Source organism: Corylus avellana, chromosome 6, assembly GCF_965113065.1.
Source record: "Corylus avellana chromosome 6, dhCorAvel1.hap1.2, whole genome shotgun sequence".
In the NCBI taxonomy this organism is placed as follows: Eukaryota; Viridiplantae; Streptophyta; class Magnoliopsida; order Fagales; family Betulaceae; genus Corylus; species Corylus avellana.
The window spans coordinates 22,415,181-22,477,132 of record NC_142495.1 but is presented as its reverse complement, the minus strand read 5'-3'; the positions used below and the strand labels follow the sequence as shown (position 1 = coordinate 22,477,132).

General features: G+C 35.6%; 2 protein-coding genes across 3 annotated transcripts; both read right to left on the bottom strand.

The window, feature by feature from the left end:
* Window positions 1-15,596: 15,596 nt before the first annotated feature.
* Window positions 15,597-33,341, bottom strand: LOC132187622 (Leucine-rich repeat family protein). 2 transcript variants are annotated; one of them, XM_059601990.2, is made up of 16 exons: window positions 33,182-33,341; window positions 31,224-31,517; window positions 30,989-31,117; window positions 30,667-30,877; window positions 29,848-29,994; window positions 27,357-27,431; window positions 26,473-26,544; window positions 22,969-23,040; window positions 21,847-21,918; window positions 21,668-21,739; window positions 21,187-21,258; window positions 20,044-20,115; window positions 18,148-18,291; window positions 17,649-17,720; window positions 17,078-17,224; window positions 15,597-16,178 (listed from the first exon to the last, which is right to left on the bottom strand). In XM_059601990.2, the coding sequence occupies exons 2-16, from the start codon at window positions 31,419-31,421 to the stop codon at window positions 15,994-15,996; spliced, it is 1,740 nt and encodes a 579-aa protein (XP_059457973.2). In that variant the 5' UTR covers window positions 31,422-31,517; window positions 33,182-33,341; the 3' UTR covers window positions 15,597-15,993. The 2 variants fall into 2 exon arrangements, with proteins under 2 accessions (XP_059457973.2, XP_059457974.2); XM_059601991.2 differs by having other exon boundaries at window positions 31,224-31,458.
* Window positions 33,342-36,629: 3,288 nt separating this feature from the next.
* On the bottom strand, window positions 36,630-49,795 carry PTAC17 (plastid transcriptionally active 17). Its single transcript, XM_059600082.2, has 10 exons — window positions 49,349-49,795; window positions 48,057-48,122; window positions 47,744-47,924; window positions 47,451-47,647; window positions 43,073-43,123; window positions 42,834-42,925; window positions 41,700-41,815; window positions 37,801-37,895; window positions 37,415-37,519; window positions 36,630-36,975 (listed from the first exon to the last, which is right to left on the bottom strand). The coding sequence occupies exons 1-10, from the start codon at window positions 49,679-49,681 to the stop codon at window positions 36,838-36,840; spliced, it is 1,374 nt and encodes a 457-aa protein (XP_059456065.2). The 5' UTR covers window positions 49,682-49,795; the 3' UTR covers window positions 36,630-36,837.
* Between the last annotated feature and the right edge of the window lie 12,157 nt (window positions 49,796-61,952).

Sequence of the window (61,952 nt, the reverse complement as noted above, 5' to 3'; positions counted from 1 at the left end):
CAATTATGTTTTTTCTATTTTTTTTCGTTGCAATGAATAAGAAGAGCATGCCATGAGACATTATATTTGAGATTTTTATGACGAAGGGGTGCGATTAGTAGAAAGATATTTGTGTATGTTAGACCCTAATCTGTTTTTTTTTTTTTTTTTTTTTTTTTTTTTAAATCAGTGAAAGAGTAGAAAATTTATTGGAATTCCTAATTTTGTCTTGATGCAGTGTTAATATCTCATGCCAACAACAATACCACTAATTCTCTTCTTGAAGATGATATGATGCACATGTTGATAGATATCATTGACCACTTTAAACATCTTCTTGTCCCAGTAAACTTAAAAATTATTTTGGAAATCAATTCCCTAATATTGAAGTTTTTAGCCCTTTTCTAACATTGGTGTTTAATTTATTTAACGGACTATTCGTATGTACTTGCAATTTAATGATGAATTCAAGGTATGTAAAACTACTAGTTTTTATATGCGTCTTTTTTTTTTCTTTTTTTGTTTTTTGAAATTGACTATCTATAGTATGACCCCAATTATTATTATTATTTTTGTTTGTAAAATGTATCAATTAATCAAATGAGTATGAAGAAGAGAGCTAGATGATCAAAGTTTTTCGTGGGAGTGGTGGTTGCAGAAAATATATATATATATATATATAGTGTTATTCATTTAGGATATTGTGGTAGCTGCTTTCTTAAAAATACTAAATATTGGAGTTGTAGATCGTTTTTGACATTATAAAAATTAATTGTAGACAACATTTTTGTTTCTTGCAGTTAGAGCCAAATGATTTGTTTGAACCGTGTTCATCAGATGAATTGATGATTTTGTCAAATACTCAGCATCTCTATTTTCATGTGGGCGCAATACAATTTGGACATAATGTTTTAACATTACGGGTTAGATGAAAAATTTAAAAGAAAATTTATACAAAAGATAGAAACTTAGGAGAATGTGTTACCTTTTGCATATGCCTAACTATTGTTTATGTTATTACCTTTGTTGGTTATCAGCCATTATGCTCCAGGTTTATGCATTCGACGACTTTTTACTCCCCTAAAAACTAGGATAAGCTAAAATGATATCATCTACTTACTTGATATGAAGTCATTTTGAGCTGTTATGCCCGGGCATTTGTATTCGGACACTTAAATTTGGACCCCGTAAAATTTTTAAAGGGAGAAAAATGATATTGCAACTCAATTTGTTCAATTTTGTATTATAGGACAAAACTACTATTGTGGTACAATTTTGAATAAATTTATACTGATTTAGGATATAAGCAACACCGTTTTGGAAAGTGTTCACAGTGTACAATAGATGATTTCCGGATAATTGATATTATAAATAAAGCCGAATGCAAATTTGTGGTAAAGTTGGAACATATCAAAGTAGAATTTTATTAACTGTGACATAAATGGAAGTTTAATTGAAGATTTGTTCTTACTGAGATCTTCTCAATAAGATCTTAATTCATGTTCTAAGTAAAAATACAAAGCAATCATGAATATCAAGATAGAGTTGTCAACTAGAGCTCAACCTTACCAAGATTTGAGAAAGAGCATAATATGGGTACGATAACCCAACAATTTGTTTATCTTTTTTCATATAAATTAATTTGGCACTATTTTGCATTTTTATTCATTAGTATAGATTTATTTCTTAAAAAAACAATCTATTATGTTTTTTCTATTTTGTTTCGTTGCAATGAATAAGAAGAGCATGCCACGAGACATTATATTTGAGATTTCTATGACGAAGGGGTGCGATTAGTAGAAAGATATTTGTGTATGTTCCCCCCTAATCTGTTTTTTTTTTTTTTTTTTTTCTTTTAAATTAGTGAAAGAGTAGAAAATTTATTGGAATTCCTAATTTTGTCTTGATGCAGTGTCAATATCTCATGCCAACAACAATACCACTAATTCTCTTATTGAAGATGATATGATGCATATATTGATAGATATCATTGACCACTTGAAACATCTTCTAGTCCCAGTAAACTTAAAAATTATTTTGGAAATCAATTCCCTACTATTGAAGTTTTTAGCTCTTTTCTATCATTGGTGTTTAATTTATTTAACGGACTATTCGTATATACTTGCAATTTAATGATGAATTCAAGGTATGTAAAACTACTAGTTTTTGTATGCGTCTTTTTTTTTTTTTTTTTTCTTTTCTTTTTCTTTTTCTTTTTCTTTTTGAAATTGACTATCTATAGTATGACCCCAATTATTATTATTATTTTTGTTTGTAAAATGTATCAATTAATCAAATGAGTATGAAGAAGAGAGCTAGATGGTCAAAGTTTTTCGTGGGAGTTGTGGTTGCAGAATATATATATATATATATATAGTGTTATTCATTTAGGATATTGTGGTAGTTGCTTTCTTAAAAATACTAAATATTGGAATTGTAGATCGTTTTTGACATTATAAAAATTAATTGTAGATAACATTTTTGTTTCTTGCAGTTAGAGCCAAATGATTTGTTTGAACCATTTTCATCAGATGAATTGATGATTTTGTCAACTCCTCAGCATCTCTATTTTTATGTGGGCGCAATACAATTTGGACATTATGTTGTAATATTACGGGTTAGATGAATAACTTAAAGGAACTTTTTTCAAAAAGTAGAAACTTAGGAGAATGGGTTACCTTTTGCATATGCCTAACTATTGTTTATGTTCTTACCTTTGTAGGTTATAAGACATTATGCTCCTGGTCTATGCATTTGACGACTTAATTTTGACTCTCGTAAAAACAAGGGTAAGTTAAAATGATATCATCTATTTATTTGTTATGAAATCATTTTGTGCTATTATTCTCCCAGTATTTGTATTCGTACACTTAAACTTGGACCCCGTAAAATTTTTAAAGGAAGGTAAAATGATGTTGCAACTCAATTTGTTCAATTTTGTATTATAGGACAAAACTAACATTGTGGTACAATTTTTAATAAATTTACAATGATTTAGGATATAAGCAACACCATTTCGGGAAGTCTTTGCCAGTGCACAATAGATGATTTCCAAATGATTGATATCCTTAATAAAGTCGAATACAAATTAGTGGTAAAGTTGGAACATATTAAAGTAGAAATCTGTCAATGGTGACATAGATGTAAGTTTAATTGAAGATTTGTTTTTGCTGAGATCTTAATTCATGATCTAAGTAGAAATACAAAGCAATCATGAATGTCAAGATAGAGATGTCAACAAGAGCTCAACATTACCAAGATTTGAGAAAGAGCACAATATGGGTACGATAATCCAACAATTTGTTTACCTTTTTTCATATAAATTAATTTGGTACTATTTTGCATTTTATTCATTAGTATAGATTTGTTTCTTAACAAAACAATTTATTATGTTTTTTCTATTTTTTCCGTAGCAATGAATAAGGAGAACAGGGGGTGCGATTGGTAGAAAGATATTTGTGTCCGTTTGCCCCTAATCTGTTTTTCTTTTAAATTGGTGAAAGAGTAGAAAATTTATTTGAATTCCTAATTTTGTCTTGATGCAGTGTCAATATCTCATACCAACAACAATACCACTCATTCTCTTCTTGAAGATGATACGAAGCATATATTGATAGATATCATCGACCACTTGAAACATCTTCCAGTCCCAGTAACCTTAAAAATTAGGGAAATTATATATAAACTCCTTAGGTCAACGCACTTTTATTAAAAACTCCCTAGGTGTTTTTTTTTTTTTTTTTTTTTTTTTTTTTTTTTTTTTTCGAAAATTTAATCCTTGGGTCAATTAGAAACTACAATACACTCCCTGCCGTCAATTTTTTTAACACCCGTTTGGGCCACTCAAAACTCTCCGTTTTATCTGATTAAAATATTAATTTTTTATTAATTTAATTTAAAAAATTAAATCTTAAAAAAAAAAAAAAAAAATTGAAGGGTGGCCAAGGGTGGCGATGCCACCCCTGGCCACCCCCAACCCCTATGGGGTGGCTTACGGCCACCCCAGGGGTGGTTTGCCCACCCTTGGGGTCGCTTGTGGCCAGGCCACCCCAAACCACCAAAAAAAAATAATAATAATAAAATTAAAGGGTGGCCAGAGGTGGCGGTGCCACCCCCCAACTCCTATGGGGTGGCCGCAAGCCACCCCATGGGTGGAGGTGTAGTGTCCCAGAATTTTCAAAGCTATTTAAATAGATTATTTTGATAATGATGTTATTTTAATATCCATTGTAGCTAAGGATTTTAATTCTTGGGAAATTTATGAGAGTGGTAATTAGAGAATGGTAATTGGTGAAATAGTAAAATGAGGGTATAATTGTAAATTGAAGATAGAATGAGGGTATAATTGTAAATTGAAGGTAGAATAGTATAAGGTTGGTGAAATAGTATAGGGTTGGTGAAATAGTAAAATGAGGGTATAATTGTAAATTGAAGATAGAATGAGGGTATAATTGTAAATTGAAGGTAGAATAGTATAGGGTTGGTGAAATAGTATAGGGTTGGTGAAATAGTATAGGGTTGGTGAAATAGTAAAATGAGGGTATAATTGTAAATTGAAGATAGAATGAGGGTATAATTGTAAATTGAATGTAGAATAGTATAGGGTTGGTGAAATAGTATAGGGTTGGTGAAATAGTAAAATGAGGGTATAATTGTAAATTGAAGATAGAATGAGGGTATAATTGTAAATTGAAGGTAGAATAGTATAGGGTTGGTGAAATAGTATAGGGTTGGTGAAATAGTAAAATGAGGGTATAATTGTAAATTGACGGTAGAATAGTGTTTGATTTTCTCCTATAAATAGAGCTCTTCTCCTTCAGAATTTTCACCACTCATCTCCTCTCCCATCTCTTGCATATATTCTTCCTCCTTCCGCTTTTTACTCGGTCTTTCTTCTTTCTAAGAGTGTTTACTCAGAACAGAGAGAGAAAGGGCGAGACCAAGCGCTACAAGAAAGAAAGAACACAAGAGAAACCGAGAGTGAGATGGGAAATTTAAGACAGAGAAAGAGAGTTTAGGCGAGAGAGAGAGAGAGAGAGAGAGAGAGAGAAAGTCAGTGAAGGGATTGTTATGGGTATGGACCAACTGCAGCAGAACGGGTTTCAAGTAATTACCTTTGATGATCCATTCATGTAATCCACTGTAAGTATTCTTACTTACTGAGTATGATATTGATATCCAATAATACGGATTTTTGTGGTTTTATAACTTGTCTAGCATTTTGCTATATATGATTCAACAATGATTTATATTATCGGAAATCAATTGACTCACTACTTCACAGTTTTTTTGTAGTGTTTGCAGGAATGGAAAATCAAGGTAATTATGCAGTTGTGATTAGAGATTCATATTGAGATGTACAGAGATTCCAAGTTGGTTAAGTTTTGTCTAGAGTTTAGACTGTCGGATAGATTCGTATAAATGCCTTGTACGACATAGCTTTGGGTATTTTGTATAAAGAAAAGTATTTTAACAGTATTTTTTTTGTATTGATAATTACAGTTTTTCCGCTATATGAGATCGGATTGTTACAGGAGGGGTGGCTTGGTGGGCAAACCACCCCTGGGGTGGCTTGCGGCCATCCCATTGGGGGTTTGGGGTGGCCTACGGGCCACCCTTCCACCCATGGGGTGGCTCACGGCCACCACCTTGGGGGTTTGGGGTGGCCCGCAGGCCACCCCTCCACCCATGGGGTGGCTTGCGGCCACCCCATGGGTGGAAAGGGGTGGCCGCGCCCCTGGGGTGGCTTACGGTCACCCCATAGGGGTTGGGGCGGTGGCCGGGGGTGACACCGCCACCCCTGTCCACCCTTCAATTTTTATTTTTTATTTATTTTTTTTTTAGATTTAATTTTTTAAATTAAATTAATAAAAAATTGATATTTTAATCAGATAAAACTGAGAGTTTTGAGTGGCCCTAACGGGTGTTAAAAAAATTGACGGTAGAGAGTTTATTGTAGTTTCCGATTGACCCAAGGACTAAATTTTCGAAAAAAAAAAAAAACACTTAGGGATTTTTGAATAAAAGCGCGTTGACTTAAGGAGTTTATATATAATTTCCCTAAAAATTATTTTGGAAATCAATTCCTTACCGTTGAAGTTTTTAGCCATTTTTTAACATTGGTGTTTGATTTATTTAACGGACTCTTCGTATGTACTTGCAGTTTAATGTTGAAATCAAAGTATGTATATTACTAGTTTTTGTATGTTTTTTTTTTTTTTCTTGAAATTGACTGCCTATAGTATGACTTAATTTTTTATTTATTTTTTGTTTGTAAAATGTATTAATTAATTAAATGAGTATGACGAAGAGAGCTAGATGGTCAAAGGTTTTCGTGGGAGTGATTGTTGCAAAAAACAAATAGTGTTATTCATTTAGAATATTGTTGTACTTGCTTTCTTAAAAATACTAAGTACTGGAGTTGTAGATCTTTTTTTATATTTTAAAAGTTAATTGTAGATAACTTTTTTTTTTCTTGCAGTTAGAGTCAAATGATTTGTTTGAACCGTGTTCATCAGACGAATTGATGATTTGGTCAAATCCTCAGCATCTCTATTTTAATGTGGGCGCAATACAATTTGGACATCATGTTGTAACATTACGGTTTAGATGAATAACATAAAGGAAAATTTATTCAAAAGATAGAAACTTAGGAGAATGTGTTACCTTTTGCATATGCCTAATTATTGTTTATGTTCTTACTTTTATAGGTTATTAGCCATTATGCTCTAGGTCTATGCATTCAACGACTTAATTTTGACTCCTGTAAAAAATAGGATAAGCTAAAATGATATCATCTACTTACTTGCTATGAAATCATTTTGAGCTATTATTTCCCGAGTAATTGTATTCGAACACTTAAATTTGGACCCCGTAAAATTTTTAAAGGAAGGTAAAATGATGTTGCAACTCAATTTGTTCAATTTTGTATTATAGGACAAAACTATTATTGTGGTAAAATTTTGAATAAATTTATAATGATTTAGGATATTAGCAACACCATTTCAGGAAGTCTTCACCAGTGCGCAATAGATGATTTCCAAATGATTGATATCCATAATAAAGTAGAATGCAAATCTTTGATAAAGTTGGAACATATCAAAGTAGAACGCTGTCAACTAATAAGGATAGTAAAAGTAAAGACATAAAAGAATTCCTTCTCTCCCAAACCCTAGCTCTTTCTCTAGAGTGCCACACAGGTAAGGTAAACCCAAGAAAACTCACATTTGAAAATTGTGTTGCAAGATGAGTGTACCAAGAGTTTTTATACGCATAGTTAAGATTATACTTAAGGTATGTGGGATACTTAAAGATTATAATATACCATCATGCTTCACAACCAACATCCATGGCAACCCACTCTATATCGACATTGGGTTAGTGGTAGCTTTTTCTCTTGTGGCAACTCTACTCACCTATCAGTATTAAGTGGCTTAACACTATGCCCAAAGATAGTACCAAAACATTTTAATCCATCCTATAAGTCGCCCCCTTTGTGACTCGACTACAAAGCTGCAACTCATTCGATCCCATACTCGATGTGGTATGTGTCTTTGATACCAAATGATACAAATTTTGGGTAGGACTTGCATTTGAAAATCGGCTTGCAAAGGATTAATGCCCAATAACTTATATGCACATGATTAAAATTGCACTTAAACCATATTTGACACTTAGAATTATAACAAACCACCATGCTCTACAGTTGACGTCTTCGGCGGCCCACTTTATCGATACTGACCTGGTGATAGCCTTGTGTCTTTTGGTGACTTCACTCATCTAACATTATTTAATGGCTTAACACTATGCTCATATATAATCATAAGAAATTTTAATCAAGTCTAAGATTGCCCATTCGTGACTGGACCACAAAGCTACAACCTTTTGATCATATACTCGACGAGCTACATCCAATCCCACACTCGATGTAGCGTTTGGCTCTGATATTAAATTATACAAACCTTAGATAAAACTCATCCTTAAAAAGCGGCTTTTAATGGTGAGTTAATATTCAAAGTTTGTATAATTTAGTATAAAAAATAACCATCATGTCAAGTATGGGATCGAAGGGGTTGGGTCTTTTTGGTTGAGTCACGGAGGGGCTGACTTGTAAGCTAGATTAAAATGTCTTGGTACAATGTATGTGTTAGTTCTTATGTTGGCTTAATTCAGTTTCAAAATGTAGAAGCTACTGTTCACCAGCTCAAACACTGATATATGATTCTCATAATCCAATCTCCACCGTTCATAATGTAGATTCATGTGTCATGTACGTACCTGCAAAATTTCAGCTCAATCGAACCATAAACGGCCATCGATCATTGCTGTTGATCAAGGCTGGACAGCATTTCCAGAATACTGTTTTCTCCCCACTGCAGGCCATGTCCGGACACGGTGCTAGGCTGTCCGGACAGGCTTTATAGAAACTTTATTTTTGCTCCACAAGGCCATGTCCGGACAGCCCATTAACCTGTCTAGACACCCCGTACCTATTATGCCCAAAAACATGTTTTTAGTGGGCTCAGGTCTAGAGTTTGATATACTGATATATATACATTATTATAGAAGAGAGAGGCACAAATTTTCACCCCAGAGCGTTCGTCGGAGGCTGTGCTAAGAGAGATGATATGTGGTGAGTGTTAAATTGAATCTCTTAAGAGTTTTACTTATTCTTTTGACAAATTTACGGTTGAGAAGTCTATCGGAAAGTTCCGGTAAAAGGAAATCATATAGAAGAATTGTGCCAGATGTTCTAGAAAGAGCTACTACGGTAGAAGTCAAGTGAGTCGCTTGTCGTGTGCAAGGAAGTATCAATTGCAAAGGTTTTGTAATCCTTCTTGTATTCCTAATTCTTCTTATAATGGATTGATTTCCTAGGTTTGGCTGCCCTGGAGAGTTTTTAGATTTAGAGAGTTCTGTAAATGGTTTTCTCGTCATAACCAAATATCTGTGTTCTTGAATGTTCATTACATATATGTGTTTGGTTATATATTAACTATTAAGTTAGATCTTATCCGCATACTCTTTGTGAAACACCTAGACAATTCAAATAAGTGTTGTTTGGAGTCGTATTTAGGTTTTTTAGTATGAATATAGTGTTAAGCCATTGAATATTTATAGGTGAGTGGAGCTACCAATTTACCAAATGAGAAAAAGGCTACCATTGGACTAGTGTCGATAGAGTGGGCCGCCGTGAACATCGGCTGCAGAGTATGATGATATGTTATGATCCTAAGTGTTTTACATGGCTTAAGTAAATCTTAATCATGCATATATAAGTTAGACACCCTCCTCTTACAAGTTGGTTTTTAAAGGTGAGTTCTATCCATGGTTTATATTACTTTCATCCTGTTGTGCAAATTTGTTTTAACTCGCAAGTGCACAAATCGTTTGTAGTTGAATGGATTGCAAGTGCGAGGTTAAACCTACAGGGAATTGTATTTTTGAATAGCAAATTTAAATCTAAACTAATTAAATCCTAACCTAGTTCCAAAAGGTTTTTGATTTTGGGTTTTTAAAACTAAAAGACAACATAAACTAAATAAAGTAAAATAACAGATAAAGGTACTAAGGTTTGAGAATTCACACTCACCGAATCATAACAACATACTTCATGTTCATCAATATTAATCCGAAGTTCTCACAAATTAAATCTTATGTATATTTTACTACGCTTCAAAAGATTAATTAAAACCATCACATGTATCATTCATTGCACAAATCACAAAAAAAATGCAAATTTAATTGAAACACCAAATGTATCCGAAGAACAAATCACAAGGGATATCCAATTTTTAAGCAAATAAAACCAAGCAATCAATTATGTGAAGTTATCTTAAATCATCAAGTGTATCCTTGAATCACAACAAGATATCCAAGAATTATTCCACACATTGAAAAGAAGTAAAACAATTGAAACTAAACTCAATAAAATTGGAATAATAAAAACTTACATAAAAGTAACGTTGTTCTTCTTGTTGAGGTTCCATCCCCAACCTTAGTTGGGATTTAACTCCACATAAATAAAACTAAAATCTAAACCTAAACCTAAACCTAAAGAAAAACTAAACTAAAGAGAAAAGCTGTAGAATTTTGCTCTCTGGACTTCTGTCGCTTTTCTTGAATGCAAAGAGGTCTATTTATAGGCTTAGGAAAGTCCTAGAAACCCTATTAAAGTTAGATAATTCGGAGGTCTATCTCCCAGTCAAAATAGAAGTCTGAAATCAAACTAGGATTCGTCCAAATTTGTGTCCTTTTATTGCGGGGCGATTTTGGCATAGTAACTGTCCGAATTAGGAAAATCCTATTTCACAATGAACTATAGAATTTTGAGTTAGATTTCCAATGCCACTTGAATTACCTCAATCTGATATTTTAGTGGAAAGTTATGGTCAAAATACTGAGACGTATGCAGAATTTAAATTTGAATACAATCCGAAATTTTATCAAATCTAAAATTTAATCCAATTTAACATTTTCTTGGATTTGGTTAAACTTAACCACATCATCTAGGTCTTCTCAAAGTGTGCTTTCTTCCAAACTTTGTATTTTTCTCTTTAAAGCTGTAGTTTTTCTTCAACGAATTATAAAACACTAAAAACACAAAACTAAAACAAAACATTAGATAACGACACAACTAAAGTATTAACTAATGTAAATAAAGGGGGTCCAAATATGCAATATTTGGCACTTATCAAACACCCCCAAACTTACATTTTGCTAGTCCCTAAGTAAAACAAAACGAAAAATAAAATGAAAGCAAGAAACATAAATCCTCTTTTGTGGGAGAGACGATTGCATTTAGCATATGCAACAAGCCTTTTAAACCCCTAGGCATCTATAGTGGATGAGTGAAGTTTCGTGAGGGTTTAACAGGAATGATACCCACAAACATTGTAGCACTATGTTGTTAACAAGAAAGAAGTTTCACATAAACCATGGTTCGTATTCATGAGCAAGTTTAAAAAGACGAACACCATCATCACAGGCAAAAGGAAATCAAAATCAAATCACTTATAAATGGACAATTGAGACCTCATATGTTCTGAAAAGTGCAAAGTGTAATTAGCATACAATCATGAAGCTTTCTACTTAAACTCAAGACCAGTTCCATAAAATTTGTAAAAATTCCTATCAAATGAAACAACCAAGGCAAGATATGCATTTTCTCCTCTTTTTATTATTATTATTATTATTATTATTATTATTATTATTATTATTATCTTACGTAGGCTTTGCAATGCTTGGCTCTCTTAAGCTTTCTAATTAACCTTGGTACCGAGTGTTAAGCCAATAACTCCCAAGCCAGGTAGCTTTAGGGCACTAGATGTAAACATCCCTAAGGGCTTATTAACTCAAGTCAAAAAGGTTACAAAGCCAAGCTAGCCATACCATCAATTAACTTTAAATTTCACACCTTTTGACGCGAATACTCAATGCTTAATGAGACAAGAAGTCCGGTTATTCAATGAAAAACTCAAAATGATTTATATATATATCTTGCAAGCCAGGTTATTCATCAATAGATCATCCACCAAATCTCAAAAGGAGCATGCTTAAGTTTAAACATCATGCCTCATAGAAAACATGCTAATGTGCTCATAAATTTATTTATTTATTTTCTCAAAACAAGCTAAATCTCTTTTACCCAAAAATAGGTCAAAGGACTCAGACTCCTAATGACATAATGATGTGTTCAACCCTTTAAGCAACCTAATGAAATGCAAATCACAGTTACAGTTTAACTCAAACTTGACCAACAACGTAGCACAATTTTTTCTTTCTTTTTTTTTTTAGCGCACACACACACACACACACACACACACACACACACACACATATATATATATATATAATAATAATAATAATAATAATAATAATAATAATAAAAATAAACAGACAAAGTGTTTTTCTATACCCCAAACTTGAAATACACATTGCCCTCAATGTGTAATATATAAATACATTACCGGAAGTAAGAAAATCTAAGTGTGAATGAGGCCAGGGCGTCCCCCAAACTTAAACACCAAAACACCCGTCAACAAAAACTAACAGCAATATTTTTTTCATAGAAACAAACATCAAAAGATTAATTGCTATTAGAAACAAAAACAAATAAAAAGAAACGCAATATAATGAAAAGGAAAGAAAGAATTTGAGGAGTGAAGTGCAGAAAATAAACTGGAGGAGAAAACTTTACAACGCTTCCCCCTATCATGCGGATGTCCAACTAATCCCTTCCACCCCTTCTTCTTTAAAACTTCATACCCTTCTGGAAGGATGTTTTGCCATCTTATGTAGAATTGCTTGTTTCGACGGATCTTTCTAGGAGAGTGGTTCCTAGATTTGTGTGCTTATGTGCACAAGTCCTTGAGTATCTTGACATAAGATGGCTCTTTGAGACATTCAGGCGATGAAGCTTTGGATCTTGATGTGTCTTAAGAGGGATAGTGATGCAGGCATGAGCTTCAGTACTCACTTCCATGCCACTGGGCAAATCAGGATTTGTTGGGGGCCCACTTTTCTCATGGTGCTCAACTTGCTCTATGTGCCCAACTTCTTCTTTTTCTTCCTCCTCAATGTTATTCACAATTTCATCCTCATCAATCATGTAGTTTAGAATGAATGGACACTCTTCACTCTTATGATAAGGATTATAACAATATGAACATGACTTATATTGTGGATGATCGTTAGGCAATGTGAAATGGTCAACTCTAGCTTCTCTGAACTGGGCTAATCTCTCGCCTATGTAATTAACGTGAGCAATTGGAAAATGTTGCACTATTGCTAGAGAAGCATAATAAGATTTGACTAACTCATGATGAGATATGCTAGCATCATCCTCCATCATGCTTATGTAGTGTAAAAAAAACGGACATTCACTTTTGTGATGAGTGGGATTATAACAATATTCACAAAATAGAGATGGTTCGCGTTTCTTCATAAATCTGACATAGATAGGCTTAGCTGGGCTGAGTTGGTATTTTCTTCTAAGTCATCAATGTGAACAGTTGGACAAAGTTGTCATATATCATCTTTAGGAAGATAATTTAATGTAGCCTGAGCTGTCCCTGAGAAATTAGATTGGTTGCTCCAGGGTTGTAAAAATTGGAATTTGTTTCAAACACCGGGCTGGAGAAATTAGTGTTCATTTGCTCATATGAAGAATTAGAAAATTGTTCCCAAGATAGACAATTACTAGAACTATGATAAGGATTGGAGCAGTATGAACATGGTTCATATGGGTAAACATTTTGAGGGTAGTTGATAGGAGCTAGTGTCCTATAACTAGGAGAGGCATTAAAATCATTAAAATGAAAATTTATACTTCGCCCTCACTTTTTAGCATGCAAATATCTCACATAAAACATTAACAATTTTTTTTTAATAAATAAAATAAACTAAAACACACAAAAAAAAAAAAAAAAAAAACGACTAACACAAATAAATAAATAAAAACTAAAACTGAAAAACTCACATCCCTCCCTCGCTCTCATACATGTTGCCCCACCTTCCATAAATTTCCTATCCCTCTGGCCTCCCCCTTCCTCTCTCCAACCCTCTCTTCAACGGTCTAATCCTTTTGGCTGTGCTATAATTGTGCCCAAGCTACAATATCAGATTTTGTTAGAGCAAAACTTCACCCCAAAGAGTGGTGAGTTAAATTTTTTTTTTCTTTTATAAAGTTCTAGTTCCTATCTCAAGAAGTTCCATTAGTTGATGTCATTGTCCTCAATGTAAAAGAACATCTTACATTTGATGGTAAATTACAACAAAAAGGACATCACAAATATAACTCAGTTTGACCAAATTTGTGGTGGTGAACAAGCGTCTCTTGTGTGCTTCTGTTGTAACGCCTCTTGTTGTTTATTAAAGGCAATACACCTGCAAAGCGTCTCTGTAACATCCTCAAGTTTATTTAATAAGTAAATAACTCGAAGAGTTACACCTACTCCTGATTGGATAACAATGATGTGGAATGTCTATTTATTTATTTGTCAATCAAACGTGATGGCCACAAAACTAAGGCAGAACTGTAAACAACCAGTTTCTACTATTGGTAAAGTAACTTAAAACATCATAACATAACTTAGCATAATAATTTCAACATCCATCAAGTCTAGGTTACAAAAATAATACGTATCAAAGTCTAGCAATCAGAAATATAGGGAAAAATCCACTTTACCCCCCTGAAGTTTCAGAGGTTTTTCAATTTGAACCCCAACGTTTAAAAATTGGCAATGTACCCCCCCCCAATGTTTCAAAAATTTTCAATTTAAACCTTCCGTTACTAATTTCCGTTAAATTTGACGAAATTTTTTTTAAAAAAGCCTGAGGGTAATTATGTAATTTTAAAAATTTTCGTCCAATTTGACGGAAATTAGTAACAAAAGGTTTAAATTGAAAATTTTTGAAACATTAGGGGAGACATTGCCAATTTTTAAACTTTTGGGTTAAAATTTAAAAACTCCTGAAACTTCAGGGGAGTAAAGTGAATCTTTTCCCAGAAATATACATAAAAATAGAAATATATCATGGGTTATAATCGGGATCCTCAACAACCCAAAATTAAGTATATGGACCACTAGTACATAAAGCCTAAGCAGGCCAACTCAAACTCTTCCTAGAGGTATGCAACTCCCTCCATGGTCTCAAAAAGATCATGTACATACCCATGCATGTCCAGACCCTTAGGCGACGCTTAGTGGTTGGTGTACCATAATCTAAAGAAAGACGGTCGTCTATAAAACAAAAAAAAATGTTTTACATGTGGAAAAGATAAAGCGTAAGTGCACAAATTAGTGAGCAGTCACATGTGAAACATGTCAATATGCAGTGAATTGTCTTTTATTAAAATAATGATAAACCATATGCACCATCATGCAATAGGGTTTCTAATAGGCAATAAGGCAAAAAATTATGTTGATGCATTATAATAATAACATAATAACACTATCTCCAATCATAATTATCTGTCCCATAACCCTCTTATAGTGAGGTTGGTACATCCCGTGAGACATCATGTACAACACAGGTCCCTCGATGAGGTACAATAGCCAACCACCGCTGCTTGTCCAATTGGGTCTACCTTGGGTAATCCACACAACTCCTGATGTCACAGGACGTGACCACCATTCAAGGATGGTTGTGTTGGTCACAGTAGCCCTCAGATGCTGGGTAATTAACACTTTAAAATTAAGCATGGGTCATTGGGTCAGGCCTATATAAATAGTATGCACATACTCCAAATTCTTACAATCAGTTTTCCCATGGTAGCCATGCCATACAAGTTTATACTTTTTTTTTAGTACATGAATTTGCAAATTACACAATTATCCATTTTACAGATATCTCATTCTTTGCAAAAAATGTAGAGATCACAACATTAATAATAAAGCAATTTTTTAATAATAATTAGCCATGTCTGTACCGGTCCTCTCCAGTACAGAGGACCAAGACAGCTTTTAGTAAATGCTATCCATTGTCGCACAAAAATAAATAAATAAATCAGACGAAGGTAATAAAGGTACAAGAACGTTGGTAACATTCTTGCTCTTCCCGTCTTGCAAAGCTTAATAATTTAAATGTACCTTAAAATCAAGAACCAAAGACACTTAAATTCACAACCCTACATAGGGAAACGGGGAACTTCATTACATAACAATGTCTTTTTTTTTTTTTTACATGTAATATATGAATATATTACATGATTGCTGTACCGACATATATATACAAAGGAAACCAAAGCTGAAAGGGGCATATCAGACCCATGCCACGGAAGCTTATCTACATTTTCTTCTGTATCAAACACGATCCAAAAGAATGCTTCACATAAAACATTGGGATAATTCCTAGAATAATTACTTCCTGAGCCACGTTGCACATCTCCTTCAGGTTTAACCATATGTACAGTACAGCAAACATCTCCTCGCCTTGATGTTATTATATATACATAGTTGCCCTGTACTCCAATGGTATCCTTTTTACAGAAATCTTATGATGCATTCGTAACTACTCGGGCCGGAAACTCACCAGATTAGGGAGATCAGTTGACTGAAGCATCTTAATGTCATTTACTGTCACCTTGCAGCCCTCCAATGTCAGTGACTTCAAATTCTTCAGAGTTTTCAAATGGCGCAGTCCTGAACTGGTGATACGAGAATTTGAAACATTCAAAGAGACCAACCCCGTCAAGCCTGCATTTACACGGAAGGGTGTGATAATAAATAGAAGGAAGCCCTTGATTAGGGAAACAAAATCCCAACAAGGTATAAATAGAGGGAAAATCAACATTCATGAAAAATATATCCACACAGCATTTATGAATATAAGTGGGCCGTCTGAGTCTTTAACAGGCTACAGTGTGCCAAGGGTGTAAACAATGTAATTTGAGGCAGCCACTAAACAAATATTGTACGGTTCCCATTATCTGGAAGGGACAGTATTCCTTTCAAGAAAATAAAAAAGGACAGTTAAGTTCTTTTTTAGTGAGACAAGTTTTCCGATCCACTTCTGGTTAAGTCATCAGCATGCCCTACTATACAGTGCTGGCACTTGAAGGTTTAGATTTATAGAAAAGGATACATAAGCACCTTTTCAATAATGAGAACCTAGACGTATTTAAACTAACTTTTAAAGCATAAAGCTACTTCCAAGTATCTGGGCAGAGACATTAGTTATGAATTGGTGAAATTTTCACTATAATATTGACCACATAGATCTCGGGACTAATATTGCCATAACTAGACATTAAAGAAGAGAGATGTTACATATATTCTCAAGTGCTCATTTTATGACGTGGCAGTGAAAATTACTGCTACATATACTTTCATTTGTTAATTCATTCAATGATGATTTTCACTGCTATGTCAGGGAGTCAACACTTGAAAGTGTGTGTAGCACTCCTTTTCCTCTTAAAGAATGAACCTATCTCTTTTGCATGTCAAATTCCCCCGTGTTGCCCGTAAACCTGCTCTGCTCATAAAACTCTTGTACATAAGTTCCATCTAATACCCCAATTTAACTTCACCAAATAAAGCAAGCATATATATTCTTCAAAAAAAAAAAAAAAAAAAAAAAAGGTTCATGGAGATACCAGAAATCAACTCCAAGGTTTTATCCGTCATGTTGGAGTTTTGTGAAAGATTAAGCAGCATCAGGGATGAAAGATCCTTGATATTCTTTACACCTGTATCCGTCAGTCCACCACCACAAATTTCCAGGGACCTCAGGTTCTTAAAGTCTGATTCATCCAACAATTTGGAGGAAAAAAAAAAAGAATAAATTAAACCATAATTTGTCAATGATTTGGAAAACCAAAGTTCAAACTGTTTCAAGAATGTTGTTAATTAAGTTAGATAAGGCTTGACATCATTTATAGTATGTAAACTAATACCCTCTCATATTCAATAATCAACAGAGGACCAATTTGTTTTCATGTTTTATATTTAGTATCTAGTAACTGATACCATTCCAAGTTCCTTCTGTATTTAATTAGTATAAGAATGCGACTACATAAATCTAATCGCTAATAGTACTCCACAATAGTTTCTTGGATGTAATCTACTAATGCCAGTAGCAGTGTGTTTTGTGGATTCAGCATCATGTATAAACTAATACAAATTTGTTAGTATAGGCAACAGGAACTAGTGTGTTATCTAACATACTTCGCAGATGATTTGTTCCAGCGTCTGTAATACGAGCTCCAAAAAGATCAAGATGAGTTAATCCGGTCAAACCTGTATTTACGAAATGCATCATTAAACTAACATGTTCAAATATTCATGAAGAACTAAAAACATCATCAATAAAGCAGCAAAAGGAGGCCACTAAAAGTGAATGAAGCAGCTATTTGTTAGTCTATGACATGAAGAACAGAATTTTAAGAGGCAAAGGCTCACACAAACACATGGAAACTGGGTTTTTTGACTTTTGAGAGGCTCGGTGGCCCAGATATTTGCAGTTAAATACACAAAAACACAAGCAGACTCTTTGTTAGGTTATAATACTAAGAAGACGAGGGCGGTTCAAATTTTTTTTATTTTTGAAAAAAGATTTGTTTAGGCAATGCTCATTGCATTCCCACTACAGGTATTCTTGCTAATGATGATTACTCATAATTCCATTCTGTTCCTATCCAAAGCTGCTTATATCAAAACTACTTACTTGTAAGAGCTGCCAGTCCAGTATCTGTAATATGACGAGCATCCAAATTGAGTGATTTAAGAGACGTGAGTCCAGACAATTTTTTTAAACCACCATCAGTAACCACAGTGAATGATAAATTTAAACTCTCCAGGCTAGTCAAACCTACAGGAAACAAACCAACACAATATCAGGTTACCAAAAAATAAAAGCCACAAGGCAATTTAATGAACAACAATCTCCACCCTGAAAGAAATCCAATATTAAGTTAAGAGATTCCAGCTCCCAATCCTGGACTGTCCCAATGAAACTTTGATTCTAATGGATAAAAGACCCTTCCTTGCCTCTTTCAACTCATGTTCTCACAAAACAACATCAAAATTTCATGAGATATCTTCATAATCCAATTTTATGTAATTTAGAGAATAATTTTTTTTGATAAGTAATAGTCAATCTTATTGATAGCGTTAAGGCGCGCCCCTAAGTACACTGGAAATATACAAAAAGATCACCTAGCTAGAAAGGGAAAATCGAGTAAGAAAATCATCTTAACTAATTGACACTGGAAAAACATGTGCAACAGTCAAAAGGTATAAAGTATGAAAGCAAGAGGATAATATGTCTTCCCATGACCCCTCCTAGTCCTCAAAACACCTATTATTTCTCTCCCTCCATGAACACCAAAAAAAGCAAGTAGGCACCATCTTCCAAACCGCGGCACTCCCCCTCCTCCCTGAGGACCACCAACAGGCAAGTAAATCAAAAACCCGTCTCGGCATCACCCAAGACAACCCAAACCGACCAAAAAAGACACTCCACAAAGCATAAGCTACCTCACAATGAAGGAGAAGATGATCCACCGTCTCCTCACTCCTCTTGCACATACAACATCTGTTTGTCACAATCACATGCCGCTTCTTGAGGTTATCTAGGGTCAAAATTTTGTCCAAAGCTGCAGACCAAACAAAGAAGATCGCCCTAGGAGGCGCTTGTGTGCATTTAGAGAAGAATTGAGAATGTGGTGTATTAATTTCTGTATTTTATCTAAATTCAGTATGGTCATCTCATTTCAGAAAAGGTAGATCCTTCACTAAATGCCAAGTATAAATGGTGGCGTGTGAGGATATTGGCCATCAATCTCTTCACCACATACAGCTTAGTATGCATTTTGTTCCCTTCCATAGAGTCAGTAATCACCAAAAAAAAAAATAAATAAATAAATAAAAAGACAAGAGGATGCCTTATAATTAGGGTGCCTCATTCACCAAGAAATCACTTCCTTAATCCAGATCTGACAATTCTACCAAATATAAAATTCCTGACTTTGCGAAGGCTTATCATTTGGCTTAGGATATTAATCAAATTCAAAGGGCTCCATTGCCTTCACTATCCAACTTAACAACTTTTTTTTGTAAATTAAAAAATGAACCAATTTTTTTCAAACCATTATGTCATTAAACAACTTACTCAGGAACCCAAAAAGAAAAAAGAAAAAAGAAAAAAGAAAAAAAAAAAAAAAAAAAAAAAAAAAGGAAAAAGAAAATCATAATTCAATTCCAGAAGGCATTAGAACCCAATAAACCTAGATTACCAAGAGAACAACCATCTTGGCTTGGCAACACTCCCAAATAAGGCTGCCAGGGAGAGAAGAAAATCCTGACACACAGATGAAGACCAAACGAGAGCATCGAATTTACTAAAAGAATCCATCTACCCATCACTAAACTAAGTGAAACAGATTGTATGGTATACTGAATTTATTGAGAGAGCATTGAATTTAATAAAAGAATCCATCTACCTATCACTAAACTAAGCAAAACAGATTGTATGGTATACTGAATTTATCGAGAAAGCAGAGACACGCGGAAACCAGTCATACCCCATAATCTGTAAATAAATAGAAGGTGAATGTCTAACCAGATAGATGGCGAAGTCCATTACTTCCAACTTCAGTATCAGACAACTCCAGGCATTTCAGATGTCGAAGGCCTAATCAAAGAATTCAAATCCATATCTCAGCATTAATTACAAATAAGGTAGGAAAACAACAAAAGAAGAAAAAAGGAGAAACTAGAACCTTATATCCAATTAGACATATAATAGAGTAAACCACAAAGAATTTGCAAGAGTACTCTTACGTCCTTGTGTAATGTAGTGACAAACCTTTCTAAAAGTTGAAACTTATCAGTTAGTCTATAGAGTGAAACTACGAGTATGATGCAAAATACTCTACAAATATGTGTCACATCTCAAGCTATACTAAGACTGGCATAAATTAGTTAGAGCCAGTGAAGGCAAGACACACGGAAAAAAGAAAAGAAGAGAACGGAACAAAAAAGAAAACATTGGATCACTATACTTTTTCTGTGATCCCCTGAAGATAAGTTAATCATTTGATTCCAATAATTTACTCGTGTTTACCCAGAATGTAACAAAATGCAATTCTCTCATTAATTTCCATAACAAAATCCTGTTTTGTCATTATTGATGAAAAGAAGAGGAAAACTAATAGATACTTAGCAGAATTCAACATGCTGATTTCATCTAATTTAGCAAGCCACTAGAGATTAAGTCCATATCAATTTTCATGGAAGGACAATTTGTTGCATGTGCTCAGTTAGTTTGTCCTTCCATGAAAATTGTCAGCATTGAGTCTACTTTCAGGTGATAATCTCATATTGTATGCTTATTTCGTTGTCTATAACCAAGTACTATCATGCATACTATAAAACAGACCATGAAATATTTCTTACATGGAACAAACAAACTATACACATGGCTCTCAAAAGAAAACCCTTCTTATTAGAACTGCTTACATTGATCAAAAAAATAACCAGCTGAACATCTCTTGTATTAAATCACATGGCACACAAGCTAGCAGCCATTATATCATGTTCAAAGGCAAATGAAATAAACAAAAAGAATTACTTATTGTGTGATAACTCTTCCATTTTTTCTTATAATATTATGTTTGGAGTTGAAAGACATTCTACTTGACCACTTTGGTTGGTAGCAGATAGAATTATCATAAAAAATAAGGGAAACCATTTCAACGCCAACCTATCAAGTTAACCAGCCCTTCATCACGAATCCTACATGAATCCAAGTTCAAGCTTTCCAAATTCGTCAAACCTGCCACCAAGATATATGTATAGAAATTATCATTAAAATGCAACACAAACATGAAGCAAGACCAAGATAAGCAATAACTTTTCAATCACATGCACAAAGTTATTTTACAAAATATTTATTTTTGCAGATGTGAACATTGTAGAAATGACAATAATCTGTCCACAATAATCATATTTCTGAAGCTTATTGATAAACAGAAAGAAAATCAATCTTGAACTCTATAAACTTGGACTACCCATGTGCGTCACAGAGATAGCATTTTGTCAATTTTAACAGGCACAGGTTGCTTCCTATATTCTATAACCTTTTTACCCTCAAACCTGCTCTTCCATTAGTGAAAATGCAGACAAAAGGGAAATCAAAGATCAAAACTTATGAACTTCTAGATATGAGAGTAAAAGACACCTACCTTTCAAGTGTACCAAGCAGGCATCTGAGATGTCATTGAACCCCAAGTTTAATACTTTTAAGTTCCCAAATCCTACAGATAACAAGTTATGCTATAAGTTAAAAGTAAGGTTTTTATTGCAATAAATAGTAAAAAGTAACCCACAAGCAATGTATCACATTAGTCTTAACACTACTTACGTGAAAACTTCATACACCCATCATCAGAAAGATGACATCTGTTAAGATTCAAATATAACAGCGCAGCCAGAGCTGGAACAAAAACAAAGCTAGTTAGATATCAGGCAAAACCAAATCTTGAGGGGAAAAAAGAGAGTTTGGAATATCAAGTAGCATTTATTTTTCCAGAACTTTTAATCAATGAAGTGTAAAATATCATGAGAAATACTTCAATCAGTATTAATTAAACATGACTGGCTCAAATTGTCTGTTGCAGTCTAATTCATCATGTCATCAAGAATTTACGCACTAATAGAACCCCTAGAACTCAAAGTGTTGCCAAAACAATATCAAAGCATATGTTATCGGGAATTCTTATTACGCACTAATAGAACCCCATCGGCCACGAAATCCCTCAGTCACCCCAGCAAAAAAGAGAGGTTCTAGGGGTCAAAATAAAGCAAAGCTACTTCACAGTCAGAAGCATAACATAACACAATTTATCCCTGTGCTTCATAGCCAAAAGCATTTCTACAACTTGGCTCTTCCATACCTTGTATCTTTAGACAGCGGCTTTTGTATCCCCTCTGTCGACTAGTTATGATGATTTCCCTCTTCGTTTTTCCCTTTCTAATTAAGTAATTCCTTTCGTATAGTTCCTACTTAGGAGTGCCTTACGTTTTTAATAAGATTGGATTATTACTTATCAAAAAAAAGTATTTCTACAAACTAAATCACCATTTTCAGCACATACACACACAGATTAAGGACAAACATACTAGACATGCTGCAAACACAAATTGTGTGCACTTACTAGATAGAATGAAAATATATATATTTATGAATAACAAAATTATGAATTAATGATTTTCCTGAGAAATAAGTGGGGAAAAGAGAGGTTGGTACTTTATATGTGTGTCAGTTCATGCAACATCAGAGGTGAAGACCATTTTCAGGTGCTTACAACAAAGTTCCCAATGGCAAAGAGTGGGCTTGATTAATTAGTAGTGTATACACATTTATATTCACACAACGTGAGAATGCTCCAGACTGATATCCTAGATCTGCAACTATATCATATCTGTATAGGAATGAGAAAACACTGACTCGCAGAAAAGCCAAGCACTTGAACAGAATAGAAACCTGAAAGAGACTCCAAGCATGCAGCGGTAACTGGGCATCCCTCCAAGTTCAGCAGAGAAAGCTTGTGCAGTCCTGCAACACACAGAAATTATAACCACAAAACTTATTACGAAGGCAAAACAAGATGAAATAACTAGGAAAAGAGACAAAATCCAAAATCTTTGACTACACATTGTTTAGAAGAAATCACTGTTTAGAATACACTGAGATAATTGAAAAGCAAAAGGCCAAACAATAACAGAATCAGTGAAGGGAGAAACTAATGATGAAAAAATCAGTATTTTTTCTCATTAAGATCAGAAAAATAACAGAAGAAAACCTAGAAAGGATGAAGAATGAAAGGCTTCAGCCCAGAGGGTTCACCTCATAACATTGATAAGTTAGTTGCATGGAATGAATAGCTGCTCCAGCTTAAACAGTAAAACGATTTCAACTTTCCAGGCAACCATATTCACAATATCCACTACAAGAGGAGAACTGAGTTCTTTCTTTTATTGGTATTAATTACAAAGAATTGCTGACATGTAGATTTAATAATAATAATGTTTATTAACAACCAATTGTTCTTCCTGACATGTAATTAATAAAATACCAACCTAATCCATGTCAATATAGATCCATTTGACTTCGTCTAGGATTGATAGATTTCTTGTCTCTCTCTTATCATTTTCAAGGCTTAACCCCCCCCCCCCCCCCCCCCCCCCCCCAAGCATCATTTCGGCTCGCAAACTTAAGGCCTTGAAAGCTGATTTAAGATTTTGATGGTTTGGAGGAAGAGAGCTTTATGTGGTGAAGGCAAGTTGAGGATAGACAACGTTAATAGAGATTTGGAGAGGGCTGCCTTATTGAAAGAGATGAGTTAACAGTGATGGTGGTGGGCCCTAATGGTTATACTATGGCATTCTTCCAAGCCATAGTAGGGATGTGATTAAAGAAAATATTATGGGGGAATTGCATGATTTTCATGCCATAATCAAGTTTGAAAAAAGCCTTAATGCCCCTGTCATTGCTCTCATTTCGAAGATATTTGGGGCTCTGGAAGTTGAAGATTTTCAACCTCTTAGTGTAGTAAGTGGAGTTTACAAGATTATTGCCAAAGTCGTAGCCAATACATTTGAGAAGGGTTGTAGAGAAGATTATTTCAAAGTCCCAAAATGCATTTGTCAAAGGTAGGCAAATCCTAGACTCCATTCTTATGGCTAATGAATGCCTGAATACACATTGAGAAGCCCTATAATCATGTTAGTTGGGAGTTCTTATTATATTTGCTAAGGTTCTGTTGGGAACTTCTTTTAAGGCCAAATCTATTCGAGATGGTATTATTGAGAAGATCGATTGTTGTTTGCCTAGCTCCAAGAGGATGTACACAGTGGAAGGATTACTTGGATCAAGAACACACTATCCAATTTGCCTACGTATTTCATGTCTCTTTTTTTCTCTCCCTGTTGGTGTTGCCAATCACTAGAGAAGTTACAACGAGATTTCTTATGGTGTGGGATAGGTGAAGACATTAAATTTCACTTGGTAGTTAGTCCAGGTTTGTTCTCCGAATTCTAAGGAATGGATGAGGGTCCAAAACTTGATTTTGTATAACCACGCTCTTTTGGGGAAGTGACTATGGTGCTATTTGCATTACAAACGCTAGTGGAGAGTCGTAGTGGATTCTAAACATGGCAGCTCGTGGGCTGGGTGATGTTCAAATGAGGTTCATGGGTTATATAAGGTGGGGTTATGGAAAAATATCAGGAGCTATGAGAGTTTTCTAGTCATACCAGATTAAAAGTAGGGGAAAGTCCACATACCCTCCCTCAAACTACCACCCACTTGACAATGTCCCCTTCAAACTTTCAATTGCGACAATGTCCCTCGTAATGATGAAAATACCCTTAATAAAATTCAAATAAATAAAAATAAATAAAAAATAAAAATAAAAATAAAAAGGGAGTGGAAATTTTTTAATTTCGTTTTTTCTTTTTTAAGTTTATAAGGGTATTTGTCTTTTTGACAAAAAATTAGGATCATTTCTGTCTTTTTGCGGGCCGTGGGAAGGACATTACCAATGCTTTCGTAGTTTGGGAGGGACATTCTCCCAATTAAAAGTTTGGGAAGGACATTGTCAATTGAGTAGTAGTGGGAGTATGTGGACTTTTCCCTTAAAAGTAGGAGACGACTCCAAGATTAGAAGGATGCTTCTATGGCAAATCATTTGGAGTTATCTAGTGACTCCTATCAATGGAATGGAACGTTTATCAGAGTGGTTCACGATTGGGAGGTGAATGTCTTTGCTTCGTTTTTCAATTTGTTGTACACCTTGTAGATTGAGACAGAGAAGTGAAAACAAGCTTTGCAGGGCCCCTTTCAAGAGAGGATTGTTCGATGCTAGATTGTTCTAATAACATCGTTATTCCTCATGCTAGTACTCCCTTCCCTTGAAAGAGTATTTGGTGGAATAAAGTCTCCATGAGAGCGACGTGTTTTGCTTGCTTGGGTGCCCTAGGAAAGATCCTCACCATGGATAACCTAAGGAAGTGCTATGTCATTGTGGTTGGTTGATATTGTATGTTTAAGAGGGGTGGGGAATTTGTGAATCATCTTTTACTCCGTTGTGGGATTGCTAGTACTTTATGGAGTGCTATTTTCAGTCGTGTTGGGTTAGCTTGGGTTATGCCAAGATTGATAAGACTTTCGTTTGTTGAAGAGAGCTGTGTGGCGAAAAAAATTGTTCAAAAAAAAATTATATAAGTTTTGAAGACCATGAAAGGACGGTAGTGGAACTAAAGTATTTTTTTTCTTCAATACTCTTTACCCCTTGACAACTACTTTATGCAATTTTAGTTTTCATGATTTGCTTAACCTTATTTTCTCTTTTTAATTGAGTTGTATCCCTTGTATACTTCTTGTGTGCCGGGGCTGCACTTGCGCTTTTTAATGATATTTCGATTACTTGTTAAAAAAAAAAAAAAAATCTTACATTTTTCTTGGTTGGTGTTTCTAGGACCAAATAGCATTTCCTATCCCACAATGTGGAGGGGGTAAGATCGTGGGTTCAATCCTGTGCAGAGGAATGAATTGCATTTTACCCATCAAAAACTTGAAATTTCCAAAACAATTGAACTATCCCTAACTCGCTTGAATCCTTCACACATACATACAGAGATGTCACCAAGAGTCGAGAAAAAGAAGGTTGCACAGCATTTTCTTAAATGGCTTTGGATGAGGAGAATTTCTAGTTCAGGTAACTCTTTTCTTTTAAGGTAAGCCTGGTTCAGACCAACAGTCTGATACCTTGTGTTTAAATAGACACAGAACCTCCACATTATTTTTCTCCCTTTTAATTTTCCTTTGGATAGATAGAGAATACCCCCAGGGTAACAGATACAAACCCAAAGTGATACATTGATCCATGATACATGATTTATCCTTATAAGTTTATAACAGTAAGGATGAAAAATATATATTTAATAAACATATAAAACATAAATTACTTATTAGAAAACAGAGTACCTTGCAAGAAAGTAATGCCAAAATCTGTAACCTTGCTGCATGAAATCTGCAATACTTTCAAGTTCACAAGCCCTGAAATTTTATTGAGCGAGTATTCACACAATTAGACCATTGCACCAAGTAAACATTCATCTTAACTCAAAGCATATGCAAACACATATATATGCTTCAAATGAACTTATCAAAATATATTTGCAGCATATGTTATATGGACTTCCTTAAAGCTGTTTAACTCTTTAGTCCATGCACAACGCAGTCAGGAGTGTGACAGGACACGGATATATTTTGATTTTTCATCAAAACCTAAGTTTCTTAGAGGGAAATAAAGGAAAAACCTCTTCTTGGGTGCTTAATCAAGGAAATCCCAAGCTATGAAGTGGTCTATAATTTACTGAGCTTAAGTAAAAACAAAACCCCAAAAGTAAATTAATCCCTTCATCTATACTAATCCTAGCCATACACATCAGTTTAAGAAAAAACAAACAAGAAGACAACCCTTAAAAACCCTTCACATTAGCTACAGTAACTGCAGGGACTCCCATTTTTTAGTATCTCCTAAGAAACACTTCTTCAAAGAGAGAGAGAGAGAGAGAGAGAGAGAGTTTCTGCAAGTGGATCGTCGCATACAAGGCATCCTTCATGTACCAAATTTAACTATATTTCTATGTTCCAAGAACCCAGAATAAAGGATGCACTCATGGGAGAAATCCATAACCAAATGCAGAAAAGGCAACACAACTTCTGAATACTTGTACAAATAGCAGATACAAATTGCAGATGAGAGAGAGAGAGGCATACAATTTCAATAGAAGTCGGACTGTAGAACTATGGGTTTTTCATTATTTGGAGAAAAAATAAATAAAGGATAGCAAGATATAACTTACCAGAGAGCGGCCTCATGTCATCATCCGTGATGCAATTACAACATTTTAGATTGAGAGACTCCAACTTTGCTAAACCTGCAAAAAGATATATGCTACATCAACTGTGAGCAGACCAACTTGACTGCTCCATGTATGTTCATGTTACTTTACCTTCACCATCAAGCGAAGACTATGGTCCTCTACAGGCCCCATTCTTTCTTTTTAAGTAAAGCAAATTCATTAAGAGCGCAAGGGGCACATTCTTTCTTAAATTCATGTTTTTCATAAGTGCAATAATATCCCTTTATGAAGTGCTCATTTTGTTCGAAAACAGATATTTTCAATAATATTCACATTGCATCTCTATCAAATATCTGATATATAAAACCAAAGACATAACATTCAACGCAGAGAGAGAGAGGGAGAGAAAGGGGATTAGTGGAGGTAGGGAATATAACCCTTCCCCAGACTCTTTCCCACACAATCCTTTTGATAACCTTTCCCACACAATCCTATTTTGATTTATACTAAAAAAATGAATACTATTTGGAATCAATTTATGCATGGTGAAAAGAAGTCAGATTTTGGTAATCATGGGCTGTAATCGAACAGCAGAAGTATATAACCAAGGGAGATACCATTGCCAAATCTCTCAAAAATTTAAATCAACAAAACAGCCAAGTCAACTCATACATGACATCTCTATGAAAATTAAATGGAAAGAATAAATAAAACTATCAGCTCAATGTATCTCCCATGGCTGCGGAGCAATACATTATCTATCAATCTATGAATTTTTTGCCGCATAAAGTAATCAGAAATGATTTTGGTAATAAAATTACAAGCAATGCATGCAAAAAAGGTATTGAAAATAAAAGTATATATATATATATATATAACAACTGTTGAAAGAAACCTTCTTATGGTTGTTGATATTCAATTGCTGAAGTAGACTTAGATGTACGTTTAGAGATTAAACAAGTGAGAGTAAATGAAGTACATTAAAACCTATCATAGATTTTTTGATAAGTAAAGCAAATTTATTAAAAGCGCAATGGGCGCAATCTAAGTCCATAGAAAGTTTGTTTTTTGGATGAGTAATGTTGTATATAACAAAAGGGCTGATGGCCGCAACCCTAGTACACAGTGATATACAAGAGAAAACACTCAGCAAGATCAAGAACATGAAAAAAGAGAAGGAAAAAAAAAATCTACAAAGTTAGAGACATCAAAAAGGGTGTTAATAGAGATCCACTTGAGATGGGATTTAAGGAAACAAAGTTGTAGTTCTGAGCTCGTCTTCTCACAATCCTCGCAACTTCAATCATTCCTTTATCCAACGATGCACCACATTAAATAAGAAGGAATTACATTCCAAACAACATTAAGACCATTCCAACTCAACCTTCTTTTCCAACACACCAAGAGCTCCACCGCCCGTCTTGACATAACCCACTCTCGCAATATCACAATGAAAAAGGAGGTGATCGGGAGTTCCTCTAACTTTTTTTGCACATACAACACCAATCTATCACTATGATGTTTGCGGAGATTATCCATAGTGAAAATTTTTCCTAAAGAAACTGTCTACGTGAAGAAGACACCCTCAAAAGAGCCTTGGACCTCCAGATGCTCTTCCAAGGGAAAGAGTAGCCAAAGTTGAGGAGGAGAAATTTTAAAGACTTTTTACCTCAAAAGATCTTCTTTTAGAAGGAACCCAACAACATTTAGCTTCATCTCCCCGATTCCTACCAGAATGTAGAGCATTGAGAAAGAAAGATACAGTATCCACCTTCCTCATGCACTGATCTAACAAAGCTCATGTCCCAAAACCTATTACAGATTTTATACAAGAAAAAAAAACCCCTTCCTAGGGCACTAAGCAACAAGATCTTGAATCATTTTAGAAGTGCCCCACCACCTCAATAACCAAGTATTAAATCAAAATTTCAAGACTCTTTTTTCTAATGGTTCATATCTTACACATGTATATCACCAAACAAATCATCATGTTACACTCCACAGTCTACCTTGATCTTCTTTACTTAAAGAAAAACTCCAAACTATTTTACTAATTTAACGAAATCATAATTCACATCTAACTACTGCATTAACTGCTAACATATAGTCCTCTTTTAAATTAAAACGAGATTAGCTGGGTAATACCTCTTCCCTAAGATGGGAGAAGTCTTGGATTCAACTTTTCCAAAGGGAATAGATTTGGGAAGGGAGAGGGCTACCATATTATGCAGCCTTCAATGGACCATTCAATTTATTTATTTATTTATTTTTATAATTAAAAAAAAAAAAAAAAAAAAAAAAAAAAAATCAACTAACAATATCATCTATTTAATCAATCACCTAACTCATCGTAATTCATGAAGGTCTTTGAACATTTTTTGTCTTAAAGAGGGGGGAGGGGGGCTCCAACATGAAAGTCTTTGAACATTTTTTGTCTAAAAGAGGGAGGAGGGGGGCTCCAACATGAAAGTACATGTGGAGAAAGCAATACCTTTCAGATGAATAAGCCCACCATGAATCTCAGGACATCTCTCCAGGTCCAACTTGACCAGGTTAACTAAACCAGCAAAGGCACTCATTCCCTTGGCAGTTATTGCATTGTTTCTTCTAAAACTCAAACTTGTCAAGTTTGAGAAACCTGAAATATTTAGTAGTGGTCATACACAATATCAATAAAAGAACTAATTCAAGAAAACCAAGAAGGCCCAATGCCAATTCACATCCATCTCAAGTTAGAAGAACTTCTGACAGGAAGAAAAACCAAAAAAAAAATAAAAAGGTCATGCAGAAAGATATTAATAGACAAATGCATGTCATACAAACTACAAATTTACGTCGATCACACTAATTCAAAATTCGGCACACCAAAAAACAAAACATCAATACAAAACATATCTCATACGATTAAATTATCTGGAGTCCTTTACTCTCTCAGCCCATGTGAAGGTGGGGCCGATAGTTAATGAGCACCTATGATTCTGAAGATCTAAGACAATTTCAGAGATGCCTCTGTCTGAGTCTGATTTTTCAGGAATACCATTACTACCATTGCTCTCTTGCATTATGGGATCAATATCACCATGATATTTGTTTTCTCCCCCCACAAAAAAAAAGAAAAAAACAAAAAAAAAAAAAAAAAAACAAAAAACAAAGAACAAAAAACAAAAAACAAAAAAAAACAAAAAAGAAACCCCTCCAATAATTATTTCATTCTCTAATGTTTCTGCTTATCATTTAAAATAGTTAAGTAACCAACTGAAAATAGTAAAATACCAGAACAACATGGTAACTGTAAAAGCAAGAGAAATACTACTGCTTATGCGTTCCAGCCCATGGTCAGAAATTTGGTCACAACAATTAAAATTCAAAGCTTGAAGATTCAAGCAATCTTTGAGATGAAGCAAGCCAGTATCAGTCACTTCAGAACCCGATAGATCAACAGACAGCAAAGATGACCCCTGTGAAGAGATTACATCCATCCAACTATCATTCACCCCGGGGTATTCTCCCAAGTATAGATCCTGTCAAACACATAACAGGAACCTTAAAGAACAGATGAAACTGAAACAAATCATAAACATAACACCGACTTAAATTAAAGACAAATTTCCAAATAATTCACTATGAGCGACCTGGAGAGCGCAATCTCGAAAAGCTTCCAGATAAACATCATTTAGCCGGTGGGAATATACTAACTCATTAAAGATCTGCTGACTAATATCCCTTGGGAGCATTGAAAAGGTGCTATATCTATCAATGTCCTGTTAGAAAAAGAAGCAAAAAAAGGTAAGCCAAGGTTTTTTTTTTTTTTTTTTTTTAATGAATAGATACATGGAGACTCAAGCATAATGAAGAACAAAAAATTACCTCGCATATTTTACGTATGCACAAGTCCAAAAGTGACGGGCATTTCCCTCTCCCTAGTTGAACATCTATAGCAGGTCGAGGAAATGAGGTGGCCAACCACTTGGAACTCCCACTTTTAATATATCTTCCAGATACCCCTCTGAGTACATTGTCTTCATTGTCTCGCTGGTCCCTCTTCCTAGAACAAACTCCACCCATCGAGAAAACGTCTTGTAATCAATAAAAGTCACAAAAACTGCAGCAGACCACAACTTAATGAATTACCAAAAATGAAAGTTTGCCTTCAACTTCACCCTGTAAAATTAAACACAAGGAGCATAGCAGAATAAGTACTCAGCACAACTGATCAATTGATCATCTAGAAAATGCCTTTTTAAGAATTTTTAATTATATTGCTATGAAAAGTTTAATGCAGGCATACAAAAACGTTTGTGCAATATCAGGACCATGGAGGGTAGACACCAGAAAACGTAGTTTGCTGTAACATGTGACAGCTGCTACAAGCCAAAAGAAATTTTCTAAGTACATTTGCATGTTATTAATAAGGATGCTAACATGAACGTCCTGTTCCCTCTCTCTGTAAGAACGTTCTAAAGCTTACAACTAGGGATGGCAGGGGGGCAGGGTCGAATGGATCTCTATATTTACTGTTACATCTTGCTCCTACATTTTTGTTTAAAAATCAAATTTTAATCTTGGCAGTACTAAGTCCATAAAATATCAACCTAGAAATGTCAAATCACAAAATAAAAAAAAAAACAACAACACACACACACACACAACAACAACAACAGTTCATGCCTACGTATGTCCAGCACTCGTTTGGTCAACAATCACCAAAAGAAGCAGAGTGCACATATGTAAAACTAAAGCATGAGTGAGTGCAAACATGTATATGCACACTCAGAACAGCCAGACTATGTCACTTCTGTAACGTATATTTTATTTCTTGTTCAGGTTATTCAGATACAAATTATGGTAAATAAGAGGATCAATCATAGATAACACTCGAACAATCACGTAAACACTTGCTTGCATATCCAATAAGTCCTTGCTGATTGACAATCAAATCTATTAACCCTATATGAGTAACACAGTAATGACAGAATCACCATAGAAAGTTAATATAGGTACCCAAAAAAATTAAAATCCAAAAATGAACTCCATCTGGCTTACGTGTAAAATTGATATAAATCTCAAGTTCAAAATCTATAAAGTAAACCGTAGAATAAGATGTTTCTATCCTTTTGTTAAAAGACAGTATTTACCACTGATAAAACAAGCAGCTTTTATCGTTTACCAAATATTAGTAGTAAACAATTTTGACTAATTCATATAATTCATGAACCCGTTTGATTGATAAGAAAAACATACTTTTTGTTTGGGTGTGTGTTAAAAACTCACCAAGCATAAGCCATATTGGTTAAAGTAAGCTCAGTCGAGTAGTGTGTCAGTTCTTTGCCTTTCTTAAACTTTCTCAGCAACCAAACAGAGACCCATAATTAAAACAATAAAGAAAAATGAAGAAAACTGACACACACACACACACACAAAAATACCACTGCCACCGAAACAGAATTCACCAAAAAGAAATAACCATAGACATAACAGAATCATACGAAATCAAACAAAATAAGAGGACACTACGATCGCGTAGCACACAACCCCTAACTTCGGTCTGTTTCCCGATAAAACCTTTACCCAGAACCTTCTCGAGAAAAACGGAACAAAGAATTTTCACTGTAAAGAAAACATTTCTCGACACGGAATTCAACACCAAATATCAACAAACTTACTTGTTACAAACCATCCACATGGAAAGAACGTCAAAGGAGAGAAAAAGGCCATCCATCAATTTCCAACCAACAACTTTCCGGTAAAACATTTTCCACCGAAACAAACAAGTCCGAAACCAACAAAAATTTAAAAAACAAAATCAATTAATTCACCGAATATACCTCATCATGATCAACCACCGATACTCAAAACTTCTCTCAATGATTTTCTAGAGGGAGAGTGTGGGAGAGGAAAAAAACTAGAGGAAGAGTGAGGAAGGCACTGAAAAAGTGCAGGGTAGCGTAAGGCCGAACCGGAGTCCGAGCCAACGGATGATGGACACGTGGAGTTTACTGGTCAGAGATTAGACGGTTCGGAGTTTGGTTGTTCTTGCCTCGGAAGAATGAGATAAGAAAGACGAAAGAGTAGGCCCGGTGTCTGGGGCTTTCCTTTTCCCTTGGTTATCCATTTGGGACTGTGGGGCCCAGTCGGTGGATTTGGACGAATGTGCACGCAACGTTTTGTTTAATAATCATTAATCTCATTTTTTAATCATTATAATCATTATAATTAACGACGCAATTAATTATCCATGGCTGCGGCTATATTACGGATGCGAGAAGGATTCAAATTTTCTAGAATTCTCTCTAAATTTGAAAATTTTAAATTCATATATTTTAGCTGTTTCATCTCATTTAAACGTTTAAAATAAGTCATATTTTAGTATATAATAACTAAATTTAAAGAGAAAATTACCCTTAATGAATTTAAAATTAAGATATTCTTTAGTTCATTTGAACTGAAAAATATCCAGTTAGTTATAATAGAGGATTCGAATTTAATAAGTCATGTTTTCTTATTAAATGTTAAAATATAACTTATTTTAGAGCTTAGATAAGATAAACAGCTAATATTTATAAATTTGAGAATTTCAAATTTAAAGTAAATTTTAGAAGATCTCAATCCATGGAAAATTGGGATTATTAAATGAAATGAATAATATTGCTCTACGGTCAAAAAAAAAATAAAAATTAATGGATGTATTTAATAATATATTTGGTATTATATTATTTTAAAAAATTTAAAACTGACACTGTTGGTCTATTAGACACACTAATTTTAAATATTAACTATAAATTTAAATAATATCGATTTTATTTTAAATGAAGCAAGAGGATCTTCTGAAGGACGAAAGAAAGTTTTTTTTTTTTTTTTTTGAGAAAAGGACGAAAGCAAGTTGATTAAAGAACCAAAGCTCATTTAATTGTGGTATAAAATGAGTTTGTACAATGACAATATCGGTTAGTTATAGTGGATGGATATTTTTGTACTTTCAAAAAATGAAAAGACAAAAATATCCTTCCATTATAGCTAACCAAATATTATCAAATTCATTTAAACTTGAGAAGATCATTTTCCATGTTTTAGAATGTTCACTTAACTCAAATAAAGAAAATCAACAATTAAAATTTTCAAATTACAAGTTTAAATAAAAATCTCATCTCAAATTTATTTATGCAAAAGGATATAATTCTCTTATAAATTGAGTTGTAGGAAAAAATTTCTAATTCAATTTTTAAAAGTATTACGTGTCTCTTAAAATATGAAAAATACATTTTTTTTTTAATAGTATTAATAAAAAATATATATTTCTCATAACACTTTATTTAAGGCACTATGTTGGAAAAGTTAGTAGGAAATTTAAATCCCTTGCCTTGCTTTAAATTTTCTTGCTGCACTTTTATTGTTCTGAGAATATTTGTTTTAAAAAATTTTTTGCCTTGGGAATATTAATTTTGAAATTTTATATTTACACTCCAAACATAGATTAGACACTTGGATTTCGTGCCCTCTTAATTTATTTAAATTAAGTTTATTTTTTAATTAGAATGTGAGAAACACATAATTTTTTAATAAAAATATTAAAAAACATATTTTTCTAACATTTAGAAAACACACGACAATTCTATGAATTTAACTGAATAAAATTTCTCTACATACATTAAATAAATAAATAAATAAAAATTAAAAAAAAAAAAAATAACCAATTGACTTTAGCACATGAGGTGGCAGCTTTGGGTAGGTAACATAATGGAAATGTCATTTTCTTCTTCATCCCACCATGTTGTACACCTTGTGTGTATAATGTATATGTATATAATAAGCAGAGGTCCCAATACTATCCCCAGTCTAATCACTAATCACTACCTATATTACCAAATCACCTATGCACCTATGATGCTAGGGTATGTATTGGCTTGCACCAAAAAATTCTTACTGATATTTTTGCTGTCACAAGATGTTGATAAAATTGATGTTTACTTGAAGCACTACTAAAACAATTGCAAGAAGAAATATTAGCTTATTTTTCATTTGCATTTATATCGTTGGGAAATTGTCCCATACTCTTTTAAGTTTTATCTAATTTTGACAATTAATGATATGAGTCTTGATCAATGATCGTGTGACAAATTATTTCTTGTCAATAAAGTATTTCAAATCTTTTGTTTTTTTTTTCTTCTTCTTTCTTTCAATTTCATATAGGCAAAGGGGAAAGAGGAAAATATTTCACATGTTGACAAAAAAATAATGATTTAACATAATTAAAAATGGTATGTTTATAAAGTGATTGGCAAGATCTTTGCCTTTACATCTAATTTTTACCCGCGTCTTTTGCTAATTAAGGATAAGAAGTAGTGGTTTTTTTTTTTTTTTTCAATTGAAAACGGAAAAGGATTACAAGGGATGAACATTTTCATTCTTGATTGAGAAGGAAGAGAGAGTAGGGAATCCTAAAGAAAAACAACAAAAAATTAAAAAATTGGTGTTCTCCCCACCAATAGACCCAAAACAAAAACAATTCGAAGTTATAAATAGTAGAAAATGAGACAAACAAGTGTCTCAATCCTCACAATAGTTGTAACAAAAGCAAAATAGATATAGATTAAGGCAAACCTATTTAAACCCCCACTTGAAAATAATAACAACCACCGAATGAAAGCTAAAGCAGTAGAAGCATTGTTAGAGACTATAGAAGATAAACAATAACACAAATCCGATTACAGAAGTCTCTAGTAAAAGATAAAACCACAAACAACTGGAAGCCAGTAACCCATGCAATCACCCATCTCATTTAATGAGGTTTTGCACTAGTTTTGTGTCTAACTTTTCTTTGACATACTACTTTAGGATTGGAACGGTGATACCTTAGTGTCTTCTTAAAAGTTGACAGACAATGTGTCATGGGGATAAGTATTCACGGCAATTGCAATTTGGAAAGGAAACGTGAAAGACCCCAGCCGAGCAACCCAGAATTATTTAGATAGGTGAATCTAGATCTTATATGGGATCTATCACATTATCTGTCCAAATTGTTAGCAGTTCAGATAGATAATTACGGACAAAAATTAGCTACAAACAGGTTTGTAGCTAATTCTTACAAACCAGTATAACAAAGTGATGTATCCCAAAAGTATGTGAGAAGCACATGCTTTCTTATTAATACTATTAAAAACACAAGTAAGAAACACATATTTCTACTCACATGCGAAGAAACATTTGACAACTTATTAGACTGGTTTGTAAAAATTAGCTACAAAACATCCCAATCTATGCATCGAGAGTCCCATATTGTTGACAACCCCAAGAGAAAATCCTATTGTTGACGGCTCCTAACAGCTCAGTGAATCAATATTTGATTTCTCTGTTACAATTTTAACAGAGTAGTTGTACATAGTTTCCATATGCACCATTAGACCATTAACAATCATGAGGTTTCGACCATTAACAGTCGAGTTTGGGAGACTCAAAATGGATAAAAAAAAACATTCTGTTAGTCTCACAGCAAACAGGATTTAAAACCCTTTTCTAATTCCTGTGCATCCAAGTTCTTCCCTATGAACACAATCTTGTTTGTCCTTGCTTCGTCTGGGCCCCACAACCGATCAGGTGAACCTTGGAAAATGTCATGGACTCCCTGTAACACAAGAAGCAACAATAAGTTCTCTATGCACTTTCAAAATCCACAAGGACTCATTGAGGTTTGGATTTAAGCCAGACAAAAACTCAAAGCTCCAAGATAAACAAGAGAATATGGTCCTCAATTTAATGGGATGCTGAAAATCTGTCTAGCCAACAGAGAAGATGTTGAAATAGGTCTTCACTGAACTGCGATTAATTGAATACAAATTGCAGTTCTACCTTGGTGTCTTACAGCCAAACATTCACAAGTGAAAGAAGAGAGGAATAAATTGAATCAAAATCTTTTCAGCTATGTATTGATATAACTGTGACAAAGCCTCAAAGAACTTACCCAAAGAATAACTATGAATAAAGATAGATAGCAATCAAAACTAAGTACTCATCTATAAATAACCAGACAAACATAGGTGCCACTTCGAACTCTTTCACCCCACCTGAAAAACGAATCTCTCATCCATGCCCTGAACGGATAGAAGACCTTTCATCCTATATATGTCCTCGCTGCGTTCCAACAACAATGTACCGAGCCAGATGTTAGCCTGAAAAAAAAAAAAAAAAAAGGGAAGAAAGATAGGTCATCATCTCAAATTGTCAGTTATCTACCATCTCCAGACTATCTGAAACTAAGAATTCAATCCTCAAAGAAATAGGCAGAAAAATGCTCCTCTGTCGCTCATCTTGGTTCACTACATTCAATAGATTTTTTTTTTTTTGATAGGTAAAAACGAGGGGTGCAACACAACATTCAATAGATTATACCAAAATCATAAAGGCAATAATCACGAAAAGTGCAATATGTGTGTGCGCATGGAGAACGAACCTTCTCAAGATCTAGACTCCCTTCACAAACTATGCTGACAGAAGAAACACCAGGATCATGACTGTGATCATGAGAGTGATGACCATCATGATGTTCTGCATTACATGTACCATACCAAAAGCATTGTTATTGGTTTACGTTGTTGCAAAAAGAAAACTTACCAAAAGAAAAATGACACTAGTGCATTGATTTTTTTGTCCATATACGAAGAGAGACTTGTTCCAAAAAAGAAAAAGAGAATTATACCAGTACATGTAGAAGACAAACACAAGTTGCAAATTTCGATCTTAATTAATGACCAGGGCACTAAAACAAATAATCACACATCTCCACAGATTGAAGCAGGAAAGTTCCAAAGAAGATTAACACATAACAAAGGAAAGTGAGAGTGCCATAGGTATGAAGACCATACACTTACAGAGAGTTGTGCCATTTTGGACAGCTACCTTTCTCTGACTGTCCTTGGACACACAGCACCCTAGGAAGTAGTAACTATCAATATCTGCATCTACGACACGTATTTTTTCAAGCTTTTAGCTTGCCTTAAGATAAGGCTCAAGGAAGATGCCCCAACGCACTTCCTAGCTGCTTAAGTAACACTTTGTGGAGTTGGACTAATATCAGACATTACACACACCTTGAGACTCATTCTGCACCTAAGATATGCACACAATTCATGAAGCATAATTCATCGATTATTGTTTTGGTGAATATAGTTGATTATGTCTCTTGTGGCGCTATTGCTTAAGCACTCAGTCAAAAGTTCCTTACCAAACTTTGAGCGTTAAACAAGTTAAAGGCATGTACGAAATATAGTTGACATTTTGACATTTCTTACTTTATATAGTCTAACCAAGTTACTTGTTCTTCAACTTTAACATATTCTTGATTTTGTTATGATAAACCAGATTATAAATTGGCTACATATATTTCAGCTCCTAAAGAAATCCACTCTTAAAATTCCTTTATTCAATTTGTACATTTAGGGATAATTAAATAAATGCACACAAAATGACTTGATCTAAAGAGCTGCAACAGAGCATAAAACCTCTTTAAAAATAAACAGTCACAGGAAATCAAGGCAGAAGTTCTTCTCAAAGAACATGGTAGTGAACGATATCAAGCCCAGGGAACTGCAAAAAGCCTAAAATGGAAGAACATCAAACCCATTCCATATTATCTACAGATTCTTAATATTGAGAAGAAAAATGACTGAGATACATTCATTTTAATGGCTAGAGTACGCAACACTGAAAACAGGCAATATGAGGGTGGGTGTTGTATTCTTTAGTGTGGACTCTCTTTATAAGGACACTGCGTTTTGTCTTTTATTAATTCTATACATTAATTACTTCATAACAATATCCTCATTCCAACCGGTGAAGCCATCACTACCACAAGTTTTAAAGTTAATAAGACAAAAAACCAGTGTAAAGGAAGGGCAGCTCACAAAAATCTGAGCTTCCACCTTAAATACAATGAAATCCATTGTTAATCAGCAGTTACGATCATCCCTAACTACTTCTAGAACACTACAAAGCAGTGGACCTACAGTCTGCCCTCTCCAAGCGTTCGAATCATCATCTGTTGATCTTTCATGCAATTTTGCCGCATTTTCTAGCATCTGAAGAGATGCAATAGTTTTTTTCTTTAATAAGTAATGTTGTATATATCAAAAAGCGTAGAGGGGCGCAACCCTAGTACATAGGAAGTATACAAGAAAACGCTTGAGACTAGGGAGAAAATAGAGCAAGGACATCTAAATAGCTAATAACTAAAGGAGCTAAATAAGCAGATGTCCAAGTGAAGAGGGAAAAAAGAAAAAAGAAATATGACTTGAGCTTCTCCAAAGTCCTCTCAAGATTATCGAAATTCCTATTGTTTCTTTCCCTCCATATGCACCACATAAGGCAAAAATGAACCATCTTCCAGGCGACTGCACTCCTTGAGTTATCCCCAGACCACCAACAAGCCATTACGTCCGCCACATTGTTAGGCATAACCTAGGAAAGCCCAAATCAACTTAATATTGTGTTCCATAAGGTGCAAGCCACCTCGCAGTGGAGGAGGGGATGATCAACGGATTTCCCATCCAATTTACAAAGACAACACCGATTAACCAGGATGACTTGTCTTCTCCTAAGATTATCCAAAGTAAGAATCTTAGTTGGTGTCAAACAAAGTGGAATGCTCTGCTTTGGAGTTTTATCATGGTGAGAACCTGCAGCCAAGTTCATTACCTAAAACACAATGTTGGTTGCGACCAATCCCCCCCCCCCCCCCCCCGGTCTTCCCTGAAAAGAAAAAAAAAAAGGGACCAAAAAAAGAACTACAAACATGTATGCGCCGGGACTTGCAGAGACAAAATACAGTTCGAGTAAGCTCCTAAGAATCAATTATAGCCAGACCCTCATGGAAAGTGTTCCAACATAATTTCCATAATGAATAAGTGGCATGCATCTATTTTCTATTCAATCTTCAGATATTCTAATAATGGAGCACACATTTGAAGTCAACTGACAAACTTTTAATTGGGACAATGTCTCTTTCCAAGCTACCAAAACGTTGTCATACCGCTATAAATTCGAAGAAAAAAATAATTTATTTTTTATTTTTGAAAAAAAACAAAACTTAAAAACTAGGGGTGGCTCGGCCACCCCCTAGCCATTTCTTCTCTGGACTTTACCTCTTTAGAATTGGTACTCATTGGCCGGCAAAATTCAGAGTGAGGTTTTGCAACAGGGATTAAGAGATGGCGAGAATGACGATGTTTCTTCTTTGGACTCGTCCTTTTCGGAACCCTAGCTCTCATTCAGGTAAAAAATAAATTCCCTCATTTCTCTAAGCCTCGATTCTGATATGATGAGATTGATCTTAAAGCGTTAAAGAATTCCAAAATTCTTGAACAGACATGCTACGATACAGATCGATCTAATAAAAACATATAAAAAAGGTTACTTATCTCGTTTTATATATGGAATTCATAAATGATAGATGTTTCAGGCTAAGAAGTCAAAGGAAGATTTGAAAGGGGTGGCCTGGTTTTTTACCTTTTTTTTTAAATAAAAAAAATTATTGTTAATTAGATGGTAGTTTGAGGATGGCATGTGGACTTTACTTAGTAGTTCTTGTGTTACGTTATAATTGCAGTTGTCATGAAGTTAAAATGGTCATGTCATAGATTAGAACTCTTAATGAAATTGTTAAGGCCTGCTAATCTCCTAAGATCTCTTCTGGATTCACCAGGGATTATAATTTATCACAGAATTGTTAAGATCCTTAAAAAATCTCCAGAGAAAATATGCCTAGATAACAGAAACTAAAACAACTGCTATTAAGGATAAAGAATCTCAAAAGCAAAGGTGACAGTGAATATTAACAGGGAATTAGCTAAAAATATCTAAAAATTTTCATGGACTGTCCAGTCGTACTTTGACAACAAACAAAGAACAAGAAACCAGAAAAATCGCAGCAACATATTCAACAAATTGTTAGAACAACACATATCCTTTCCTGATACACAGCATCAGCTAATAAAGGAAAAAAACAACATTATATGCACATGCAAAGCTCTTATTTGACTACAAACAAACAATAGGAAAGCAGAAAACCACCATTAACACCTACCACAAATTGTTAGAACAATGCATATCCATTGCGATACAACACATAAGATAATAAATAAAGAAAATAACATTTTATGTACATGCAAGTCAACAACGGCTCTCACTTGACTACAAACAAACAGGAAATTAGAAAACACCATTAATACATGGCTTCTAGAACAATTATTTTTGTTGGAACAACACATATCCATTGCTGATACAATATCAGGCCATTAATAAAGAAGATAACATTAAATGTGCATGCAAAGGCCAATAATTACTCAATCAAGTTACCGTGCTTATGGTCATGGTCACCGTCATGATGATGATTGTCATGGTGATCATGGTCATGATGATGATCATGGTCATGATCTTTCTTTTCACCTTCGTCATTGACAACACTCTCAATCCTGGCAAGATTCCAGCAATATTAGCCTACAACCCCAAAATCACCAATTTGTGCTCAAGTGAAACTGAGTATGTCTTTGTGAATGACAAAGTATGCTACTAAAATGGTGCCAACAAATAAGTCTAAATAAATGAGACATGCATAAAACTGAAAAAGTGTTCTGCTTTAACTTTTCAAAACATAGAAGAAACAAAAAACACACAAAAAAAAAAATAGAAACAAAAAATTTGGGACTGATAAAGGCTGACCTCCATAGGTGACAGCTGCCCACCCTTGTATGTGATGGGTGGAGGTTGCCACCCCTTCACTGTGGGGGGGGGGGGGGGGGGGGGGGGGGGGGGGGGGGGGGAGGGCGGGGTGGGGTTTGGAAGGCCCATCTCCATGCCTATGGGTCTCTACCCTTCTCCCCTCTATGGGGGTGGAACACAACCATAGAGGGTAGCGAGGGTGTGTGGAGTTCCACCCCCACCACCCATTGCAGTGGTGCACAGGGTGGATGCTGGAGGTGGGGAGGGGAGACCTAATTTCAATGAAGGGGCGGCCTCCACTTCGTGAAGCCCAACCTCCATTTTTGAAATTTTTTATAAGTAACAAGGGCAGCCTCCACTTCTAAAAAAGTAAACGTGTTTTTAAAAAATTCATATATGAAGGTGGGGTAAGTTTTCTAAAAAGTGTTTTGTATTTTGTTTTCTGAAAAGTGTTTTGTCTTTTGTTTTAAAATATTTTTAGTGGTGAGGGCCACATCTGAAACCTCATTTGGTTAACCATTGTTTAAAAAGTGTTTTTCAGTGTTCAAAAAGCTAAAAAGTGTTTTGCGAAAGTTTGCCAAAACATGACCAAAATTTTTTGAGCCCTAGTGCAAAATGGTATGGTGATACATGTGTAAAATGATGGATCTAAATAACAATATATAGATAAAGAAACTGGTTTCAAACAAAAAGGCAGGGAATGCACTAAATATGCAGCCACTAAGATTCGTAAGGTATAGAACCATTCGCAACAAGTGAATGAAAGATTACCTCTCCAAATCAAAGCCTCCAACCCCAAGAACATAATCCAAGTCAACTTTTCCAAACTCTGTCCGCTTTAAATGAGCCATGCGATTTATTTTCTGTGCTCAAACATACAACATCAACATCAATAGAGTACTCAAATTGCAGAAATTGTTTAGAAAATTAAAAGCCAATATTAAATTATGAAAACAAAAAACAATAAAACTATTAAGTATAATAAAATAAAAGGAGGGGATGATACTAACCCTTATTCGCTGGACCAAAGAAGCAACTTCTGGCTCACCAACAAGATCAGTCTAGTTGCAATGAGGATAAGAAAATCAGTAAGAGCAAATAATTTTTTTTATTATTAATTTTTTAATAACGAGAAACCCCTCCAAGACAGTGCTACTTTGTATAACCACCCATGTTGGGTAAACCTTGGACCCGTGTAAAGCACCCCCTTCACACGAATAGGGTAATACTCCGGCTTTGCCAGCGGGCTAGTCCTAATGAATTGTTTGCACCCAATAAGATTCAAACCTTAGACCTAATGAAATGCCACCAAGATCAAGGCCCTTACCACTTGAGCCAACCCCTTGGGGTTCAGTAAGAGCAAATAAATTATATCCTCAAGTAAAACTTTCATCATAAATCTGTGATATTATTATGAAAACCCTAGCATCACAAACACAAGATAAAGGACTCCTAGTTTATACTTTGTATCTTTGAACGACAGCTTTTGTTTCTCCTTTGGTAATTAGTTATCAAGATTTCTTTGTTCTCCTTTCTCCTTCTAGTTAAGTGATTTCTCGTGTATACTTCCTATGTACCTAGGAGCACCTTACGGCTTACACTTTTAATGATATATCAATTACTTATGAAAAAAAAACATTAAAGCCAAATCTTTTCATGTCTAAGACATCAATTAAACACCCATCTCAGTACAGCACAATCTATCTTGCACCGCTCAAACTCTTGCAGTCAAGAGCTGGTACTGTGCCGTAATTCAATGTAAGCAGCTGTGTTAACTTTCTTTTTTTTTTTATAAGTAATAATCAAGTTTTATTAAAAGCGCAAGGCGCCCCTACGTACACTGGAAGTATACAAGCGGAAACACCCAACTAGAAAAAGAAAAAGAAAGAGAAGAACCCAAAGCTCACCCACAAAAGAACCCCAATAGACCCACCCAAAAACCTTCAAAAACAAACACCTAGAGAAGCCCAAAAGCCCTCGAAACCCACACAAATCGATACAACAAAAAAGCCCTAAGACACAAGCCCTCCCACCCGAAACCCAAGACCCATTTATAAGTAATAATCAAGTTTTATTAAAAGCGCAAGGCGCCCCTATGTACACTGGAAGAATACAAGCGGAAACACCCAACTAGAAAAAGAAAAAGAAAGAGAAGAACCCAAAGCTCACCCACAAAAGAACCCCAATAGACCCACCCAAAAACCTTCAAAAACAAACACCTAGAGAAGCCCAAAAGCCCTCGAAACCCACACAAATCAATACAACAAAAAAGCCCTAAGACACAAGCCCTCCCACCCGAAACCCAAGACCCATTTATAAGTAATAATCAAGTTTTATTAAAAGCGCAAGGCGCCCCTACGTACACTGGAAGTATACAAGCGGAAACACCCAACTAAAAAAAGAAAAAGAAAGAGAAGAACCCAAAGCTCACCCACAAAAGAACCCCAATAGACCCACCCAAAAACCTTCAAAAACAAACACCTAGAGAAGCCCAAAAGCCCTCAAAACCCACACAAATCGATACAACAAAAAAGCCCTAAGACACAAGCCCTCCCACCCGAAACCCAAGACCCATATATATAACTCATATATATAACTTACTTATATATATATATATATATAAACTTGATGGAGTGTAGATTTCTAGAGCCTAAGGCCACATTGCATGGTTGTGGATGCATGAGCCAGCAATGCACTGAAAAAGGGATCAAAGAAAAAATCGAGAAAGAATATGGATATACTTGCAAATATGTAGTGGCTCGCACGCAATATCATATTGGATCAAGACTTGCATGGTTTGTCTAAGCCATTAGGAGTCTAGGATGTTTGATTTTTTTTAAAAAAAAATTGAGTCTTTATTTCACGATTTATGGTTTGTTTTATAACTAGGAGCAACTCTGTAATTTTATGCGATACCTGAAAATCAACGGTATTTTAATAATTGATTCAGTCTAGAACTTTCTAAAAGTTCCTAAGAATCTTGAGCTCATTTTCTTTGAGTAAAAGTTAGTGTTTTATTGGGTATTATTAGGATTTAGTATACTAATCAAATTAGGAGTCCTAGTTCTAGTAGATTAAGAGTCAAAGAGTATTATAAATATGCTTAAGCTCTGTTACGCACTTGGTGGGTTGGAATTAGGGGCGAAAAGGTGGTTATGGTTAGCGGTTATTGGTTAAAACCGCAAACCGTAACTGCCTAGGCGGTTATTTAAACGGTTAGCGATTAACCCTTTTTTGATGGAATTTTTTTTTTTTAGAAATTTGAGCTTGGCTCAGCTCACCAATAAAAATTCCTTGTGCAAGCTCAAACTCACAGGCCAAACAAGTCGAGTACTCAAGCTCAGCTCGCCAATTAAACAAGCCAAACAAGCTCAACTTGAATCCCACCCAGCTCATATAAATTTTTTTAAAAAATTAAACTATAAATAAAATAAAACGGCTTAAGAAGACGGCTTATCTATGGGCTTGAACCCAGCCGATTTATGGCTTGAGGCTTAAGGCTTGAGCCTACTAAGCATTCCACATGATTTCACAAAGGAATGCTAAAGTCCCTTTTATAGATAAGGAATGTTGAAGAGCATTGGTTTCTTAGCAATGTGGGACAAGTTGTTGGACTTGGGGTTGGGGGGCTAGTGTGCACTTTTTTTTTTCTTTTTTTTTTCCTAACTACAATGGGGATTTGGTGTGCACTTGGTTTCTTAGCACACTAGATACATTTGTCTTTAGAAATTAAATTCCTGCTTTGCTAAGCAAATGGATTTTATTTATCATCAGTAGCAAAATATGGGAAAATAAAGAGAAAATGTCCAAACTTTGTTCTTCTTGCAGGAAAACTGCATGCATTCCATCAGTGTTTTGTTCTTTTTCTTTCCACCTTTTAAATTTCTCAGTCATATTTCAAGTTAGCAATGGGGGATTTTTTTCTTTTCTTTTTTCTTAATTGCATGGGATTCGTAAATCATTTTTACTTTCAAGCTTTTTCTTTTTTCTTAATTCACATACAAACAAATTAAAGATCATTCTTGCTTTTCCCTATTTTGTATCCTCTTTTTTTTTTTTGACAATAAATTATATACTATATTCAGTGTCATTTTTTTTTGTAAATAACTTTTATATTTTGAATATATATATAAGCGGTTAGCAGTTTTAAAAGCACCACTAACCGCTAACTGCAACCGCCTAGGCGGTTAGCAGACGGTTATTAATCGCCCGCCTTTTCACCCCTAATTGGAATGTGGTTTATTGGCCTCTTTTGTTTAAAGGATTGGGAACCAAGAAGGTAAGCCCTTTTTTAATCAAGCTGTGTTAGACATACGGTTGTGGAGCTTTGTTGAGAAAAGGGATCATTTATGGAGATTTCGGTGAAATACAGAGAATTTTGGGGGCAATGGTTGGCAAATTTGTTTTGGAGGTTTTGTGGGCGTAACCTGTGCAAAAGCATAAAGGCCAGATTGCCAGCAGCTTTTTGAATCTGTTAAATTTGTGGTGGGAAACAATAGGAAAGTTCACTTTTGAACAATGTGTGATGTGACGATGTTGCTATAAAACGCCTTTATACTGATTTTTTTTATTGCCAATTATAGATATCCTTGTGTTTATTCTTTTTTGGTGGCATTTGAATATGGGAGGATTTGTTTGTGGAATCTTAATTTGAAACTAGAATTAGTATATTCTCTTATGGATATATTATCTTCTAGTCTCCCAAGAGGGAGTAGGGGGGGAAGGTGGGTTGATTTGGAAGTTTACGTGCAATGGAAAATTTGATGTTCCCTTGGAAGAGTGTTTGGCCCAACAAACTCACCAAGAAGGTTGCCTTTGTTTCTTTTTTCCCGGACATGTGCATTGTGAAAGATTTTAAGAGTAGATAATCTCATCAAAAGGAATATGATTCCTGTGCATTGAATTTGTACATGTAAGTCTACTGGAGAAGCAGCTGAACATCTATTACTTGATCACTCTGTTGTCAGAGATTTGTGGTCTTTTGCTTTCTCTTTATTTGCCATTCAGGATGTGATGCCTTTGAAAGGTCATTGATGTGTTTTTCCTTTTTTTTCCTTTTTGATGGAAATGTTTGTTTGAATGGATAGAAATGGACCAGTATGGAATGCTACTCCTCTATGTTTGATGAGTTTTCCATGCTTCAGTTGAAGTCTTTATTTGTGGGATCATTGTATAAATGGATACTTTACTTCTGACTGCATCCAGTTTTCTTCTATTTTAGGTTTCATAGACAGGCTGAATTTTGCATGTGTTCTTTAGGTGGACCTTCTCCATTCCTGAACACTTAAGATCTCTTTTTTATCTAATAAGACATTGCTTATCATCAAAAAAATTAGATGACTAAGCTCTATGTCTGGTGTGCAAAAAGAATATAGTAATCACATGTACCTTATTCACTATGATACGGTCAGCATAAGCAATTTGTTCTACAGCCTCATTAACTATTCCTTTTGGCTTAACTTCATCCAGGTGAAATCCAACATGTTTAGCATCAACCAATGTTACAACACCATCCAACTTGACATCGTTAAACACCTGATCCTCAGCATAAAATGTCTGGATGATAGGAGCCGGATTCGCCAATCCTGCAGAGTAGCAGACAAATCTCAGCAAGTATTACAAAGGAGTAAAAGTAGAAAATATACTAAGTTAATTATCTTGAGCATAAGCAGTCTCACTACCTGTAGTCTCGATTACTATATGATCAAATCTCCCTTTCTTCTTATTGACCAATTCCGAAATCATCCTCACAAGATCGCCCCTCACAGTGCAGCAAAGGCAGCCGTTATTTAACATGACAATATCTTCAGCCCCAGTAGTTTTTGCAGCAACTAAAGAACCATCAATGTCTACTTCCCCGTACTGCAAATTCAAGAAAAGAACATGATATGATACAGGACTTAAAAATCACCTTTAACTATTAATTACCAACTTGGGCTTCACAATATGCACGACTGCACAGAACATTAGAGAGAGCAAGATTTGACCTCATACCTCATTCTCAATGACTGCAATTCGCTTCCCATGCTCCGCAGTCAAGATATGGTTCAGTAATGTTGTCTGCTCAATTCGCATAAAAGCATAGCAATATAAGTACTTATATGTGCAAACATTATAGAAGAAACAAGTTAAAAGTTTCATTAGCACAGCCAACATGGCCTCAAAATTTCCTATACCATCTTTTTAGGATATAAATTTTCTATAGACTGGGATGTAGCAATTCCTCTAACCCAGTCTCTAAAAGTGTTATGTTTGAACACATATTCTACAACCCAGACTCTAAAAGTGTCATGTATTTGAACACATTTTTTTTTTTTTTAATAATGCTATTAAAAAAACATGTGTCTAAGGGACACATGGTACTTTTAAAAACTAGGTTTGAGGAGTTTTCTCACAACTCAGTTTGTAGGAAATTTCTATCTTTTTTTTTTTTTTTTTTTGTTTTTTTTATCAATACGTTACACATGTAGTCAATGGGCCTTGGACTCACGTCTTTTCCCACCATCATGTTCTTAAGATGAGAGGAAGTTCTGTTTAAGCCAGAGCTCATTGACAAAATTTACTCTACAATATTTCTTCACATATGAATATCACTAGCAAACCGCATAGGTCATAAGCAACACACGCAATGGTGGCATCGCCATCAGAATTTAACCTCATTAAGGCTTGTAAAAAGCTACAAATATTTTTCATTACTGAGATACCATACCTCCGAAATTTGATAATAGGTTTACCAGCTAACATTCATTTCCAAAGCACTTTTGAAGAAGCGCTACCTTTTCAAAACAACGAGCTACTTCCAATTTTAACCGTCACTTTCCAAGTCACATTTTCTCACACAATACATATAAAAAGTAAGACTAATACATACCACACAAACATCCCATAATGCTGTCGTGGCAATGTCTAGTAGCTAGTTTTCTTTGCTTACCACCTTTTACAGAGATTCACATCAGCTTTGTGGGATGTTTATGTATTATGTAGCATTACTCAAAAATAAATAAATAAGAGAAATGCTGGATACTATAATTCTATTCAATATTCATGTTGACGTAGGACTCCCAATCAACCATTTGATTTTTTATTTATTTAAAAATAATTAATCTAAGAGTTAGTTGGGAGCATCACGCAGCATCTTTGAATGTTTGATAGAATTAAGAGTATCAGACATCGCCCTCAGATAAATCATTTAAGCTTATTTCAGGAAATTGCACTGCATTAGAACGAAAAACTAAAAATTGAGTTAATATTTGGCCCAAATGATTAAAACCAAATTAAACAGATACCTTTCCAGAGCCTAGGAATCCGGTAATTATAGTGGCCGGAATCCGATCATCGGGTGGAATCTTCGTGGAGACATCGGAGCCTTCGCTCTGCGGCGTCGTTGTGGCGGTGGCAGCTATCGTTAACCGGCGCAAGCCTCCTCTGGGCCTAGCGAAATCCACAGCGATAATTCTGGAGCTAAATGACGACGTGGTGAAGCGTAGAGATTGGGATGGGCGGGTCTTCGGTGACAGTAGAAAGGGAAGGACGGTGGCTCGGAGCTGGGAGAGTTGGTTCCGGTGGCGAGCGGTGAGTGTGAGGAAGGTGGTGGCCAGGTCCGCGGTTATCGAAGCCATGGTCGCTCGAGATGGTGAGGTTTGGGGTTTGGGGTTTTAGATTTTCGAGAGAGAGCGAGTGAGGGTTTATCGGGTCTATCTGGAATCAAACGATATCAAAGGTGTACTCGTGACTCGTGGACCGTCTACAAAGCGTAAAGCCTAATATTAGAATGAAAAACAAAATAATAATAATAATAATAATATGAAAAATGCTGACCAGTGTTCTCTCGTCCTTTCCAATTCTTCTTTTTAAAAAAATAAAAAATAAAAAATCAACCATTAAATAGTCCTACCTCCAACTTAAAAAAAGTTGGGGCAAAATTTTCCAACAAAAACTTCTAATAAATTGTCAAGTGTACTTTTATTAGGTGCTTATTATGTGCTTTTTTAATATTATTAGTAGAGTCTTATTCGGTCAAACCATCCACCGAATCTATTGGGATTTAATTTACTGTCGTTTTAATTTTCTCTTTTTTTTTTTATTCCTTGTTTTTCTTTTTTGGCTAGTTTGGTTGTGTTGGCCTTTTTTTTTTTTTTTTTTTTTTTTTTTTTTTTTTGACACAGTTTTTCTTCTTTCTTTTGACCAATGAGTGTCTTGTTTGGTTTCTTCAGCCCGACTACTGATGATCATGCAGCAAACCCTTTTGGGTTTTGTTTTATTTACGGAACTTTGCCTTTTATTACGGCATATTTTGGCAGTTTTAATTCGTTTGATGGGCCGAGTCATTTATTTGACCCATTCCCAACGATTCTTAGGAAATCTCTGTGGCCTTTGTTTTTTATTTTCTAGTAATTCCCCTTTCCCTTTCCCCAACATTGAATAAAAAGAAGAAGAAGAAGAGGAGGAGGATACCCATTAATGACCCCAAACAAGCAAAATAAATTCTAAACAACAACACATGCAATATAGGAGTGGTTTGTTAGGCTGGGTGAGATTGTAATTATTGGCTTTCTGTTAGTTCCTAATGGACAAAAATTAGCTACAAACTGATTTGTAGCAATTAGATACAAACCAGTAAAATAAAATTGCTAAGTGTCCTTTAACATGTCAAAAGCATATGTTTTTTTAAAAGCATAAGCTTTTCACATATTTTTTTAAGAGTATTAATAAGGAAACATGTATTTTTCACATGCTTTAGTTACACTTGGCAATTATTAGATTGATTTGTAGCTAATTTAAGTCTGTCTCTAATGTCCTTGGGTTTTTTCACTGAATCGCCGAGGGGGAGACTGTTAGATTCTAGGAATTGGTCTTATTTAATGTTCAAAACCATACTTCCATATCTTTTCATCTCCCAAATTTTTGGTGTGATAGTATGGTTTTTATAGGGTTCTATGTATTTTCATGAGATAGCCGTCATAAGGCTGTCATGACATCTCTCATCTGGAAGTACAAAAATGTCTTGATGTACTTTCTTTAAAAGACCGTCACGACAAAGAAGCTCAAAATTGTCAATGCTTGACGTCATCAAAAGCAGGTTAGAAAACTGGCATTACAATAGAGCTTGGAGAGGTTTTTGCCTACTCTTGTCAGAACCACATCATGACGTTGAAGCTTAGAAAAGCCTATTGATATCCTCGTCATAATGTTGTCATTAAAAACTAGTTATTAAGTTCTTAATAATGTTATTAAGTTGCTTGTCTTCTGTGTAGTTGGTTTCTCAACCTCGCTTTTGAATCTCTAGTTAGTTTTGCCTTAAAAACTAGTTAAAGAAGGATTAGCATATTAATAATATTGGACGTAGTTCTTTTTGCATGGATGTGTTATTAAAGCTTAGGACTCTGTTAGAGAACATGTTATGACCTTAGGACTTGCATAGAAGTGGGTTTGCTAATTTTTGGTTAGAAATGGGCTTTTTACCCAGCACCAAAAGTTCAACCTTCTTTCACTGAACGTTTCATGTTGTGGTCAAATGTTCGATTCTCGCTATCCGAATGTTCAAAGGCCATACATAAAGTCTATTTTGAGCGTATTAGGATTTAGCGCTTGTTTTAGTTCAAGTTTAAAACTAATGATAGGTCTTTTCTCAGATTTCGAGATTGTGGAGCATCTGATGGATTTTGTGGAGGAGCCTTGAGATACAAGTGAGTAAAACTCACATGGATACTTATTATTATTTTTTTCCGCATAGAATGATTATTTTATATATCAAACATGCATGTTTATAACTCTCATGAAACACATTTTAGATTATCGTGAATTATATTTTGTGAAAATGAATGATGAATAAACATTATAATGAAAATGATGAGTTTGTAAATGCATGCATGTAAAGACAATGAAAAATGAATTTCATCGTATAACATGGTACATTGGTATGTGCGGGATAATGATGATGAGTTTACTAAAATTATAAGGGTAACCATATGATAAAAAATTGTTTATGTTTATGTTTATGTTTATGTTTAGCCTTGGTTCCAATGGCTGTTTCATTACCAACGGAACCATATTTGAGTGGTGGTTGCTATAGATGACGTTATTAGCAGAGTAAACCACCCGACGTTGGACTTTGTTAGGCTGCTAGTGATGAACAATACGCATATGTAGTGACCCAAACAATTAATCAGGCTTAGGAAATCTTTACTAGGGGTTAATTGGACTTTAGGTCATAAGGGACACATGGAGGGGCATTTTCGGATTTCGAAGCTACAGTAGACGAACGCTCGTGTGGGGGACCACACACGAGTGCTCGCCTGGCAACTGTAGACAAGCGCTCATATGGGACCAGGACGAGCACTCGTTGACTTTTTGCTGACCACTGATTTTTACCCGTGTGTGCCACCTGCAACTCTCACCCCTCTGAGCTACAATACACGAGCGCTCACCCCTGTAGTACCACGAGTGCTTGATCCTTTTCTGTTATTCACCATTTTGCCCTCAACCTCTTCCCCTATAAATACCCCCAAATCCCATTCGAATTTTTCAGCCTCAGAAACCTTGGGGAAGCCCTGTTAGTCTATTTTGTGAGGTTTTGTGAAGAAGGAGGAATCTTCTTGGAGGAACTCGCTTGAGGTAATCTCTACCTTTCTTTTATTGAGGTTTTGTTAGGTTGTTAGCGTACTTATTGCTTTAGTAGCTTACTGCTAATACTTACGAGTTGTACGCTTAAACTTGTTTAGTCGTTCTTTCCATTAGACGTAGTCATGTTATTAGAAGGCATTATATTGGTTAGGAATTGCTAGAGACCTTTTTGGCCTTAGGACTAGTCGAAGGAAGACTTGAGAAGCAAGTGGGTCAAATGAGGTTCTACATGAACCTCACTGGACAAACGCTCGTCTCTAGGTCGAGCACTCGACTAGGGTCGTTCAGGGAATGGCCTTTTTGAGCAACCACCCAACAACTCCTGCTTTCGAGTCTAGGGTTTGTAGACTTAGGACTAATGGGAGGTTTTCCATAAATTTGGCAGAACCCTTGGAAGGATACTCGGAGAACCTATTCAACCTAGGTGAGTTTTAACTCACATAATGCTCACTATTTATTTTCCTGTATTGCACAACTATTTTGTGTACCAAAACATGCATATCTACAACTCTCACGATATACACTTTGTTGCAAATGAACTCTAGCTTTTTGTGAAAATGTGCTACTTAACAAAGATAATGATATAGAGACTTGTAAAAGCATGCATGAAAATACGGACAAAATTAATTGCATCATATGACATGGTATACCGGTACGTGCGGGATAACGGCCATGGGCTTACTTTACATGTTAACTTTATGGTCAAATGAGTGTGTGATATACAGGCCTTGGATCCAATGGTTGTTCGTGACTGGTGCAGCCTTAACAGGCGGTCACTAAAGGACGGACATCATTAGTAGCATGGGCCACTCGAGGTCGGACTCGGTCAGATTGCTAGTGTTATGGATGGTAGCGTACAATATCCAGGACACTGATATTGTATTACAGGTCCCTCAAGATAGCGGCAACCCTGCCGAGAATGGGTAATATCTCGAGTAAACCATACTATTGAACTATCACTATAACTTATGATTATAAGCATGTATTATATCTATATTGCATCCCTTAATAACTATCATGACAAAACTGCTGCATACTTTACCAAACGAAGTTCATCACTAAAATGACATGGGTATTATGTGCATTAACTTTCACTAAATCCTTGGACTCACCCCCTTATTTTGTATGTTTTTCCTCCTTCATTATGAATAATTGCACGATTTAGCTAGCATAGAAGAGGATGCCTACAGACCTAACTTGGGTGATTGCTCAGGACCTGATCTGAGTTGTTTTTGAAGGCATGTGGGATGATGATGGAGGAACTACACGGGAGGCAATGATCGAGATTGTCATCTCTTTGGCATTACTCAAACTTAGGATTTGATCTTTTTATATTTTTTGTAAGACAATTATCTTGTGGTTTGTAATATGCTATGACGGTCTATCGACCGATACTTTTGGTGACATATTTATATCATGAGGTCTTTTGATTAATCTGGTGTATGAATGTGTTCTTGTTTTAGTTATTGCTATCTATCCCTATAGTTTAAAATTCTTACGCTGAATTCTCTCTTATAAGAGAGGTTATGATCCTTGAGTCTTGTCCCGTGAGGGATAGGGTTGGGAGACGAACTATGGGGTCAATTACCACTTAATTGATTTTTCCATCGAGGTCGTTACAACATATAATATTCGAGATACCGATATTGTATTACATGTCTCTCTGAACAGGACTAACTTGCCAAGAAGGGGTTAATGGCTTGGATAAACATTATGGAGTTGAATTATGACGTGGTTCTCTTACTACAACATATATTATATATATACTACATTCATGACGATATTATCAAATGATGAACGGTAACCTTACATCACTGCATGTGATTTATAAATATATGAGTTCACCATGTAATAACCAATACATTATGTGTATTTCTACTCGCTAAGTCGTGGACTTACTTCTGTATTTGTTTTCACTTATGGAACATGTGTTGTTTTATAGTTAGTTGCCTAGATGACATTTTCTGAGAGACGTCTAGTTCTTTTGAAGACTGTGCTCAAGATTATCTTTGAGGACCTGGATCCTGAGTGGTTAGCTGATATGTTGAGTGGTGGAGGAGATTCCTGATGTGATATGTTAGAGATTATCTTCTTAATTGTAGGCTTTGAGACTTGGTGTTATTTTATGACTTATTAGATTTGGCTTGTAATCTATTTGATGAGTGGTCTTTTGACCGTAACACTTGGAGAATTATCTATGTTATAATGTTTTAAGGGGAAAATACACTTTACCCCCTGAACTATCCACGCATTTGTAATTTTAACCCCAATGTTTAAAAAGTGACACTTTACCCTCCCAAAGTATCTGACATTGACACTTAACTCCCATAAAGTACACTTTACTCTCTTGAAGTATTTTGAATAGATACTTTACCCCCCAAAACTTAGTTACTTTGGAGGGTAAAGTGTCAACTCAAAATAATTTAGGAGGGTAAAGTGCATTTCATGGGGGTCAAGTGTCAATGTCAAATACTTTAGGGGGTAAAATATCACTTTTTAAAGATTGGAGTTAAAAGTGCAAATGAATAAATAGTTTATGGGGGTAAAGTGTATTTTCCCCATGTTTTAAATTTATTCTAGTTATTCGATGATTGTGGGTATAATTTATAGCTATATTTACTTATAAGTGAGGCAGGGGGGGGGGAGGGGTCGAGAGGATCACCTCCCAAAAATTTCTCTTACACCTGTGAAATTTTTTCGAATATTCTTGTTGCCTACCCTCAACCACTCATTAGGGGCAAATATTTTTTTGGAGAACTGAGATTCAAGACTCAAACAGACTATTTGTCACTATTTTCAAGCGTTTTGGTAAATTAGGTGAGAGTTGTTTAGACGAAGGTTAACGAAGCCAAGGTTGAAGATGAAGTGAAACGCATTGTTTAAGCCATAAGTTTACAAAACGAATGTTTAACTGATTCAAACGCGCCCGTTCACTTATTTGCTAGACTTTTGTTTGAGAGCTGCTGCTATTCGGTCGTGGTAGAAAACATGGGTTTTCTGCCCACCAATCACCGCATGACACATCAGCCATTCAAGAAAAATGCAAAAAATTAAAAAGAGATCAAAACGCCAAAACAAAATGAGGGCAGCCACGAGGATCAGGACCACCAGCCCATATGAGATGGCAGGCGCGGCCACCCCCTTGCCACGAGGTGGCCGCACGGCCACCCCATGGCCATGGGTGGCCCGCGCGGCGCTGGTGGAGAAGATCCCGGCGCAGGTGTAGAAAACCCACAAGGCCACAAGACCAAGAAAACCCCCACCACCATCCATAAGAGAGAGAGAGAGTGAGAGAGAGGGAGAGAGATACCCGGAGAGAGACTCAGATCACTGTAGATCTGATCCCACCGCAACCACTGGAATCCTGCCGCCCATGCCTGGATCTCTGAGCATCACCGGTCAGAGCAACCGGAGAGAGACAAAGAGAGGGCAAGAGATACCCGCTTGCCGTCGCCCAAGCTGAACCTCCCTAAGCCACGGGTTGGCCGCGCGGGCCACCCCCGGCCACGGGGTGGCTCTCCGGCCACCCGCAGCGCCGCCCTTCTTGGCCTTGTGTGGGTTTTCTCTCCCTCTCTCTTGGTCTCTCTCCGTCTCTCTCTTCTCGGTAGATCTAAGCGGTGATGGTCAGGGTTGCGTGGCGGCGGCGCAATTTGAGATGGGCATCACCGATGGGACTAGGTGGCGGCAGGCGGTGATGGTCGTGAAGGGTGTTGTGCGTCTGAGGTGTGGAGGGGATGAAGAAATAATCTGGTGTTTTGGTTTTATTTTCTTAACTTGTTCTATGCTGAAGTGTCATATTTGCATTGGTGGGCAGATAATGGGGGTTTTTTGCCACAACCGAACTGAAGTTATTCTCCTTTTGTTTATGAGAATATCTGCAATTCGGTTGTGGCAAAAAACCTGAGTTTTCTGCCCTCCAATGAAAGAATGCCATATCAGTTAAAAGCATAAAAGTGCACAAAATTTTCCTACAATAAAAACACTATATCCTAGCCTAGAGATCATTGGCACCGTCAAAATCCTAGCGCCAAAGATCGCCTCTAGCAATCACATCATCGGTTGGTTTTATATCATCGGAACCACCGACAAGCCGCATAAGCTAGGATTGGCGCTACAGATCGAGATGCAGACCACGCCGGCCGTGGGTCACGGCTACCTAGGCGTGGGTCACGGCAAGACCCATGCCTGGGTCTGTCGTGACCTAGGCGTGGATCACGGCCTGACCCATGCCTGGGTCGGGCTCCCCTCCGGCGTGGGTCTGGCTCCCCTCAGCTGCATCCCCTCCGGCGGTGTGGGTCTCTCTTCGGCTACCCACTGCAAAAAAACCATTTCCAGATCTCTCCGAAAAACCAAAACCAAAGAGAAGAATGTGCATTGGGTTTAAGTTGATGGTTCATTGTTTATTACAGGAAGGCTTTTCTGTACAGTTGGTGTGCACCCAACACGATGCAAGCTTTCAGAGAACTTTAACAAAATTGAAGCGATTTTCATTGGTTTAAGTTGAATAGTTTGATATTTAAGAGCTGAATCATTCAACTTTGTTGAATCCTGGATGGGTGTGATTCTCGATCGGAGCTGGTTTTGATTGTTTCAAAGAGAATTCTTGGTGGGTTTTTGTTTCTGTGAAATGGGTCAAGGAGAGTTTTGGAACCTCTTGATGGGGGTGGCCAGCGCACCACCCCTTGGCCATGGGGATGTTGGCCCGCACGGCCACCCCATGGCTACTGGGGTGGCCGGCCAGTAGCCATGGGGTGGTTGGTCCTCCTCACTTGGGGTCTTTCAATTTTATTTTATTTTTTAAACACATTAATTAATATTTTAAATAAATAATCAGGTGTAGTTGTGTTTACTTTGCAAACTTATGTTTAGTAAGATTAGGTTAGGTGGCAGAATTTTAATGGAAGGCAGAAAACTCATGTTTTCTACCTTCACCGTATAGCAGCACCTCTCTTTGTTTATTCTTAAAGCGACACTGTTTTTTGTTAGACTATAAGAGGCGTCGACTTTGTTTCACTTATTTGCTAGACCTTTGTTTATTCTTAAAGCTGCACCTTTTTTGTGAGACTATATATATATAAGAGGAGCCATTTTTTATTTTATTTTTTTATTTTTATAATTCTGAGCAAAGCGCCAATTGAAGGAGGCTTTTAGCCTTTTAATTTTTAATTTTTTTTTGAAGGAAGCGGCAAATTTAAATAGTGATCTTGGCATATATTTAGGATTTAGCAAAAAAAAAAAAAAAAAGGTTAAATACCTTATTCACCCATGGGGTTTCACAACTTTATTTTTTGATCTCTAGGGTTTATTTTTTATTACAAGAGGTCCATGTGGTTTGCCTAAAGACAAAGATGGTCCTTCCATCCATTTTTCGTTAATAGACTTAACGAAAATCCACGTCATTGACTAGGGGACCAATTATATTTCAACACGTGTCCTAATTGCCAAATCATCAAATATGATTGAATTTACACCCTTGCCACGTAATAAATTAAAATACAATTAATCGTTTTTACTCAGATTGCACAAACCTTTGATCAAAAAAAAAAAAAAAAAAAAAAAACCAAACACATTCTTCCCCAACCCCATCTCCAGTGAATCTGCCTTCTTCCTCAACCTCCAGCCACGAAGCCTCGACTCTCGCCGGCCACGAAGCTTCCCATTCTCTGGCGACAATGCTTCCCCATTCTTCGTTCAGACCGTAAGCCTGATACCCCAAAGCCCATTTGAACCCAACCCCAATCTCCAGCCACGAGCCTTCTTCCCCAACCCACCGTTCTTCCCCAATCCGACCAACCCATTAGTTTTTTGCACCTAACCTAAATTATTGTTCATTTTTATTCTAACATAAGAACTTTGCGCTTTTTCCAAGCTTGTTTGTGTTCTTAATCTAAATATAAAGAAATATTAAATCCTTACTTACACAACTTGGATTTTGTGTTCTTGATTTGAATGGATACTATTGAGTGCTAAATGTTCTATATTTTTCACAGGGTGGTGCTTTGAGATCTGAACGTTGGCAGTCAAATGTTGATCTTCTTTTGATAATGACAACAACAAATTATCTAGAAGGGGGAATGGGTCAGCGAGGAGAAAAGCATTTTCCAGTTCAATGAACCTACTGCTATTTGGGTAGATCTTTAGCTTGCAGCATTACGAGCACTTTTGGCATCTCTTCTTCCGTCAGTTTGTGGCCGACCAACGGAGATTGGGTTGGTCGGATTGGGGAAGAAAGGTGGGTTGGGGAAGAAGGCTCGTGGCCGGAGATTGGGGTTGGGTTCGAATGGGCTTTGGGGTATCAGGCTTAGGGTTTGAATGGAGAATGGGGAAGCATCATCGCCGGAGAATGGGGAAGTTTCGTGGCCAGAGAGAGTGGAGGCTTCATGGCTGGAGGTTGAGGAAGAAGGCAGATTCACTGGAGATGGGGTTGGGGAAGAATGGGTTTGCTTTTTTTTTTTTTTTTTTTTTTTTTTATCAAAGGTCTGTCCAATCTGTTTTCACGATGGAGCTTGAAGTAAAAAAAATTAATTGTATTTTAATCTATTACTTGTAAAAAAAAATTTTATTACGTGGCATGGGTGTAAATCCAGTCATATTTGATGATTTGGCAATTAGGACACATGTCGAAATGTAATTGGTCCCCAAGTCATTGACGTGGATTTCCGTTAAGTCTACTAACGGCAGATGGATGGAAGGACCATCTTGGTCTTTAGGCAAACCACATGGACCTCTTGTGATCAAAAGTAAACCCTAAGAGTCAAAAAATAAAGTTGTGAAACCCCATGGGTGAATAAGGTATTTAACCCAAAAATAAAAATATATAGTTAGGATTTTAAAACTTTTTTTTTTTTGGGTAATTACCTTTTACTCCCATCAATTATAACGCATTGTCACTTTGCCCCCAATGAACTAACAACCCTACTGCCCGACTCTATCAAACTACCCTTTTGTACCCAAAACCCCCCTTCTGTCAGTCAAAGGCGTTAACTCAGACGATCAACCAGTCACATGCGCCCTGCATGCCATCTTGAAATGACAATGCGTTGTAGTTGAAGGAGGTAAAGTGACAATGCGTTGTAGTTAATGGGGGCAAAGTAACAATTCATTATAGTTGATGGGGGGAAAAGATATGATAGAAAATTTCAAAATGGCATGTGGGGCGCACGTGATGGGTTGACCATCTGAGTTAACGCCTTTGACTGACGGAAGGGGGGTTTTGGGCACAAAATAGTAGTTTGATAGGGTTGGACAGTAGGGTTGTCAGTTCATGGGGGCAAAGTGACAATGCATTGTAGTTGATGGGGAAAAAAGGTAATTACCTTTTTTTTTTTTTTTTTTTCAAAATATATATTTAAGATTTTAAATTAGATTTGGGTATTTGGATTGCGAATTTGTAAAACAGCTCAACGATTTGCATTTGCTATTTTGTGATTGTCCACTATCATACTTCTTCTTCAAAGTCGTTCAACAATTCAACGATTTGCAATTTTTTTAAATAATATTCTTCCTATTTCAAGCCTTCAACAATTCAATTGAATTGCTTATCTATTTTTTTGAGAGCCTTACACATATGTAATCAAACTTTTACATTAAATTAGATTTTATATTTACATTTTTTTAAATTAATTAATTATGAATATAAATTGTAGTTGTTACATATTGGACAAAGTTTTCTTCCAAAATGGGTCGGAGGAATTTCCTTCAACCTAGTATATAAAAGTGACATGTGTCTATTTTTTTAATAATATGTGAGATGCACATGAGTTTTTAATAAAATTTATTCCAATTTTGTTCCCGCTATTAAAAAAATATGCATCTCACATGTTAAGGGACACATGTCACTTTTATATAATAGATTGAAGGAAATTCCTCCAACCCAATTTGGAGGAAAAATTTGTCCTTACATATTTTAAATGTATGAAATATATAATTGTAGTTGTTGGAAAGTTTTTGGTACAGCGTGAACGAGACTTTCTTCAATACGTCATCCACTTTTTTGACCTGTGCTTTTCGTGCTCTGATGACCACTGTAAAACAATGTCCGATTAAGAGAACGGATCGGGGGGGTGCCGGTAGATCTCCCTTCGATGCTTAAGTCAATTTATGAGAGAAATATATGCGCAATGCATGATAGTCCAGTCTAGGGTTTATACCTGTTGTAGGCGACTATTTATAGGCTAAGCCATTGAGCCAAATATGGTATATATTTCTACTATTATTTAGGCCAGGATTTTGGGATTTGATATGGTCGCGTGATCAGCGCATGATTTGAGACTTTAATGCTATTCCATATTAACTTGGGAAGATACCACAATCCAGATCTCCTGTCGTTAACATGTATCCTGCAAACTGGGGGATTGAGACCCAATCACATCTTTTCACAAATATCTTCCTTAGAGAGAACAAATTCATCCCTCCCAGGACACCCGTATCCTAGGGCCTGGGCCTTTGATCCCCAAAATCTTTCTCGGGTCCCAGGAGGCATCTGCTCCCAGGATTCCTTCTACCCACTAACCTACTATATTTTTTCGCATCTTTCCTGACTTAGAACCCGCAAACACTCATGACCCATTGGTTTTGTAGTGTGAGCCCATGGGCCTGCATTGGTGGTTTTATCCCTAACAGTAGTTACTGAGGGGTTGTTTGGTAAACACCATTCCACCCCCAGATACTGTTCATATTTTGGTGGAAAAAAAAATGAGAGTAATGATTGGTACGTATAGAAAAGTGAAAAAATTTTGTTTTGTAGTGATTTTTTTTATTTAAATAGTAGTAAAAAGTGAATGATGTGATATAAAAAGTGAGAATGTTTTGATGTTGATTTTTTTTTTAAAAAAAGATGTGAATAGTATTTGGGGGTGGGACAAACACCCTCTCAGATTATGGGGAAAAAAAATGATTCTATTGAGTTCAAATCAAATTATGAATGAGCTTGTGTTGAGGAAAATTTAGCAAATCTGTTAATAGATCTTTACTTACAAAAAAAAAAAAAAAAATTATGATTACCATCATAATGACATAGATCAAATCTGAAGAGCATATCTACAAAAAAAGGCATTGTCAACCAGTTAACCATGATTTTCCACAAACACGATTAGGAAAAACATAGCATTATTTTAATCTAGGATAGTTCAAAGAATATCTTGATTGGTTGGAATATATAATTTTAGAAGATATGTATTGCTTATATTGTTATCTCTACAAACTAGACACTAGAAATCAAGCATAATTTCAAAAGAAATCTTGCAACGATTTGAATAAATTAACACA

Bases quoted from the DNA above. Each gene is read 5' to 3' on its own strand.
- LOC132187622 (XM_059601990.2), bottom strand. From the start codon at position 31,421: ATGGGTGGAGTTTGTTCTAGGAAGAGGGACCAGCGAGACAATGAAGAC. The intron at 30,878-30,988 runs GTCGCTCATAGT...TGTGTTTGACAG, and splicing joins TTCGAGATTGCGCTCTCCAG to GATCTATACTTGGGAGAATA. The intron at 23,041-26,472 runs GTACTCTGTTTT...TGTGTGTTGCAG, and splicing joins TGGCATTACTTTCTTGCAAG to GACTGCACAAGCTTTCTCTG.
- PTAC17 (XM_059600082.2), bottom strand. From the start codon at position 49,681: ATGGCTTCGATAACCGCGGACCTGGCCACCACCTTCCTCACACTCACC. The intron at 42,926-43,072 runs GTTAGTATCATC...GTTTGAGCACAG, and splicing joins CTTTGGTCCAGCGAATAAGG to AAAATAAATCGCATGGCTCA. The intron at 41,816-42,833 runs GTAATCTTTCAT...GAATCTTGCCAG, and splicing joins GGAGGCTTTGATTTGGAGAG to GATTGAGAGTGTTGTCAATG.